Below are 60,948 nucleotides of genomic sequence, written 5' to 3'. Positions count from 1 at the left end.
TGTATTTGTTTTTGCGGTGTATCTTATTTTGAAGGCATGTTTTACCATGGCTCTAACAGCTGACCAGGGAGCGCTGTGGGCAGAGAGCCTGTTATTCATGTTGAGGCGGGATGTTACGAGAACGCTGCTGATAGAGTTGTATACGAATACAAAGTGGATTCCCGTTTTTTATTATTATACGTAGAAAATATCACACTTGGTTATGGTCGTATCATTTATTTTGACGTATTTATTCGCCACACCTTAAAAGCCGGTCCGTGGAAATATTTTCTAACACTAAACCGGTCCGCGGCTCAAAAAAGGTTGGGGACCACTGGGTTAGCGCACAAGTCTCGGCTTGCAGCAGCTGTTGCGGTGCATTGTGGGATTTGTAGTATAAGTGGTGGGAGTGCTGTTTAACGTTGGCCATTAATAATAGCTATATGAAATGATCTTGCGGGCGTATGAAATTACATCCTTGAGTTTGACACATGGGCTCTAAGAAGACAGCCAAGTGGAAGGAAGGAAGTGCATCAGTCCAGTCGGTATATATATATATATATATATATATATATATATATATATATATATATATATATATATATATATATATATATATATATATATATAGCTTCTGTGAGATTATGTCACATGACAAACAAACCATCCCATGGCTGTAAGAAAAAATGCAGAAGAGGTTACTGATATAATAAACTTGCATAGAAAGTGTCTCTCAGAGCAGCTTTCGCCATCTTAGACCCTATTATACATTTAAATTGTGATGCCAAAAGCTTTTGAATGTTCGTAATTATTTTTTGTTATGTTCACCTTTGTTGAGAAAGCTGTTAATAAAACTACTCATTAAAGCAGCTAACACATTTTTGTCCACCGTACCATGTCACATATCATCACAAGTTAGTAAAAGCTTTTTATGTTTTCCTAATAAACCAATCACTGCCAAATAATATTGTTTGAAAAAAAGATCCGATTGGTGTTTTTAGAGATTTTATTTAGAAAACACAACTATCACTGATTCTTTAGAGACACAAACAATGTGCAGTTATTTCATTATTTTCAAAATACTTTTACCAGGTAAATATTATTATTGAGCAAAGGGCAAAAAAGTAGTAAAATGTAAAATCTACATTTTATAATCAGTTTGTTATATAAAAAAATCTTTATTTTCTTTTGCCTTTTTCCTTGACAGGCTGGACATATTTTACGATGTGCTCATTCTTTGTCTGCTTGCAGTAAATTCGTAAAACGTGTGGGAGCTTGACCGACATGCATTTACAACAAGGTCAACCTGATACAAGGGATGTGAAATTAGTTGGGAAATTATAACTTTTTGGGGGACAAAATCATGATGTCCCAAAGGGACATATGAAGGTTTTTGATAGTTTTTCTGTTCATAAAATATTGGGCTAAAATATGAAAAACACAACACTGCTTTGTTGTTGTTGCTGTTGCTGTTGTTAAGGTGGCGCCACTCAAGGTCAGATGGGGCCAACAAAATGAATAAAGTTCACTTGTTAATGCGAGCATAAATGTGCACCAGAGGTTTGGTACTTTTGGAAATGTTCATCGCAAACAGATGGAAGCCAGAGGCACTCAACCTCATTGGCCAAGGTCTGAGGCGCGCTGCTGTCAGCGCTGCAGGCGCAACCGAGGCAGAAAGAGAGCGAGAGAGAAAGAAGGAGGGCGGGGGAAGGGATGAGGGAGGGAGGATGGGCTGTGGTTGCGACCAGATACATGTTGATGGTGCAGCAATCTACCGACGTTGTATCTTTAGAGAGGAGGAGAGAAAAAAAATGTACGGATTCTGACCAATAAGGGGCATATTACAGCTCTGCCTTTTGCACATGTTTTGATGTCGTCACTGGGAAACCACTATTGCACTGCCTCACATCGCGTATTACAGAAAATGGATGAGCACAAGCTGAGAATCCGGACAGATGCGGTAAGACGCAGCTTTTGATTCACAGTATCGAACTGTCCGGTGCTATGCACAGAGACGCAGTCAGGTGATGCGTGTCGTCTCCCTTCTTGAGCTCTGCATAATTTGACAGCACTGCGACGGCAGTACAAGCTAACAACACTGTACACCCTGTTCTCGACTCTATGCGGTAATAATCAAACTGCATGTAACCACTCGAAGCACGCAAAGCCCCGCGTTGTGTCCACTGCGTGTTCTGGACATGGAGGGATGTAGTGGTTGTTTGTCCTACACATAGACTACTTTTCCCGCTGTTGGCTGATGATAAGACTAATGTGTTCCCATCCTCGAAAACTGACATCATCCTCATAAGGATTCAGGCTCCAGGCAGAAGGAGCTGCAGGAGCTGCTGCAGCACTCGGGATAGCCTGCAGTGTTAGCTAGCCCAGCGATCCAATGCGGTTTGTTCAGACTTGATTCAGAGTTCATTTCATTTCAGAGGACAGGCCCTCAGCACTGCTTTATATCAGTTTGACTGAAATCTATCTATCTAGACAACTCTCAAAAATACTGCCGATCATTGTTTTATTCTTACCTAATACCAACTGGTCCACTACTAATTTGTCATTACTTACTCATTTTAGCATTAGTATTAATCTCTCTGGACCGGTAGACAAGATTTCTACCGTGATCCTACAGGGTCCCCAAGTGGCCACATACTAATATGTCTCTAAAGAACAATAGAGATGGTCTGAGGAAATTGCAGCATTTGTAGAGCTAATGAATCAGCTAGCCACCTTGCATGCAAGAGCATATGTCAGTTCCTTAACTGAGACAGGATACCAGAGGCTACTCCATTGGAATTCAATTCAGTTCAGTTCAGTTTTATGTGTACAGTGCCAAGTCACAACAGTTGCCTCATAGAGCTTTATATTGTAAGGTAAAGACCCTACAAGGAAACATGACCACCTATAACCAAGCACATGGCAACAATGGAAAAACTCCCTTTTAACAGGAAAAAAACTCAGACATTACCAGGCTTAGGGAGAGGCAGCCATTGCGACTGGCAGGACAAAAGACCATACTGGAATAATAGTAAGTAATGATTTAATACAGCGTGATGTATAAACACACAGGGTGAAAAGAGGTGAGTGAAGGAGAAACTTAATAGCCCCCAGCAGCCTGGGCCTGTTACAGTGAAACTAAGGGAGGATTCAAGGTCACCTGATCCAGCCCTAACTGTGATTGTAGGAGCCAAAGTGAATGTTTGTTTTGTTTATGTGTTATGGTGGCACAGATGTTCAGATTTTCTCTACACCTCAGGTGGTTGCTTAGGGGTGTGGTCTTATGTTATTTACCTGATACGGGCATACCCAACAGGCAGTTGGGTGAGGGTTTTTTTTGCAAACTTTTCTGTTGGCCACCATTCTTAACCACCGCCATTCTAGATCATTATTTTGAACGTTATTTCACAATTCTGATCCTAAGCGTATTTAATTGAATGAAAGTTTACCGTCATACGTTTTAAAATAAATACACAAAACGCAAATGGGACTTATCATGGCTTATTGGAGACACATCACAGTACAAAAACCTACTCAGCCAGCAGTGGCTATAGTTTTGGATTGAAGTCGCTACAGTGATCTTTATTGAAAAAGGAACGTTTAAGCCTAAAGGCTTTTACACATTGGATGCGTAAAATTTGTGTGAATGTTACATGCATTCAAAATAGTTTTCAGACTCACACTGGGCACATATTTTCATAGGACGAATTTGTTGCATTTATTTTTTTGATCAAGTTAAATTTTCTGATTTTCACAAGTGAGCAAACAGATTTGACGAATCAGACCACTGCATATGGCAAAAAGTGCTCTCATAGCTCAAAACACACACCAATCCAATGATATGGAAACAGTAAAATATTAATATTTTTCCTCAGACATACAGCTAGTTCCTGCTCTGGGTCGATTTGGTCTCTGAAATTATTTCTCTACCTCCTCAGATGTGCTCCCAACACTGGCAACAAAGAGCTCCCTCTGCCCACTGACACCCTGAAATATGTACAAATGTGGTTGTGATACAGCTTTAACTCCTGGATCAAACCATGAATTTTTCCTTGGTGCTGCATTCTCACGGGAATTTGATGAACCCAGAATCTCTATTTCTTCTTTTTCTTTAGAAATATTAGGACCTCATTACATCATCGCTCGATGTTGACTTTGTTTCTTTCACACTACATTTTTTTAAGATTGTTTCACAAAAACACACTGCGTTTGGTGTGTGTATATAGGTTACACAAGTTCATATCTGAAAAATTCTGAATTTTGTGTCAATTTTTCGCAATGCATTCAGTGCATAAAGGCCTTAACCTTAGAAGTAGAGAGGGTGTCTGTCTCCCAGATCCAAATTGGGAGTTCCACAGAAGAGTGACCTGAAAGATGGAGGCTCTGCCTCCCATTCTACTTTTAAATACCTTAGGAACCACAAGTAAGCCAGCAGTCTAGAAGAAAAAGGCTTTATTAGGGTCATATTACCATATGAGGATGGGGCCTGATTATTCAAGACCTTGTATGTGAGGAGGATTTTAAATTTGATTCTGGATTAAACAGGAAATTTAACAGGTATTTCCCAAAGTCTAAAGAGATCCCAGGGCTGGTCACAGGCCTCAGCTGTTTTGTATGGAACCAGTTTTAGGTCAGCAGTATATTTGTTTTATCACCATTGCCTGTTTCATATTCTCCTAAGACATGTATTCTCAGTTATCCAGGTCATCATAGTCTCTGGAGCTTGAAAAATGGGCGACTGCAATTCTTTCTTGTTTCTAGATGATGTTTCAATTCTCATCCGGAAGGGCTTCTTCAGTTCTCAAACAAAAAGGTGGAAAGACCCAGGTATTTCAACCCCAGTTGGCGTAGTCCCCTGGAGGTGGTTATGACCCTCTATTGTTCATGTGCATTACCACATGCACCAAGGTATGAAAGGAGGCGTGGGTCATTACAATCAGTGGTTTCAGGTGAAACCAATTTGGGACTTCACCCCATTCTGTCAAGTGACCTATTGAGTTCACCTGAACAAAGGTGTGAATGGGGGTTGAGGCACCTGGGGAGGGAGCTCAGGACAGCATTGTAAACGGGGAAAGATGGTGATGTAATCCACCTCCTCTGTTCAGTGATGGTTGTTCTTCTTTCAAACCATCTGTTTTCTCGGTCCAAAATGTGAACAGTGGCATCCTCAAAAGAGTGCCCTTTCTACTTCAGGTGCAGATGTACAGCTGAGTCTTGTCCTGTCGAGGTGGCTCTTCTATGTTGTGCCATTCGTTTGTGAAGAGGCTGTTTGGTTTCTGTAATGTAGAGGTCCATGCGCTCTTCACTGTACTGGACAGCATATACTACATTGCTTATCTTGTGTTTGGGGATTTTTTTTTCCTTGACATGGACCAGTTTTTGCCTTAGATTGTGACTAGGTTTGAAGGATACTGGGATGCCATGCTTGGAGAAAATTCTTCTGAGTTTCTCTGAGAAGCCTGCCACATAAGGGATGACAGTGTTCTGCTTGTCATTCTTACTCCCCCTAGTTTGTGTTTGACCTTCTTTCCTGTGCATCTTGGCTGATTTGATGAAAGCCCAGTTGAGATAACTGTGTTTTAAGGGCTTTCTTTACATGTGTGTGTTCCTTTTGTTTCCCATCTGCCTTAGAGGGAATGTTTTCTGCCCCATTCCAGTGGATGGTGGTAGTCAAAGAGTAAGTACTGGTCCGTGTGTGGGGACTTTAGGTAAAATTCAATGTTGAGGCTTCCATCTTCCTCAATAAGCACTGCACAGTCCAGGAATCGTAAAATATTATCTATGGTATCCTCCCCAGTAAACCTTATATGTCCATCCACTAAGTTGATGTGGGAAGTGAAGGCTTCTACCTAGCCCTTCTTGGGCTTTTATTTTCACCCAGGTGTCATCCACCTGGGTGACCAGTGGCTAGGTGCTATCCCTTTGAAAGAGCCAAGACCTTTACTTTCCATTTCCTCCATGTAAAGGTTCAGTGGGTGACACTGGCGCATCCATGCTTTTGTCTGTAGAAACCATTGTTGAAATTCGAAAATATATGTATTTGAAATATAGATAACAAATGTAAGGCAGAGGTCTAACAGTATGCAAACATGATCTGGGGCAAAGCTGGTTCTGTTTTGTAAGGAGCTGTCTTCCTGTACTTGTTTTCTGACAGTCTCCACTGCCTCAGTTGTGGGTATGCAAAAGAAAAGTGAAACCACATCAAAGGACACAATGGTTTCATCTGGATTCAGTGTAAGAGTGTGGACCTTGTTGGTAAAGTCTGTGGAGTTTTCAATGTGATGGGATGTGATGGGATGTGTTGCCTACAAGCTAAGATAATATGATGGTGAGGTGCTTGGAAATGTTCTAGGTGGCTTTATACTGCTGATTAATTTGTATTATCAATTTCATGTTTGCCTCTTTGGCCAATAACACACTGGTGGGACTTCTATTAATATGACATCTTGCAGGCAAAATAGAGGTTGTTTTAGTGGTGAATGTGAGACCAATGCTACTGTGGTCCAGTCCTTGATTGGGATACTTTAAATATAAGCTTAGATTTAACCTGCAATCCAACTGTGTTTTATGTTGATGTAGTTCTCTTTGTACTTACGAAACTCAGGTGTTTTTAATTCAGGAATAATCATTTTTCCATAGTAAATGGGCTTGAATGGTTTCTCTCTTTAGGGACAGCTTCCTCAGCCTTTGAGAACACCCTTTCACAAGGAACAGAAGAAGCTGCTGTCACCAGGAAGTAAGAAAGGGAGTAAGAAAGGCACCTCTTGAATGATATGGCACTATGATATTATATTTTAATAAACACTGAATAGGTATGTTACAATCACTGCATCTTTGGCAGGCGATGTCATCTCTGATTGCTTTTTGACACGTGAAACATCACTAGCCGCTGATCACACATTTGGAAGTATATGGCTGCATTATTTTATGTTTCAACTTAAATATGACTTAGTTCCATCATGTTTTCTTGATCATAGAGTAGTTTATTAATGACTGAATGCTCCAATGTCAAATCTAGATCCCTTTTCCTGGTGGCTGAGAGATCAGAGAGATTAATTGGCTCTAACTTAATTATTTTAGGGGCTATTGGTGCTTCAGATGTTGGTATTGGAGGTGCTCTGTTACAGGGGAAACCAGGGTATTTTATCATGGAAAAGGAATCCCTTGCACTAAAGTGGGCTTTGGTTTCCCTCCGTTATTACCTCCTGGAAAGGAAGTTCATCTAGGAAACAGACCATTGAGCATTATCACGGCTGCATAACATGAGGGACACCAACTCTAGAATAACATGGTGGGTCCTGTATGGCAGGCCCTTTTAACATAAAATCTGTTTGTCTGACTATCCATAATTACATTTAAGATATCTAAAACTGCATTTTGACTAGACAAAACTACATTTTGACTATCCAGAATGGTAATTTAGGATATCTGCAATTACATTCTGACTAGTAAGGGCAATAATTCAAGATATCTTCAATTACGTTTTGACGAGTCAAAATTCCTTTCAAGATATCTCAAATGACGTCACTGGAGTCGTCATTTGATGGGTCACACATCCGTAATTACAATTTAAGATATCTCAAACATAATTATGACTAGTCAAAATTACGTTTTTAGATATCTGAATTAAGCGATTGCGTGTAAGCCCTCTTGTCCTGTACTGAGCTGTCCAAACAATTGCCTGTGTAGAATGTCAGGTGGCTGCAATGGCGCTGGCCGTTGTCGACACAATTATAAGAAAACGGAACAATATAGAAAGAGCTCTTCAGTATGGCATATGCAGAGAACGTGAAAATCGTGTACTTAAAGAGTGCTTAAGAAATCTCCACAGAATCTCTGATTTTATGGTAGGCCGTTTCAACAAACTGCCTTATAAACATTCTGCCAAAATGCTCCATAAATCTGTGACATTTTGACTAGACAGAATACTAATTCAGTATAACAGTAATGTCCTTCTGACTAGTCAGAATGTTAATTTAAGATATCTTAAATATAAAAGCCATCTAATTCAAGATATCTGTAATTTATTTACAGGGAATTTTGACTAGTCAAAATTACAGTCATTGCCTAGTCATTGTTTGCTTTCAAGATATCTAGAATTTAATTTGCAAAACTATTTATTGCCTATCTAAAAATACATTTAAGATATCTTTAATTACTGTGTCATTTAAGATATCTTTAATTAGAATTATGACTAGTCAGAAGAGATATCTCGAATTAACTTTCTGACTAGTCATAATTCAATTGTATATGAAATAGGTGTTTCAGATAGTCAGCAATTCATTAAAGATATCTTGAATTGAAGCTTCCAATCAACTCAATGGTAAATCTGACATCATTTCGACTAGTCCGAATGTAATTACAGATATCTCAAATAGGTATTTTTTCTAGGCAAAATATAATTAGAGATATCTTAATTTACTAATACGTCTAATCATAAATCAATTTCAGATATCTGGAATGTAAGTGTGGTGAATTGGATTTTATGTTAAAACGGCCTGCCATAGATCCTGGCCATGCAGCCATTTGATTTTGACATACTGCACAGGAAGGGGAAGGACAACTGCACAGCTGACTACCTTTCCAGGACTCTCTGAAGCCTGGGTCTTCAGGGGAGGGAGGGGGAAATGTCACAGGGTAACCGGTGCCCCTAGAGGAATAAATGTGGTAATGGCCAATAACACACTGAAAGAACTTCCATTATTATGACATCTTGCCAGCAAAATAGAGGTTGTTTTAGTGGTGAATGTGAGGCCAATCCTACTGCGGTTCAGTCCTCCATTGGGTTACCTTAAATTTAGTCAGATTCCATATGATGCCGATTTTTGGTAATTTTTTCTTGGCATTGTCATTATTTCCATGATATAAAAAATAAAGATACAATGGCCCCACACATTAAAAACTGATGTGTCATTCTGTGTCAGGGCTTCGAAGCGTGTATTGAGTAATTGAGGGAGACTTTTGTGAAGCGCGTATCGAAGCTTGGGCAGGAGGGAGGGGATGCAGATGGAGACAAGAGGGTGGGGTATTGTGGAGTCAGATGCCAACTCCTAGCCAAAGCAGTTCGCTGATAGTGATGGAGGTTCATCAGCGGCCATGGTACACCAGATCCAGCTCACGCAAATCACAGAGAGGGCAGAGGGTGGGACGAGCGTCCATCACACACTGTCCCCGAGAGATATGATTACCAGCCCAAGGCCGGCTAGGGAGCCGAATTCCTGATAATGCAGATGTTGTTTTGGAACAGGCTGCTTGTTTTTCCAACAGCCTTCAGTTTCACTGGGGAACCCATTCAGTAAATCCAATAATCCAAATTCAATAGTTACCTTCCTCGCCGTGCAGGAACCGAACCTTATTTCCAGATGTAATCCTTCTCGCCTGCGAGCACATTCTCAGCTGCACTACGCTTCTGCTTTATGGCTCAGATCCAACAGATCCAATATTCAGATCCAATATTCCTTTACTTGCCCACTCACTAAAGCTTCCAGAATTTTAGCCAACACCGACAATTTGGAAATTGGCCGATAGTTCGTCAACACCACTGAATCCCCACCTTTTAATAAAGGAAAATCAAAGGCTGATTTCCACATTGAAGGAATTTGAGATTTTTTCACTGTGAGATTAAAAAGGATAGTAAGAGGCTCTGCTATAAAATCAGCTGCCAGCTTAAGAAAGAACGGCTCTAACAAATCAGGTCCACTAGACTTCCTATGATCCAAAGCTACAAGGGCCTAATGGACGTCATTAACAGTAAAAGGTGCCAGGTTAAGTTGCTCACCAGTGTAAACTGGGTGATAAGAACAGGGGGTCACAGAATTGGGTCTAACCGAGTCAAATAAGAAGCCAGAAGAAATAAAATGCTTGTTGAAACAATTCAGTATTTACATCCTGTCATAGACAGGAACAGAATCCAATCAACAGCAGACAAATCATGATGATATGCTTGCTCATTAAAATGCTTCAAGCTCCTCTTATAAATTACACGAAGTTTAACTTTGGGTATTCTGGTATCTCTAGTGACAGCAACAACACAGTGATCACTTAAGTCATTGCAAAAGACACCCAAAGATGAGAATTTATGAGGAACATTAGTCAAGATCAGGTCAATCAAGGTGGACTTCTCTGGGCTTTTAGGGTTTGGCTGTGTGGGTAAGTTGACCAACTGAGTAAGATTAAAAGAGTCACAAAAAGATTTCAAATCTTCTGATGCAGTCTTAAACCAATCCCAATTCAGGTCTCCAATTAAAACAAGTTCACCATAATTTAATCTGGATACAAGTTGCTTTAAAGATTGTAAAGTTTCCTTGGCAGCAGATGGAGGCCTATAGCATCCAACAACAGTTATACAAAGACCTTTGGCAAGTTCCACATTTACTGCCAGAAATTCCAGTTGTTTGCAGATTTTTTTCATAGTGGAGAAAATTTGATCAATGGTGTTTAGGGACTAGTTTGCCAGATCCATGTTGCTTCTTAATCTTATTCTTATTCGGACAGTGTGTAAGAGACGCTGTTACAGCAAGCAGCAAACAGGAGAGATAGGGAGGGCAGGGAGGCAGGAGAAAGATAGAATGTGACGATCCCCATCAGAGAGCAGGAGGGAAATGGCGGTGCTCGCTAGAAACTGCGGTTATAGCGATCCGTTCTGGGAGCTGAAGTAGAAAAAAAACTAACAGCTGAAATTCTCAGCACAACGAGCACAACTCACAAACCCGATAGAGAGTGGTGGAGGCATGGAAAAACACGTCAGCGACAATCCACTCAGTATCAAAGGGAATCCTTCGCAGCGACAGAACTTTATCTGAGGGTTTTTTTCTATCTTCTGTCTCCACTCCATTTTGTGGTGTGGTCAACCACAAAACCCACAAGAAGAAGAAGACAACAACACAGAACTGTAATGCAGCTAATGTGGGCAAAATGCTATTTAATAGACCGGATTGCATTTTTTTTTTTTTTAAGCCTGTCATATCTCGCAGATCTTGCAAACAGAACTGTGATCTGAATGCATTGTTATGCCAAACATATTTGCTATTTCAAAATGAGCTCTACAGGTTCTCTATAGGCTCCTCTTGTTAGTGTGTGACCCTTTATTTTATTTGAATTATTTTTAACATATATATATATATATATATATATATATATATATATATATATATATATATATATATATATATATATATATATATATATATATATATATATATGGGGTGGCTGTAGCTCAGTAGGTAGAGCAGGTCACCTACTGATCGGAAGGTCAGCGGTTTGATTCCTGGCTACTCCAGGCTACATGCCAATGTATCCTTGGGCAAGATACTTAACCCCAAGTTGCTCTCCGACCGTTCTGTCGGAGTATGAATGTGAGTGAATGTTAGGTAATTAAAAGCACTTAGCTTCATAAAAATGGAAGTGCTTGTATGAATGGGAGTGCATGGGTGAATGCAAACAGGTTGTATAAGCGCTTTGAGTGCTCTGACTGAGTAGAAAAGCGCTATATAAGAACTAGTCCATTTACCATTTACCATATATATATATATATATATATATAATGACATAATGCATACAAACGCTTATGGTGCATGGCGTTTTATTTAGGGTGAGCTTCAAAACTTCTCTTGGAAGAGTGTACATCGGTGCCTCTGTCTCCATTCCACCACACAATCTTAAATGAGGCTGACAAGCATGCATTGTTGAACATGTATCATCAGATGTTCCCTGAAAATGGTATCACTGATGGTTGACTGCTTTGCCATGACATGCAACAGGATAACATATCAGAATGTGACTTACTCTACAGATTATTATTATTATTATAACTTTTATTTAACCAGGTTTGTCCCATTGAGATCCAAGATCTCTTTTGCAAGAGAGACCTGGCCAAGAAGGACAGCACATAAAGTTTCAACACAAAATTACATAAATATACACAAAAAAAAAAAAAAATACAGATAATTGAATTTTCAAAATTAGTTAAGAGTCTGCAAGACTAATGAAACATTTACACCCATTAAAAACATTTGCACTCCATCAGCCTGGTTGTAGTGGAATTTATCATTGATTTGAATACATTCAGTGATACCAGACTTTGGAGCTTAAGCTCTGGTTGCAAACAGTTCCATGTACTTGGAGCAGAAAATCTAAAAGCTTTATTCCCCATTTCTGTTCTGACCTTGGGAACAGTAAAATGATAAAAATCCTGGGAACGGAGACTGTAGGCCCTATTATTCAGGATTAAAAGGGATGATAAATAAGGTGGAGTCATTTGAAGAACAGCCTTGTAAATCAACTCATACCAATGGCTGAGGCGGCGCACACATAAAGATGGCCAATTTACTTTACTGTATAAGACACAATGATGAGTTAAAGCTCCACAGTTTGTAATGAAACTCAGAGCACCATGATACACACTATCCAAAACGTGGAGGCATTGAGCAGAGGCATTCATGTATAACACATTACCTTAATCAATGACGGGAAAAAAAGTTGACTCCATTATTTTCTTTTTCACCCTATAAGAAAAGCAAGACTTATTTCTAAAATAAAATCCAAGTAAAAGCTTCAGTTTCTTTACAGTATACTGAATGTGCACCTTAAAAGACAACTGGTCATCAATCAAAAACCCCAAATATTTAAAAGTAGATACAAGTTCAATTTGTTGACCAGTACTGGTGACAATGACAGACTGACTTGATCTTGCTGATTTAGAATTAGTGAAGAACATAAGTTTTGTTTTATCAGCATTTAGAACAAGCTGCAGTTGGTAAAGATGTTCTTGCACTCTGTTAAATGCATTCTGCAGATGTACAAACACTTCTGCAGGTGTAGGTGCAAAGCAATATATGACTGTGTCATCAGCATAAAAATGAATGGCTGCATTTGAGATATTCATTCCAACATTATTTATATACAAGGTAAATAACAAAGGGCCTAGTACTGAACCTTGGGGCACCCCCTTGTGGACAAACTGAACCTCAGAAGAAACACCCTCTAAGTAGACAGCCTGGCTTCTGTCTTTAAGATAATTTGCAAACCATCCAACTGCATGTACAGAAAACCCTGCTGCTACAAGACGTTCAATTAAAATATCATGATCCACTGTATCAAAGACCTTAGAAAAGTCTATAAAAAGAGAAAAACAACATTGTTTATTATCTAAGGCTTCAATTATGTCATTTATAACCTTCAAGGCTGCAGTGGTAGTACTATGTTTTTTGCGAAATCCTGACTGCGAAATCGATAGGATAGAATTAGTGATGAGGTATTCTTTTACTTGTTCACTGACAAGAAATTCAAGAACCTTAGCCAGAACAGATAGTTTAGAAATAAGCCTATAATTGTTTAAAATAGTTGGATCCCCTCCTTTCGAAAGGGGGATAACAAATGCAGATTTCCAGACTTTTGGAATTACTTTGGTCAGTAAAGTAAGATTAAAAGTGTAGCACACTGGGGCTGCTACAATTTCAGATGTCAATTTTAAAAACAAGGGCTCCAAATTATCTGGTCCTGGTGATTTATTAGGATCAAGGTTTTTAAGAGTTTTAGCAACCTCTGTTGTAGAAAAAGGTGTAAAATTAAAAGTCTGAATATTACCAGTGGTTCTGTCGGCTGCTGGAGTGTCATTAAAGGCATTTTCACTAGATGTTGGTTCTTTAGAGGGGTTTTTAGAGTTGAACAAGAACCCAGAGGAAATAAAATGTTTGTTAAAACTATTTAATACATCTGTTCTGTCAGTTACTCTGTTTCCATCAACCAGCATACTGGAAGGAAGATTAACTAAGTTAGAGGTAGTCGATAAAGATTTAATTGCTTTCCAAAATTTTTTGGGACTTTTCAGACTTTCAGTAGTCATGGACAAGTAAAACTCAGCCTTTGTATTTCGGAGACGAGAGGTAAATTTATTTCTTAACTGTCTAAAATAAAGCCAGTCAGTTTCCAGGCCTGATTTACGAGCCCTGGCCCATGCAGAATTTCGCTCATGCAAAATTTCTGCTAATTCAGTTGTAAACATGGATCAATATGGCCTTTAGTTCTGAATTTGCGCAAGGGGGCATGTTTATTAATGATATGACTGAAATTATCACAAAAGTAACTCCAAGCTAATTCAACATCATCAAAAATAGCAATCCTTTCCCAATCAAAATGATAAAGGTCATGCAAGAAAGCCTGTTCAACAAACATTTTCATATTACGCTTTTCTACAAAGCGTGGCTTGCTTTTAGGCAGCCTTGTGTCTCTCACGACCACTATCACACAGTGATCACTCAAATCATTTGGAAAGACACCAGTTGCCACATATTTGGAAGGCATGTTAGTTAAAACTAAATCAATGAGTGTTCCTGTTTGGGAACATTTAGGGTTGGGTCTAGTAGGGGAATTAATTAATTGTGTGAGGTTAAGAGAATCACATTGTTCTTTCAGGTCGTCGGACATAGGCATGAGCCAATCGCAGTTTAAATCTCCCACCAAAAGTAATTCGCTGTATTTCAGCTGTGATAAGAACTTAACAAGGGAAAACAATGCGTTTTTAGGAGCAGATGGCGGTCTATAACATCCTACCAACATAATACGGTGATTCTTTGTTAATTCTATTTCAAGAGCAAGCAACTCGAACTCCTTAGATACTGACTCTTTAAGTACTAAGTTAACATTAAAATTGCTCCTGATATACATCGCAACACCGCCCCCTTTTCTTGGACAATCAGCACGATAAACATTATAGCCATTAACAGAAATATCCTTATCAAGCACAGATTTGGTGAGCCAGGTTTCAGATAAGACAATAACGTCAGCATTTGTTGAATTTATCCAGACCTTTAACAAATCCATCTTATTTAATAGACTCCTTACATTTATATGAATTAATCCAAGACCAGTTCTAGATTTAAAGTCTGCAGGGGTATAACAGTGAACCGGTGTATCAGGGCCTGGATTAGTCTCAACATTCCCTGAGAGCAAAAGCAATAGTATAACTAAATGCTTAAGCCTGATGCTACAACCTTTTACATCCAACACTTGGTTGGAAGGGTAGATGTTAGCAGTAGAGGAGGACGTAGAGTTACAAAAATGTTCACTCAGGACAAGGAGACAGCAAAACTGCAGGGACATGCTAGATTTAAACAGCCACTTAGATATGTTCAAAGGCATTGCTATCCTATGCTCATGTGAATTTGTAAAAGTAGCTCTGCAACAGTCATTGTCGGGGAAAGTCACATTTTCATAGTTAAAACTGTGGCCTACCCTGTCGAATATATTATAAGAGGAGGAGAAATGCCACACATGTGGGGCCACCACCCAGCTTTTCCAACCAAGGACATAATTCCTAATACAATGATTGACAACATTGTAAAAGAAGACGATTAAAGGCTTCACTGGAGGCTTAGGTTGGATTGATGACTGCAGAGTAGGGTGAATGGAACAGACCTCAGGCTGCAGAGCAGGACAGATGGAACAGGCCTCAGATTGCAGAGCAGGATGAATGGAGAAGGTCTCAGGCTGCAGAGCAAGGTGGATGGAGAGGGCCTCAAGCTGCAGAGCAGGGTGGATGGAGAGGGCCTCAAGCAGCAGAGCAGGATGGATGAAACAGCCCTCAGGCTGTGTCAACAGTATACGTGAAACTGCTGTATGTTGCTGGAATTTTTGGACCAATTCTCAAGCCCCACCACAGCAGCTCCAGGAAGAACTAAATCTCAGTCACACCTCACAATTCCAGGAAGCTCAGGACAGGCCACAGCTAGCAAACCAGCCACAAGCAGAAGAATCAGGCCAGAGCATACAAGGCATAGCAGCCTTCCAAAGCAGAAAAAAAAATCCCAGTTCAAATGAAATTTAAAATAAAATACAATAGAAAACACTAAAACAAACAGACACCTGACAGAGACAAAAGACATGCTGCCATCTTGATGGATCCAGAGCAGAAAGGTCAGCACATGTATATGCTAAGTTGTGTGGAAACACTAACAGTTTGAGGAACCAGTCATTGACCCTTTAGCAGAACCACGTCCAGCCATTATAAAGCAGTTCATAGTTGTCAATGTTGTGTCAAAATGCAGTACATTTAAACATCTTGTTGCACAGGTTTCTTGGCTTAACCCCCACCCAGACACATTTTTATGGCAAGCCAGTAGAAGTTTGGTTCTTGCAGGGAACAGACACCTCATTCCCAGCATCATTTCTACCTGTTGAGCGCTTTGCTGGAAGATGTGTTGCATACACATTCACTGTCTGTCTAAGCAGGACAACTGAGAAGGTGACTGTTGTACTGCGGTTGTACTGTGGTTGAGATCTAGATTTAGTATGGGGCAGTGCCCCTAGAAATGAGGGGAGTCTTCATTTAAGTCTTTAAAATATAAAACTTTGTAAATGACTTCATGCTTTTTGTCTGGAATAATTTTCAAATATTTAAAGATTTTCTGTTAATTGTTTTATTGTAAAAGTCTTATTCCAAAACATGTTGCATTAAAATTTTTAGATTTTTCTGATGAAGGTTTTGCTAATATCTCTTATGTACATCCATGTATAGCAAAATAAAAGTTTATGTGTTCTTATCACTTCTGCCTTGGTAGTCTTTAATGTCATTAATGCATGTGAACATTGTCTCCAAACATTCACTGAACATTTATGGCAGCATTCATGGGATATTGTCTGAATGTTCAATGCTAGCTGAGAAGCCACTGCACAGAAGAGGATGATGGTGTGACAGACTTTTTGTTACAGTGAATTACCACTGTAATTCACTGTAACTGAGTATGCTTTTCAATGAAAATAATGCTTGTGGTGTCACCAAAATCAAGTTATAGCCTTTGTTTATCTCCCTCAGTCCACTAAAGTTCAGGGTTCACAAATAACTCCATGACAAAGGCTCACAAAACAGAAGCTCACAGCCTTATTGGAAAAAGGGACAAAAGCTGAAAACTTCCAAAAGTATATTTCCAGCTAGATAATACTAATTTATAAATTAGAATGATTTCTTGAGAATTTAGTCTTGTTTGAATATTTCACTGTATAATAATTAATGTGTAGTCACATTGTAATGGAAAAAGGCTTAAAAGATGATAATGTAAATTTGATTATATATATATCTCAAAATAAAAATATGTTGGTTACAACTGTTGGGAGGGTTAGACCACTGGTGAGTACTGGTGACCACTGGTGAGTACTTGATTTGCATATGTATGACTCACAGAAACCTCCTTTACATATGAAAGCCTGCCGGAGCTGGGGTAACACTGACACAGAAAGTCCATGGCAGTTCCCTACAGTTTTCTGTTCTGACCAAAGCCTCCTGCTGAGAGCCCTAAATCTCAAGGCGCGCTGCAATATTACATGCCAGTAACTGTTGAAAAACCCACTTTTCATGCACTGTGTGTAAGTTGCAAGTTGAGGATTTTAGTCATTTTGAAGGTGTTTAAACGTAGTATGCAGAAGTTTTGATCTGGGTTAATAGAAAGCTCTCACTCCCATTCTGCAGTTGGGAGGGAACTTGAATCATCAATTTTTTTAACAATAACTTATACCCTTTATATAATAATTTTGCAGTACAGAGATTTAATAATTTTGTTACCCATGTAGGTATTTCTAAGTTTAGTAGATTGGGATTAACTCTTACCTTTATGATGGACTTCAATTGCTGATTTTCAAGAAATTTACTGATGCTGATTCCATATTTTGATATAAATTCTTGTAATAAAATGAAATTTCTGTCATGGATAAGATGTTGTAGATTGTTTTTTTTTTTATTTGATTTTTTTATCCCTTTTTTCATGCCATGATGGTTCAGTATTTTCTTTTTGTGATAAATATCTGAATTGTTCCCAGTGGGTGTTTAGTTTACAGACTGTCAGAGGTGTTTATGCTAATGAAAGGGAGATCAGAGATTTTCACTCTTCAACACTTGTTTGGGCTGTTTAACAAGCTTGATTTTATTCATTTTAAAACATACAGCAATCTGTTGGCTAAGGAGTAATGATAAGTTTGGTAGTTCTAAAGCACCATTGTGTTTTGGCTTTTGTAGAGTGTTTAAACTTTCTTGTGATGGGTTGTTTTTCTTTAGAAAAATGTGTGATGTTTGGCAACTCTCCCCATGAGTAATATAGGTAAAGTTTCCAAAATATGAGCTCACCCTCTGTTTTTAGAAGAGGAATGTGCTAGACATTCATAAATGTAGACCTTAAAATAATTTGCAAAGTTCTTTGCCAAAAGATTAGAAAACTTCACTCCATTTATATTCACATCCTGACCAAACAGGCTTCATCAAGGGTAGATGCTCAGCTAATATAAGAAGTAAGGGGGCGAGCAAGTACCCCTGCCTGGTGCCCCTCTGCAGACTGAAGCTTTGGGAAGTAAGCTTGTTTGTCCCAACACATGAATTTGGAGAGCTGTAAAGTGTTTTCATCCAATCGGTGAACCAAATGAACGAAATCCAAATTTGTGTAGGACTTGTAAAAGACAATTTCATTTTACCTGATCAAATAGTCATTTGATTGCATATAAAGAGAGAAACGTTGTTTCTAATTTGCTAAAGGAACAGCAGTCTATTAAATCTTTATTATCTTTCCTGATGGCACAGGCATATTTTTTCACTCATGGACTGACCACCACAGAGTCCAGACCTCAACTTCATTGAGAATTTTGGGGTTCTTTGGAGAAGGCTTTGCACAGTGGTCAGAATCTGTCATCATCACTGCAAGATCTTGGTAAAAAAAAATAATGCAACACTGGATGGAAATAAATTTTGTGACATTGCAGAAGCTTATCGAAACAATACCACAACAAATGCATGCTGTAATCAAAGCTAAAAGTGGTCAAGCGGCCAAGTACAGAGATATCCTGGAAGAAAACCTCTTCCAGAGTGCTCAGGACCTCAGACTGGGTGGAAGGTTCACCTTCCAACAAGACAATGACCCTAAGCACACAGCTAAAATAACAAAGGAGTGGCTTCAGAACAACTCTGTGACCAGTCTTGACTGGCCCAGCCAGAGCCCTGACCTAAACCCAATTGAGCATCTCTGGAGAGACCTGAAAATGGCTGTCCACCAACATTCACCAGCCAACCTGATGCAACTGGAGAGGATCTACAAGGAAGAATGGTAGAGGATCCCCAAATCCAGGTGTGGAAAACTTGTTGCATCATTCCCAAGAAGACTCATGGCTGTACTAGCTCAAAAGGGTGCTTTTACTCAATACTGACCAAAGGGTCTCATTATTTATGACCATGTGATATTTCAGTTTTTCTTTTTTAATAAATTAGCAAAAATTTCTACATTTCTGTTTTTTCTGTCAAGATGGGGTGCTGAGTGTACATTAATGAGAAATAATATGAACTTTTTTGATTTTAGCAAATGGCTGCAATGAAACAAAGAGTGAAAAATTTAAAGTGGTATACTGCCTGGCCAAAAAAAAAGTCGCCACCAAAAAACAAGGTCACACTAATATTTTGTTGGACCGCCTTTAGCTTTGATTACAGCACGCATTCGCTGTGGAATTGTTTTGATTAGCTTCTGCAATGTCACAAGATTTATTTCCATCCAGTGTTGCATTATTTTTTTTTACCAAGATCTTGCAGTGATGATGACAGATTCTGACCACTGCGCAAAGCCTTCTCCAACACATCCCAAAGATTCTTAATGGGGTTGAGGGCTGGACTCCCTGGTGGCCAATCCATGTGTAAAAATGATGTCTTATGCTCCCAGAACCACTCTTTCACAATTCTAGCCCAATGAATCCTGGCATTGTCATCTTGGAATATGCCCATGCCATTGGGGAAGAAAAAAATCCATTGATGGAATAACCTGGTCATTCAGTATATTCAGGTAGTCAACTGACCTCATTCTTTGAGCACATAATGTTGCTGAACCTAGATGTTGGTGGACAGCCATTTTCAGGCCAACTGCAGCAACCCCAGATCATAGCACTGCCCCCACAGGCTTGTACAGTAGGTGTTAGCAGGGCTTTCAAATTGTTTTGAGTAGCAGGGGGGCATGCCAAAGTAGCAGGTACCTTATGACCGAGACCGAAGCCATGACGGCAGCAAACGATATGAATAGTCACATGACAGTGACATGGCATTTGTGAACCAATCAAATGGCTCAGATTGAAAGAACCTAAATATTGCTACGTGTCCACATGGCACTGGAAATGGAGATGGCGGACGGTGCAAAAATTTTTTTTTAGGAATATATATATATATATATATATATATATATATATATATATATATCAGGGGTGGGACTTTAACGCGTTAATTTCGATTAATTAATTATGGGGAAATTAACGCGTTAAAAATTTTAACGCATTTTAATCGCACTTTGCACCGTGGAACGTTTCTCAGTGCACGAGTTCCCGGCATACAGATTATATCGACGCACAATGTCCAAATTAGGGGCCGCATCGTACGAAGGACCCGGCCCACGTCTTTCGCAGCCCACGAACACCACAAAGGCCGGAAGTGAGCGGCTAGCCTTCATATCAGCTGCCGTCACCTCTGCGTAGCTCATGTCGCCTAGCAACCGTGAGTGCGAAGCACAGCTGTGTAAAAGCAGCTGATTAAACGGAGAACGAACTTTTTCTCCTTTTTGTGGTTTAATTTTAAGTCTTTAATTCAAAATAAGCTGTTAAAACAAGCATAACACATTTCAACATCAAGGAATACAGCTGAGAGAATGATTAATTTCCAACTATAACAAGTGAGACATTAATGTTGAATAAAACTATCCAGTTATGATGCTTAACTTTAATTTCAGGAGTTTGCTTATCACAGGAGCACTGCCACCCTTCATTGGTCTGTGTAGTAGACTGGTGGGAAAATGAACAAAATTTTGAAGTTTAAGCTTATGTATATTGATTCATTCATCAACTAAACTTAAATTAATATTTATCATGTCAAATATTGAAATGCGATTAAAATGCGATTAATTTCGATTAATTAATTACAAAGCTTGTAATTAATTCGATTAATTTTTTTAATCGAGTCCCACCCCTAATATATATATACCGTATTTTCCGGACTATAGAGCGCACCATACTATAAGCCGCACCTACAAATTTTTTGGAAAAAACTGGAAACGTACATATATAAGCCGCACCGGGCTATAAGCCGCTGGTATCTCCGCCGCTCTCGGTTTTCCACAATTACTCGGCACTCAGCAGAGGGGGACAGACAACCCCAAATTTGAGTTATAACAAGTCAATTCACCATTGATTCGTTCACGCCGAGCTTACGTGCAGCGGCTCTATTTCCCTCCTGTAGTGCCAGGTCGATAGCCCTCAACTTAAAAGCGGCATCATAGGAAGTTCTTTTTGTGGTTTCCATGATGAGGGAGTTTGAAAAAAATCTCTTTTGTGCCTGCTGCTAGCACTTGTTGGCGCTTTCTTCTTTGATTTCCAACTTTGACGTCCCATGATTCATATCCTGCTAAAGAGCCCCCTGGTGGTTAAAGAAAAATCCACAGAAACGCCGCACCGGGCTATAAGCCGCATGGTTCAAAACGTGGGAAAAAAGTAGCGGCTTATAGTCCGAAAAATACGGTATATATATATATATATATATATATATAGACACACACACACACATTTGAAATTATATTGTGTATGTTGAAAAGAAACAGGAAAGAGGGAGTGAGATAGGGGAAGACACACAGCAAAGCGCCACGGGTTGGACACAAACATGTAATATTCAGATATAAATAATATTAATAAAATTAATAAATAAGTATTAACGTGTTGTTGTCCCTCAAGGACTGAGGGTACAACCCTTTAGAACACCCAAATTCCACGTTTCTGCTAAAAAACCTGCTGGACTAAATTTGTAATACTGTTTGCTTTCATCTACAACTAGTACTAGCAGGCTGAATTTGTTGCGCAAATGTAAATTCTGGTTAATATTGATTTCAAAATTCAATTTTGGGAATAACGTGTTAACAAGTAACCCATATTTCATGTATATAAAAAAATCTGACTGAAATTCTTTGTTTATTTTTCCAGGCAATGTCAACATTAAAGCAACTTGATGGAGAAAACTAGAGGAATCCCTTTAAGATGACACGCACAGACCCACCTGACATACTGGTATCAACTGTGCATCAAGACATAAAAGTGATCCCCATTTCTTCACACTATAAATCATTACAATCTTCCAAACAATGTGATAATATAAATGACAACACACTGGAGGAGAAAAGCAAAATCAATAAAAGACACTGCCGTACCTTTGACCACAAGTCACTGGAGAACCCCAAATCACACAAATACTCTATGGATTCTCCATACAAGATGGGTGATAGGCAAGCATCCAACCCAGATGTTACCTGGAGTATGTTGGGCCATCGGCAGAGATACCGCTTTTCTGCTCCAGATATTTTTAGCCACAAGTTGACTCCTCAGCCAGTGACAACAGATATGGCTAGTGAGGTAATTATCCCTGAACAAAAACGAAGGACCAGGTCAAAAAGTGCCCCTCGTGTCCAGACCACTTTCAACCCTGTATCTCTTGAAGGATCTTCATCTTCAGGGAGGAAGGGTAGAGAGTCCCAAAGGGCTTCCAGAGACACTCGCTGGAGACCAGAAGTATCACCACGTAGGGAGCCCTCCTATGCAGCAGCCAGGGCTCATATGCAAGAAGTACATCCTGTTAAGTTGCAGCCACAAATGGGTGACAGAAGTCGATATTCTCCTTACTACACTACTGATAATTTTGAGGATGAAGGTCTGGATAAACCAGCAACTAGCCCTCATGTCAGGTGTCGGGTTGATATCAAACCTGATGACGCAGTATTACATCATTCAGGACGAAAAAAGGCTACACCTCAAATGGACATACCCTGGCAGAGACGCCACAGTGCAGGGACTAGGAGCCTGACTGTGCCACGCCATTTCTCCTATTCTAGAACACCAACTCCCACTGACTCATTTGTTACTGAGAGTAGACAAACTTGTCAATATTCTCGTAGCATGCCAAATAGTTATTTACAACCTATGGAGATTCCCCTGCAGAGGATGCCTTCATCAGGTGATTTCTATGGTAGAGAACGCAGAGCTCACTCCAGTCCAAATGTGCCAACAAAGTTCTTTTATGCAGATGACCCAGGGGGATATGTTACTACTGCTCCTCCACAACCATGTTCTTACTTTCATGATGAACGTTATACACCAGGACAAGCATATACTCCAAAAGTTCAATTTGTGCAAGATCCAAGGACTCGAATAGTGCATGCTGTAGCTACAAGACCATATTATTCTGAGATGGAGCCCTATCCATACTCTGTGAAGACAGGGTATCCCAAATCCTATGCAGCAAATGAACCAGGGCCATATATCATACAGACACCTCCAACAAGAATATTTTATGGGGATGATCCCAGATCTTATCAAATTCAGACTGCTCCACCTAGGTTTTATTATTCCAGCGAGATGTATGCAGTGCCACCAGAGCACCATGTCCCAGCAAGGGCATATTATACAGAAGGCAGAAGACATGCTAGAGTAATGCATTCACAAACAGATGACTGGTATGGCTCAGATGCATCTGGTTACTCCACCAATCCTGCCTCTCATGTATCTCAAGTCACTCCAACAAGAGTCCGGCAAGAACCTGTATTAACTCCATGGTATACCAACCCATGTGTTGAACCTCAGAGTTTTGGAACAGATTCCAAATCTTACTCAAGATCTTGGGACAATATTCTCAACTCACGTGTGGAGAGAGAACAGCCTCTTCCTGTACAGCGAGGTCAGAGCTACGATGATCTTCTTGACTCCAGAAAGCCTGAGAGAACTGCTGGTGAAAAGCCAGAACCAGTGGTTGTCAATCTCTCTAGTTCACCAAGACGCTATGCAGCCTTATCAATGTCTGACAACTCACTGATTGACAAAAGCCCAACAGAGACATCAAAGAGCACTACCAGTAAACTCTGGTTTGTAACTCCTGAGATAACAATCACGGACAATGACATTCGACCAGGAAGCCTTAATAAAGCTGAAGGACGGTCTGCCAGTTGGGATATTCTTAATACCAGAAGCACAGAGACTCCAGAAATGCTTCAGCGGGACTTTGAAAGCTCAGCCAAAGAGAAGACACATGACAATGCCTCACTTCAGCAAAGTCTTGAACAACTGGATGAGCTTCTTGCTGATCTTGTGACTGACTACAAGCCACCCAGTAGAAGGCCAAGTGAAGACATTCTGGACCAATTAAAAAAGTTAATTGATGAGGAAGAAGCAGTATCTCTGTCCAGAAAGAGCTCAAAGGCAGGCACAGAGGAAGCAGCTCCACTGGACAAACAGCCCACCTCAATCCGAATAAATCCTGATGCTTTTCGAGATATGGATGGAGCAAGTGATGTAATGAAGAGTGCAGACGAGTGTTCCCCTGATCAGAGCCCAGATGAGGATGACACAATGATGTGCTCTAACAACAAATGCCGGAGGACAGAAACCTTATTCAATGCTTGTCTTTATTTTAAGTCCTGCCACAGCTGTTACACTTACTACTGCTCTCGAAATTGTCGCAGGGAGGACTGGGATATTCATAAAGAAAGCTGCCTGTATGGAAGAATTGGTAGCACTTGCCGTCACATCATCAAACACTGCCGGGAGACTGTTGAAGTCCACAAAGCCTTCTCCCGTATTGCCAAAGTTGGCTACCTTTCTCGAGGTAGAGGAGTTCTCTTCCTTGGTTTTCCTAATCCTGTATCATCTAGTAACTTCCTGCAGTATGGTCTGGATAGTTTACTTATGTCACCTACATATTTGTCCCTCCGAGAGCTTGAAAGCTTCAAGGACAACCTAGGGGAGTACTGTAAGGAACTGCAGGAAGCTGGTAAAGAATATGACCCAAACGAATGCTTCATCTTGAATGTATCCATTGCTGTAGGTGAGCAGTTACCTGAAGGGCCATCACCAAGGAACCAAGCTCCAACTGTCAGAAAATATGCAAAAGTAGCATTGGCTTCCTTTAGCCCAGAGAGAAAGGTTCACAAGCAAGAGAGTGACATGGAAACATTGATTCTTACTCCACCCCCAGGAACAGCAGATCTTGACAAAGAGGGAGAGGAAGGCCGGAAGGCCAGAGAAATCTGTTTTATCAATATACAACGTGAATTAAGGATTCGAGGGGTTTTCTTACGCCATGAATACCCACAGGTTTATCAGCAGCTCTGTGACTTTGTGGAAAGTAACAGAAGATTCACACCCACAACAATTTATCCTATTGATAAGAGGACCGGTAAACAATTTATGTGCATGATTATGGCTGCCTCAGAGCCCAGGACGTTGGATTGGATAGGCACCCCACATCTCCTTGATGACATTATTTAAGTGCACCTTCAGTTGTAAATATATATGTATAGAAATACATATATATTGTTATACATATTTATATATCAATTCAATTATAAAACATTTCTAGATAACTATTTTGTTATCAAAATGATATATATATATATATATATATTACTTGGTCAGTATTAATCTTTATCAGAATATTTCCTGGAAGGTGCAGAATGAGTACAATACATTTTTTATTTGAATTTTTTTAACATATCTTTTATCAACCAATTTTTCCATATCCTGGTCATGTACTCTTATGATACATTTCCTTTTGTTAGGGAGTACCTAAAGGAAAATTCTGGTGTTTTCATTTTTGTTCAGATTAGCAAGTACTGTATGTTCATTGCATCATAGCCTCTTAAATGAGTGTGTTTGTTTCTGTGAGTGACTACCACATGACTATTTTCATATGTCACTTAAACGGTACACTATGCCGAAAAATAATGTATTTATTATTTTCTTAGTTACATAAATACTTTCCTATGCAATGTTATTTCATGAATTAAATACTGCATTCCTACAGAAAGTAGTTTCTGTTATATTACATTATATGTTAAAAAAAAAAAGAAGAAGCTCCACCTGATCTAAAATAGTAAAACTTTTGTTGGCAGCATAAATCCTTATAATAAGACAACTGTGAAGACTGAAGAAGAGATATTTGATCTTACCTGAATCATCCATAAATAAAACTGATGTAGTTATGCTGCTTTGGTGCTACTCTAAAAATTACAATTTAAATTTAATTAGTTCTTCAAGTCTGCTCTTCAAAATCAGTTGAACAGTGCTGGACTTGAAAGTTAGATTTTGAATAAATACTGGAATTGTACCAGTTACCAGCCACACGGTATGTGTTGGCCTGTACTGTTTAGTTTTAAGCACTGTGAATAGTGAGTGTTACCAATTACAGTAAAAGTAAGCAAACAAACAAAAAACACAAAAAATGGTTTGAAACCAAAAAATCATGCAGTTTTCTCCAACAGTCAGGTGGACAAGTTGTATTTTTAGATATAGTTGTAAACAAAGCTATATGAATAAACAGCAGGAGCAGGTTCTTGTCCTTAGAACAAGGTGAGCTGGAGTAGTAGCTATATGGTACATAAATATTTAAAGGAGACATTAGCTGTGTATTTGTGCTGCACTAGTTTTATTGCATTTGTGACCTATACTCCATTTTTGTTTCAGCAAATTGGAGCCATTATATTACTCATTGGTTTCAGAAGTTTTAGAAATATTTCTTAATGAAAGCCCATTTCACATAGAAAGTGGCATGTGCTTTATTGACCACTAGTTTGAGCAAACAGCTCAGAATTTGTGTTGGCCGCAGACTGCCTGTACTTTGACATTTTTTGCAGCCACTCATGGTCTTTGTGTGTATTATGTGTCCACTCCCACTCATTCTGTTTCTATTGGTTGTACAGATTTACATAACACCAGCACGTGAGTGTTCCCCAGCTGGCATGATTTGCTCGATGCAGCAGGAACTCATTCTTGCACGGTGCATTGTCATTGTCGCCTTGTATGTGAATGGCCGTGTTGGCTAAACAACATGGCTAAACAGGGCCATGGGTAGAATATTTCTTAACTTCTAAATCTCAAATGCCTGCCAGTGCACTGATTAAAACTCGAGTTTTAAAGAATCAGTCTAATATTGCAACAATTTGAAAATGTTCAGGCAACCCCTTTTTGACCCCTGCATCTGCAGAAGACATGAATTTGTCAGCTAGTCCTCAGAAGTAAGTCCAGGTTTGAATCATTCCTCAATATTTCAATTTTTCCTTTGTGATATCAGCTTTCCTTTGAGTTTGTAATACAAAGTACAATGAAACTTGAGGAACATATATTTGAAAATAAATTTTACTTGCAGGACATGCTGTACAGATTCAGTGAAAAAGTTACTGGCCGCATGTTATTCTGTTCTAGTGCTCTGATAATAATTTTAACACAACATAAATGATAGTAACTTGCTTGATGAATGGATTTGTCGAAGTGAAAATCCTGTGACTATCCTGTGTAATAAAAAAATAAGTGAATTTTCCATTTTTGTCATTCAAGTTAAAATAACATGTCAAGGCAATGAAAAAAGAGACCTCACTAAGTCTAGAAAACCCAGTAATCTTGTATTTTTTATACTTTCAATATAAGTGTCTGAGTGTGTCTATTTATAAATCATATCTAATAAATGGAATGGGAACTGCTATCTGGCTATTCTTGTGATGATGTTCATCTGGGTCAGACTGTCAAGTTTTTGTATTTTTGTTTCAAAAGAGGGACATATTACAAATATGGGGGGTATAGAAGCCATTGTTTGGTGAACTGAACCATGAATGGATCACATGGTTATTGGACCAAAAGTAAAAAAAAAAAAAAAAAAAAAAAAGATAACTTTGAGTTCTGTACCCCCTAGTGGCTGCCACATGCAACCTTGCATTTTGCAATAACCAGAGGTGGAAAGTAATGAAGTACAAATACTTTGTTACTGTACTTAAGTAGATTTTTCAGGTATCTGTACTTTGATTGAGTATTTGTTTTTCTGATGAATTTTTACTTTTACTGCCTACATTTTTACACATATATCTGTACTTTCTACTCCTTACATTTTCAGAACGGGCTTGTTACTTTAGGTTTAACATCTGAGGGAAGATTTTATTTCCAGTCAAGTGGACAAGGGACTGTCGTACTGGTGTATCTCCAAAGCTTATCACATTAAAAGACTTGAAAGAGGTAAACCATATAATTTATGCATAATTTATTGCGCTGTGCTCAGGGGTTACAGTGGACAGACCGAGTGCAGATGTCCGCAAGTTGTCAGCATCTAGCTAGCGCTACAGAAGAGGAGCAAAAGTAAACGGTGGCAGGTAAATGCAACATTTCTAAATGCTCAACATATGTCAGTGAACACAAAGTGGCCTGAAGTTTATCACACAGTGTGTGAGTGCAGAATTTCATCACAAAGGGCTGCAGGAGTTCATAGAAATTAAAGGACAAATCTACTCAAATTCACCAAGGTAAATGTAATTATGGAAATACTAAATTTAAAAAATTCATAAAAAATAGTTTCTCAGTGCATTCTACTTCTGGCTGGACCCCTTTACAGAGTTTCATTGGAAAGTGCTGCAGGATTCCTTTCATCTTTAAAATATAATTTAAAAAAAAATTAAAGGAATAATCTCAAGTTTTCAAAGGTTAATGAAAGTATGAAAATTTCACATTAAAAAAGTGCTTCAAAGTCAGCATTGAATGTTGACATGAAATGCTCAACATGTTGTGCTTCTGGCTCACCCCTTCTACATTGTCTGCAGAGTTTCATCTCAAACTGCTGCAACATTCCCAAGAAAATAAAGGACAATTCTGTTAAAATGGCTCAAGATTAATACAATATAATGCCATCATATCAAAAATTCCTTAAAAACATCCATGACAGTTGAAATTAAATTCTGAACATATTTCTCCTATGGAAGAGACACCAAGGGAACTGCTTACCCTGCCTGGGATAGGGTTACTGGGGCCGCACCCTGGAGCCAGGCCTGGGGAGGGAGCTTGAGGGAAAGCATGTGGTGGCCAGGCACTAGCCCATGGTGCCCTGTCAGGCGCAGCCCGAAGAGAAGACATTCCTGTATGCCCACCACTTGCAAGAGGCATCGTAGGGGTCAATTGAAATGTGTGTTGGGCGGTTTCCAAGGGCAGAGGCCCTGGTGGACATATTCCTGGCTATTGAAACTGGCTATCGAGCTATTGGGACATGGAATGCCACCTCTCTGATGGGGAAGGAGTCTTAGCTAGTGCATGAAGTTGAGCGATACTGGCTAGATATGGTCTGGCTCACCTCAATGCATGGCCTGGACTCTGGAAGCAGTCTCCTGGAGAGGGGCTGGACTCTGTTCCAGTCTGGAGTTGCCCTTGGTGAGAGGCACTGAGCTGGGGTGGGTATTCTTGCAAATGCTCCGCACCTCCATTGTTGAGGCTGCTGCTCAGAGCTGTGGCTGCAAGGTGGTTGGTGCTTGTCGTGGTCATAATCCCTGAACCAGATGGTGGTCACTGGAGGTGAAGGGAGCCATCAAGCTGAAGAAGGAGTCCTATCGAGCTTTGTTGGCCTGTGGGACTCCAGAGGCAGCTGACAGGTACCTCTGGTCAAGCAGAACTTGGCTCTGGCAGTGGCCGAAGCAAAAAGTCGTGTGTGGGAGGAGTTTATTAAGGCCATGGAAAAAGATTTTTGGATAGCCTGGAAGCGATTCTGGCAAACCCTCATGGTGTTTTGTTATTGGACTTCTGTGCAAACCACAATTTGCTCAGAAAGGCAAATCAGTGCTCTATTCACATGATGACGCATTCTGTAGTGGAAGCAAAGTCTGGGACAAAGGATCCCCATCTTTAAGAAGGCAGACCGGATGCTGTGTTCCAACTATTGGGGAATCACACTCCTCAGCCTCCCCAGTAAGGTCTATGTCAGGGTGCTGGAAATGAGAGTCCGTCCATTAGTCGAACCTCAAGAGGTTATTGGAGTGTGGGTGGGAGTTCTCCCATCCAGTCTACATGTGCTTCGTGGACTTAGAGAAGGCCGTTGGGGTATCCTGACCCTTGGGGTATCCTGTGGGGGGTGCTGTGGGGGCGTATGGGGTGTCAGTCCCTGTACAACTGGAGTGGAGTGGAGTATCTTCATGTGAAAATAAAACAGTGCAAACACCAAGAAAGCATTCCAAAGTGACCTAAAACAACAATATCAACAACAAGAAAAACCGCCAACACACTATGCTGATTAACAGTTAACTGGCATTAACTGTTTGTGTGTCTATTAAACCAGTGGACTGATGAAAGGAGGTTTAAAAAAACAGCATCAGAAAAAGACATTAGTATGGATACAGCTCACCTGTTGCTAGATCAGTACAGTCTGGTTGCAGTAGCTCAGTCTGTTGATAAACAGTTTATCGACCACAATGATAAATTGGGAGCCTCCTTGGATGAACTTTTTCTGGATCGCTAAAAGGACCAAGTCCATTGTCTCAGTTCCTTGCTGTAGCTCTTTACCCTTTCCTTTTGTTTGAAATGTTCAAAATTGGCCACAACTGGTCAGTTGGTCAAATTTAGTAATAGAGTTGTGTGCCAGATTAATGGAATGACTTGTACAGCTGAAAGGGGCTTATTGATTATGTTTAAACAATCACTTTTAGATAGTGGGAATAATTTATTTAGCTGACCAGAAAATCCACAAATGCATGTATTATGAATAATGACTGATTTAAATATTTAACTATTTATTTTCATAAGAAAATGATTATTTCCTGGCTTTTTGTTTAAAGCAATGGGGGATGTCCATGGCTCCTGGTGAACCTTACCTTTGTGGATTTTGCCCACTTCATGGATGCATGAAGTGCATCAATTACAAAGTTATCCTGTAAGTTATTGTTGCTTTTCTTTGGGATGAACATTTCATAGACAATTTTTGAGGAGAAAACAACTTGAAAAAATGTTGAGAAACATTAATTTAACAGTGAAATAATCACTGCTGAACTACTTTTAATAAGTGTACACTCCTGATCAAAATCTTAAGACCAGTTAAAAAATTGCAAGAATTTGCATTTTGCACTATTGGATCTTAATTTTGTTGTATGTATAATGGCAATAAAGTTCTATTTTATTCTATTCTAAAAAGCTGATAGGATTTAATCTGTCTTACATCACAGACCAACAGTCTGCTTTCTATTTAAAAACTGACACAATCTGTCATATACACTCCTGATCGAAATCTTAGGACCAGTTAAAAAATTGAAAGAATTTGCATTTTGCAATATTGGATCTTAAGAAGGTTCTAATTAGAGCTTCACGATGCTAAAAGAAGAAATCGGCACAAGAGACAAAAACTTTTGAGCAGGGAATTTTTTGAAAACTGCATTTACACTCAAAGATGATTTTTTTCAGTTGATCAAAAGTTTAAGATCATAGCCTTTAAAAGCCAAAAGCTGTCCAGAAATTTGGATTCCATGTCATTTTCTGTCAAGACCTCCTGATGGCAAAAGCAAAAAAGCTCACTGACTTTGAACGTGGTAGGATTGTTGAGCTGTATAAGCAAGGCCTCTCACAACGTGCCATCGCTGCTGAGGTTGGACGCAGCAAGACAGTCATTTTGCATTTTTTAAATATCCTGAGGGTTATGGAACAAAAAAGTCAAGTGGTAGACCCAAAAAAATTTCACCAGCGCTGAGCCACAGGATCCAATTGGCTGTCCGTCAAGACACGGAACAATCCTCTACACAAATTAAGGCCATTACTGGTGCTGACTGCAGCCCAATAACCATCAGACAGCATCTGCGAGGGAAGGGCTTCAGAAACAAAAAATGTCTTCAAAGGCCGCGTCTTCTTCAACGCCACAAAATTGCCCATTTGGACTTTGCAAGGGTGCACCAAACATGAGACACTGAAAGGTGGAAGAAAGTGGTCTTCTCTGATGAGAAAAAATTTAACCTTGATGGTCCTGATGGCTTCCAATGTTACTGGCATGACAAGGAGATCCCACCTGAGATGTTTTCTACATGGCACAGGGGAAGGAGACTGCTTCCAGAGTCCATGATTTGGGGTGCGTTTTCCTTCAATGGAACAATGGAGCTTCGGGTTGTGCAGGGGCATTAAACAGCAGCTGGTTATGTGGAGATGTTGCAGCAGACATCCCTTATGACTGAGGGTCCTCGTCTGAGTGGTAATGACTGGTTTTTCAACAGGACAATGCTGCAGTTCACAATGCCGGCCCGACAAAAGACTTCTTCCAGGAGAATAACATCACTCTTTTGGACCATCCTGCATGTTCCCCTGATCTAAATCCGATTGAGAACATTTGAGGATGGATGGCAAGGGAAATTTACAAAAATAAACATCAGTTCCAGACAGTGGATGCCCTTCAACACTTGGAGCAATGTTCCCACTAGCCTCCTGGAAACACTGGCATCAAGCATGCCTAAATGATTGTTTGAAGTGATCAACAAGAATGGTGGAGCTACTCATTACTGAGTCCTTTTTTTGACACTTTGATTTCTGTTTTGAGGGGGTTTGTTTGTTTTTTTTAGCTATGGCCTTAAACTTTTGATCAGCTGAAAAAATCATGTTTGAGTGTAAATGCTAGTGTTGTAGTCAAGACCACCTAACCCGAGACCGAGACAAGACCAAGACCAGAGGGTATCGAGACCGAGACAAGACCAAGACTTTTAGGGTCCGAGACCAGTCGAGACCAAGACCGAGGGGGGGCGAGACCGAGACAAGACCAAGACCAGTGCCTGACACTACATGACACAATAAAATGTGAAACATGATCAAAATCACTTCTCAAATTGATCTGAAAGATCCGCATTCCCATAAAATCATCCTGATATTAAACACTCACAGCTCAAATAAATATAACCATCTTTATTTAATACTCCTGGGTGACTTCTATCATTTATCACAGAATGTAAAACAATTATTCATAGTTCATCACAATAGTCTTAACTTTTCTCTGCCTTTCATAAACTATGCATAAAGTTGTGTTGTTTTTAAACCAACAACCTTTGTAAAAATGGGTGCTTTTTCAAAACCACATAGCTAAATGTGTAAAACTGAAAAAATGGCAAACACTCATCAACAGTAAGAACTAAAGCCTTTAATCTTATACAGATTAAAGCTGCAGGATGTAACTTTTATAAAAAATCTGGTTTTTACATATTTGTTAAAACTGTCACCATGTCAGACAGTATGAGACCGATAATCTGCGAAAAAAATGGAGCTCCTCCACCTCCTCCCTGAACCGCTCCCAGTCAAAAACAACCAGTCAGAGCCAGGAGGAGGGTCTTAGCACTGTCAATCACTCCTGGTGTATGCTGCTCAATGTAGTTGTGTGCGACACTTCAAGATTTGGTATCGATCCTATGTAAAGTAAACACAGGGCCATTATCACTGATACTGATACCAATACTTTTTAATAATTATGAAGAATTTCCATGAAGTTTAATTGGTTTGAGATTTTTTTCCTTTGGATCATTAATTAGTTAAAACCCAGAATAGAATTGGGCAAAGTTTATATGTAAGTAGAAAATACTTTATCAAAATAAAAGTTATTGTTCTGAAACAATAGAACAAAACAATTTTCCCCATAAATTGATGTCTGGATTTTTTTTTCATAAATTAAGTGTACAAAATCATCACTCAAGAACAAATGCAAACTTTTTTCCAGGTAGATTTTTCAGAAAGTATAATAAAAAAATGTAATAAAAAATGTTCCTTCATTCACTAATTTTCTACAAATTTAAATTTAAATTTGATTTAAATGTTTCATAGCAAAATCCTTTTTTTTCCCAAATAAAATATGTTATGCATCACATGACAGTATAACAAAACACTGTGGGGAGGGGAGGAGCAAAGTGCTCTGTGCTGTGACAGGAGCGACACTTAGACAGTCAGCTCGCATCTTTGATGAAACCGCAGCACTGCATACAGGAGAGAAACTGAAGCCAAAGTATCGATCTCATCACACTGATATTGATCAATACCAATACAACGTTGGCATCCATATTATCGATATTAGGATCAATCTGCCCACCACTAGCTCAATGTACTAATGGCGGAGAAACAACTTACTTACTTCTCTGCTGTTACCATTGGTGGTGGCCATGGTAACTTCCGGGTTCTAGCAAGAAATATTTCTCACCCCAGCACTAATGCTAATGCTAATTAGTAAGCTAATACTAACCACTAAATGCCGCTCCCACTTGTTAATTGAGTGATGGGGCCTAAGACATAACCAGAAAGGAGTAATCAGTTTTTTTGGACGTGTAGTTACATTTCTCGAGGTGCATGTCAGGTTTGCTTCAGAGAGGATTTTCAGTTATACACAAAGGATCAATGCAGAACTCTAAATCAGGCCTTATTAGATCGATAGAATGATCATTTTTGCATATAATCCAGAAAAGTTACATTTATACATCAAGCATTTAATGTGTCCCAGAGTGCCGTTTCCTTCCACTGTGTTTGCAGAAATCACATAAAAAAATACACAACAAAAACATAATCCAGATTCCTCGGCTGCTAATAGCATTTCCTACATTTGAATATCAGCCACCATGTTGTGAGCATAAACTATCACGTTTTTAATGCAACAATAGGAAGTGACATCATCTTGCTGGGAACTGTAGTATTTTATTCTTGAAGGCCTCTCATAGCTCTACTGGTGCTGAAAACTAATGTTTGACTATGGCTTTCTGAATACAAGTAGGGCTGCAACTATCAATTATTTTAGTAAACAAGTATTTAATTGATTACTCCGTCAATTAATCAAGTAATTGGATAAGAAATAATTTTTCATTTTAACAATTCATCAGCATATTTTAACTTCCGTACTGCAGATGTTTCTCTGTGTGAAACAAACAGGGTGGATGGAGCAGCTACAAAGTTCTCTGTTCTTCATGTTGCTGATCAGGTGGTTGATAAAAACATTTTGAAGGAGCCCCTCTGTACTGAAGGGGGTGGAGGGGGCACCGAACGATTGCTAGTGCTAATGGCAGCCCCCCCTTTCCCCAGTACACTGTGGTTATAGATCTGTTCTGGTGGCTACAGCTGACGTAAAGAAAAAAATAACAGCTGACATCCTCTGCACAACACGCGCGCACATTCAAACATGCGCACTCACAGCACAGAGAAGTAGGGGCGTGAAAAAACATCTCAGCAATCCACTCGTGTTAAAGGGTCGTTTTTGTTTTTTTTGGAAATGCTCCGCTTACACGGAGACACCTGAGCTGCAGAGCTGAAACCAAACATCAAAGCAACAAATTTGTGTCGAGGATTTTTAATAATCGAATTGCGTTATTCCAAGAATCGTTGCAGCCCTAAAACTTGCATTAAATTTTTAGTTTGTGTATCAAAATACATGAAGGTTGGTATTTACCTTTCATGCTGGGATTTTTTTGTTGAATCGGAAGCCTGAAATTTTCCTTTGATCTTCATTTTCCCTCTTACTTCTCCTCATGTTCATGCCGGTTGTTATTTCGATTTATGCAGCACACGCGTGACCATAGTGAGATCAAACGTACACACTGTGAATGAAACTGTCCGTGCTCTGTGGTAGATTGCAAACTGCGGTGAAATGATACAGGCGTAAGCAGCGATAATAGCAGCGACCTAGCCGGGGCGGAGTCTGTGAGGTGCGCTCCTTTGAGAGGCAGAGGAGCGCAATCTTTGTTGGATTTGAATCAGTACGTTTTGCATCCAATAAAAGCAAAGATGTTAACAAATAAATTGGACAGTATTCTGGCAATTTAGTGATATTTCCACAGCTGTGGTCTTGACTGGTCTTGAAATAAAATCCCGAGTCCGCAAGGTCCGAGTCCATGACAAGACCAAGACCAAATGCGGTCGAGTCCATGACAAGCCCGAGACCATCAAAAAGCGGTCTCGAGACCGGTCTCGAGACCAAGACCGATCTCGAGTACTACAACACTAGTAAATGCAGTTTTCAAAAAATTCCCTGCTCAAAAGTTTTTGTCTCTTGCGCCGATTTCTTCTTTTAGCATTGTGAAGCTCTACTTAGAACCTTCTTAATCATCATACATACAACGGAATTAATTCAGGACAACCATCCAAGAGTAGGACAGAGAAGACTAACATAGGGGAGATGGGTGTATGCAGTTGCAGCCACTATACATAAGCCATTTAAATTGTAGGATTCTAGGATGACTAATTATAGACTTGTGTGTGCTTTAGCATATTTTTTTTCTTTTTCCCATTATTGCTGATTTAAACTTTGTGTCAAATCTTGATTTTAGGGTATTAATTTATTTTTATTTTTATCTGATTAGTCTGACTCAACTCTAGAATTTAGTGAAAGCTGGTACTGCTGAAATTGATTTTTTTTATATGAAAGAGCTCCAGATAAATGTCTGTGAATTATACAATACAAACACACATGCAATGAAGCTGTAACTCAGGAGGTCACCTACTACTCAGAAGGTTGGCGGTTTGATTCCGGGCCACATGGCAAAGTATCCTTGGGCAAAATACTGAACCCCAAGTTGGTCTCTGCAAGTGTTGGAGTAAAAAGGTGTGTATTTTTAATTTTTTTACTTTTTAGACAATAAAAGCACTTAGCTTAGTTACACATGGAAGTGCTTGTATAAATGGGTATGAATTTATTTATAACTAACTTCCTAAGTTAGTTATAAATAGTTTCACTTTCTAGCAGAATGATGTTATTCTTACTTAATAAATTTTAGGGTAGATTTATTAGGGCTGTAAAATAATTTCTAACAATGTTAAACAAAAGATATGTAATATTGTCATGTCCTGGGCCGGTGGCCCAGTGTTTTATGTTTTCTTGATATGGTTTCCGTTTTCTCAGGTTGTTTTGTTATCTGTTATAGCCCCTGTCTGTTGTATTCAGTTTTGCTTCCCTCTGGTCTCCTCTTAGTGTCACCTGTGTTCCCACCTGTTTCCTCTTCCCTCATCAGCCCTTCTGTGTATTTAAGTCCTGCGTTTTCTCTGCCTGTTGTCGCGTCGTTGATGTTACTGCCTCCAGTGTCCCCTCGCTGTGTGTCTCCCTGCTCCTCCCCGGTTTCTGTTTTAGCATTCTTCCCAGGTTTGTTTTTGTCTTCTGTTTATATCTTAATAAACCACTTTAAATTCACCCCCTCCTGAGTCCTGCGTTTTGGGGTCTACCCGCTCCAGTCACACAGCCTACCATGACAAATATGAAGACACTGAATAATAACTCTTTCAAATATAAACTTCTGCTGTCAAAATGGTGTCTCCTCAAATTATTGTATGTTGAATAGCTAAACTTGATCTGGCCACAGTTTCCATTAAATTTAAAAATGGACTCTACAGGCCTGTAGTTCATGATTCAACTTTTAACTATAGACAGGAGGAAAAATCAGAACTTTACTACACTGGACTACCTGTTTCCATAGTAACCAGTAACCACTCCCCTAAATTTGTGCCATGTTAAGGAAAAGTGCCTTTTTTACATGCCTTTAGTGTAGGACACCCGTCGCAGAGGTATGTGAACATTGCCAATGTGACAGGCCTGGAAACTATTATAAATGGCTTTAACACTTCCTGGTTTACCAAACAGAAGGCTGGAAGGGCTGATGTCTGAAGAATGGGACATCTTGGGGAATGGGATGGTAATTGTGCACTAGTCCAGGTTGTTATCTCAATTAAAAGAATGAAATAGTCAGCCCCACAGGGTCCTTTTTTTAATGCAGAAACCATAAGAGATCCCCGTGGGGTTCTTAACAAATTTAAGATTAGAAATCAGATAGCAACAGAGTTTGACTCACTGTTTCCCTTGTGGGTCACAAAATAAACAAATCTAGATTGGATTAATTGTATTGCTAATATTATCCCTGAACTGATCGATACAGACCAGACAGGCTTTATCAAATACAGACTTACACAGGATAATGTGAGGTGAGCACTACACCTTATCGACATTATAAATAAAAATGATATGAAATCCCTAGCAATCAGTTTCAATGCAGAAAAAGCCTTTGATTCTGTACGCTGGGAATATATATCTGGTCTTACTATGTTTTGGTTTTAGTAATACAATCATAAGTTGTCTCAAATCAATATACAATAAGCCACTGGCCCAGATCAAAATAAATGGTAGCCTTACAGACACAATCCCTCTGGAGCGAGGCTGCCGGCAGGGATGCCCACTGAGCCCTATTCTTTTTGCACTTTTTATAGAAACACTTGCTCAAAAAATTAGGGAAGACCCAGAAATCAAGGGAATCCTATTTAAGGGAAGAGAATACAAAACATGGCTATACACTGATGATATCTTGGTGACCTTATCTGACCCCGATACTAGTTTACCCAACCTCGTGTCCTACCTCCACCAATTTGGACTCCAGACCATCTCCTTTAACTACTCAGCTACTCAAATTTAAATGAAAAACAAAGACCATGAAATGTTTAGGCATTAATATTACCAAAAACATAAAACAAAATACATAAAGCAAATTATGGTACTATGACTAATAAAATTAAAAATTATCTGGACAGGTGGGCCCCTTTGACATTTGACTTATATAACTGCATATAAATTATAAAGATGATTGTTTTACCTCAATTATTATTCCTTTTTCAATCTTTATCAGTGGAAATTCCTACTAAGCAGTTTAATAAGTGGAGCCAATCCAGAACAAGAAACCGAGGGTATGCTATAAAACTTGGTCAAATACCAAGAGATAAATGAGGAATGTCACTCTCATGTTTGAAAAATTACTACAAAGCAGCACAACTGCAGTATGCTGCTTACTGGTGTGAAGGGGGGTATGATGCAAAATGGAAAGAACTAGAAGTAAATCAAGCATACATCACCCTTCAAGCTCTGCTAGGAGATAAATACCTCAAGAATACATATTCAGAAAAGTTGTGTTTTTACACCTGGTTAAGAATTCTGCAAACCCCTCACAGAGAGGAGAACATGGCTATTTAGATGGATTGAATATGATAAGGATTTTAGACTTGCACAGCTTGATTCCAGATTCAAGGAACTGACCAGAAAAGGCATTACCTCATGCTGTGTGATGTCATCTGGAACTGACCTGGAAAGCTTCCAAAAATTACAAGTCATATTATTATATTACCTTGACAAGCGTGACTTTTTCAGATACTTGCAGTTCAGGCATCACTTTAATAAAAATGTTAAAATGCTAGAAAGAAATGATCAGGATTTCGCTGATAGTTTTATTGATGCTTATAAGGTAAACCCAATAGGAATGGACTATCCAGATAACAGTGGGCACGGAAAGTATTCAGACCCCTTTAAATTTCTCACTCTTTGTTTCATTGCAGCCATTTCCTAAAATAAAAAAGTTCATTTTATTTTGCATTAATGTACACTCAGCACCCCATCTTGACAGAAAAAAAACAGAAAAGTAGAAGTTTTTACAAATTTATTAAAAAAGAAAAACTGTAATAACACATGGTCATAAGTATTATATTATTATATTATAAGTATAGTAGTGAAAAATTTAAAGGGGTCTGAATACTTTCTGTACACACTTTATAAAGGGTTGCATAGATGGCTGCATAATTGTAAAATGTAGTAAACTGCCTTCCACAAACTACTTTGTGTCTTTCTGTAAATTAAAATTAAGTGCTCTAAAAGTCGAACTCAAAAAAAACTTTCAAAATGACTAAAAGTTCATATTTACAACTTATGCGATACAAACCTCTCCATAGAATACACTTCACAGGTCACAGAATGTTCCAAATGGGCCTCAGAGATATGCACCCACTGTTCAGGCAATCATGCTGAGAACTATATGCATGCTATTTGCTCTTATATGCCTGCTCAGAGGTTCTGGCAGAGGATATGTGAAGACTTATCCACATGGTTTAATTGCAGTATCCCAGTATCACCTAAACTGTGCATTTTAGGGGACAGCAGTTTCCCGCAGGGGGCCGGTTGGTGTTTAGTGAGCCAGTAGTTAGCTGGCTCTCTGCTTCCGGGGGTAGTCTTCTGCTTCCCAGTCATATATATCATGGCCCGTAGGGTCTTGGGGGGAAAGGGAGCTCATGCCACAGTATGCGGGGCCACTTCCTTGGCTCTGCTTGCTGTGCTGCATGATGTCCCACTCCTCCTTTTTAATTACATCATGTGGTTCACAGGCCCCTTGAGTCCTTCCCTGTTTACCTCTGGATCCTGAGGGGTGTGGTTGCAGCTTCTTGCCCTCATTATTCAGTATGTTCCATTGTGTGTATATGTTTATGCATGTGTAAAGACATGTGAATATGTGTATGTGGATCTACATTTGTGTATCTATTTTTCTGTTTTCTATCCTTTTTTTAAAAAAAAATCTTTTCTTCTCTCTTTCTTTATCCCTCTTCTTCTTACCCCTTCCTTCCTGCCTGTCAGGCCTGGCATGAATAAATAAAATAAAAAATAAAAATAAAAATACAAACATTAACAAGAGTAGCCTATAGAACACTTATAGAGCTGCTCTTGTAAAAGCAAATATGTTTGGTACACTACTGTATTCAGATCATTATTCTGACTGCAAAAACTGCCAGACATGAGAGGCTTAATTAAAAAAAAGAAAGAAATATACATGAATGCAGTTTATAAGGTTCAAAACAGAGCCTGAAAGTCAGTATTTTGTGTGACCTCCCTTTTTCTTCAGTAGTCTGATCTCTTTCTGTAGCTACCTGTAACTTCTGAAGAAGTCTTTAGGTACAGTTCTCTAAGCTTCTTGTTGCATTCACTGTCAGGATGATCCCACACTGCTTCAGTAATGCTGAAGTCTGGGTTAACTGCCTTTTTTGAGTAATTCATAGATCAATTTTAAGTGGCTTAAAAAAATTCCAAAAAAGCAGGATTCATGTGTATCAATCAGTTTATCTTCAGTACACATTTCTGAGAAGGCACACCTGTCTAATGGTGGAAGGACAGTTGGGACAATACTGTCATGCTAATCAGGTTTGACACCAGACAGCAGAAGCAGGAGGAGGCAATGGGTGTTCATATTAATGCCGATGACATGTTATAAGCTACCTTTAGCTTTTAAAATAATTTTATAATTGATAAAAGTGCAGCCTGAAGCTGCATTCATGGGACTTCTAACAGGAGACTGAAAAGGGAGACAGCTTAGATTGCGCAGCGCTACTTTAAAAAAAAAAATCTATTTATTTATTTACTTATTAGATTCACAGAAATAAATTGATCAAAAGCATGTTTGGTGATTTACAGTGGAAAATGTGTGAAAGGTCATACTGACTAAAAATTTATGCATCTATTTGAGATTTTCCAAACTTGTTCCACCATTGGTTGCAGCTTTGTTTTAGACAGTTAAAATATTTCAGCATGAAATGTTAACAAAGCATTTGTGAATCACAGAAGTCAAAGTTTTTGTGAAGAAAGCGCTATCTCTTGGTGATACTATGCAATTGAGGGAAAGTTATGGTCATGCTGGGAAGTAGAGATGCCCAGAAGAAGGAGGGGGACTTAGAATAGAATAGAATAGAATAGAATGCCTTTATTGTCATTATACAGGATGTACAATGAGATTGGAGGGCCACTCCTGTTCAGTGCCATGTAACAGAAAATCAAACTCTCTAAAATAAAAATATTATAATCTAGTATAATCAATATAATCAAGAGATATACAGAAATAAACAATGTGTAAAATATACAAAAAATAGAATGTATAAAAATATATACATACATTGGTGCATCTGTACATTGTAAGAAAAGTAAATATGTGTATACATATAATAATGAAGATGATGAATATTGCACTTGGTGAATGAATATTGCACTAGTGAATGAATACTGGATATTACACAATATAGGAATGTTAGATATTGTTCAGTATGAATAATATAATATTGCACAGAGATGTGGGTGTTGCACAGTTACGGTGGGTGAGTGTGAGAGTTCAGGGTGGTGATTGCTCTGGCGAAGAAACTGTTCTTGAGTCTGTTTGTTCTGGCTTTGATGCACTTCTTCCAGCCGGCTGTCAGTGGGCTGGGAGCAGCAATTTTAAGTGGCTTCATCTATATGGATTTTGAGATAACTGGTGTCCCCAAAAATGGCTTCTCACTCCCACTTGACTGCTGCAGTACTCAATATATACAGTGATTTACAATGTTTACAACTTACTATATACAAAACTAATTACAAAACTCCTGGTTACCAATAACAGGACCAGGAATACAATTTAGCACACTCTACTCACTCAAAATCACTAGCAAAATGGCTGGCTGTTTGTATTGAGGAGAAGACAAGGAGAGGGGTGAGGTGGCTGTCAGCAGTGATGTTACATCTGGCACCAAAGCCCCAAGGCCTGTGTCGAGCAAAGGAGGCATGTCCAAATGAAGCACTTGTCGAGACCCGCATTGTTTTTCAGAATATCACATAACAAAACCCAACTGAGGCCCCGTTTTCTGAATTCACGTGACTACCTCATTATGTGATTCGAGTTGCTGAAAAAAATAGAGGAAAATAGAGGAAGTGGATCAGACTCAACTCATATCACCCTGCGTTGAGTCTGATTCACTGCTATTTCAGCATAATTAGAAGTGCCTGGATCCTCACCTGTACGCATTAGATCTTCAGTTTCAGCACACCCCTGCTTCTTAAGTCTTCTGTAAGAGTGTTTTCTAAAGCTGGGGAAGTTATACCAAAAAGAAGAAATTGCCTGAGCCCCAACACTGAAAAGTTTTTATTTGTGAATAGAAATAAATAAAGTACCCCCACCTCTACCCAAGTATTTCCTGTAACTGTTTATCCACAAACACACCACCGACTGTCTATATACAATACATTTTATTGATATACCACAACTGATCTAATGATATTTTGATATACCACGATCAGTATAAATTTATTTCATCTGGTTTTACAATACCTCAAATGGAGATTTTGACATAAAAATTGCATAATTATGCTAAAACATCCATCCATCAACATATAACAAAACAGCAGGAATGCTGTACATCAAACGTCCAGCAGATGTCAGCACTCCTAAATGAGCTGTTAAACGGGGCTTCATGGGATCGGGCTGTTGGTGAATCAGCTGGCCAGATTTACAGGGCTTCATCTTACCATCACTAGCTACCTCACCTATCACGGGGGTTATGTTCCAGAGAAAGGTGAAAATCCGTAACGTACTGGTGTTATATTTCTTTCTTTCTAAGGCTTTATAAACCCTTTCCACACTCCTATGAACCTTTCCCACCTTTTTTTAATGCCTGTCATGTCTGGCAGTTTTTGCAAATGGAATCATAATCCGAATGCATTGTTGTGCCAAACATATTTGCCTTTACAAGAAGAGCTCTATATGTTCTCTATAGGCTACTCTTGTTAAAGTTTGTCTTTTTTATTTATTCATTAATTTTGGTCATTGTTCATACAATATGACTGCCAGGTCTGACAGACAGGAAGGAAAGTGTAAGAAAAAGAGAGAAAGAAGAAAAAAGGAGAGAACAAAAGAAATAAGGGGACAGAGCTAGATACACATGACATGTATGTATATATATATATATATATATATATATATATATATATATATATATATATATATATATATATATATATATTGGAGTGTCTGTTCTACATGGCGGAGTAGAACCAAATTCGGATTATTGGACTTCTGAGAGGTAACCAGAAAACTGTAAGTCTGTCAGCAAATAGTTATGACGGCCTGAACCAAAACAATTGCAGTATTTGGAATTTGGCTCCTAGACGGCCTTGGATGCTGTCTATCTAATCGCCTCTTGGAGATGTTATGGAAACAGATGCTCTTCACCCCCGCCCCATGTTGTGACCTGTATGAACTGGTATCCTGGCAACCAAGGCTGACTGTACCATCTTATCATGAACATTATCATGAACTGCTGGTCTGGAAGCTGTGTGGCCATCACAGCATCCTGCTCGTCTCTGCTGGCAGCCCCTCCCCTACCCACCCTAGTGCTCTCCAGGCTTTAAATGTGCTGCTGCTTTGCTGAGGTGTTTTTTTGGACCCTCGTAAGGTGTTCATAATGAACACAATACGAGATGATTTTTTTTTAACCTACCTATCCCAGTGTATCTCTTTTTGTTTTCCTGCTAAAGGTAGTGCCGGCAAAATGGCTGCACGACCTCAGACACCTGTCCCCCCTGTTTGTTTCTGTTGTTTGTATTTCTGGAACACAAATTAGATTAGTTAGTTAGATAGTTAGATAGATGGATGGATGGATGGATGGATGGATGGATGGATGGATGGATAGATGGATAGATGGATAGATGGATAGATAGATAGATAGATAGATAGATAGATAGATAGATAGATAGATAGATAGATAGATAGATAGATAGATAGATAGATAGATACTTTATTCATCCCCGAAGATATAAAAACTATAAAAACCCTCATATATACATGTATACACAGAATACGCCAACGATCATTAATAGAAACTGCACAATGTGCAGTGAGCAATTTCGTGATAGGTATATGAAACCTCTTTATCGAGACAGGAATGAGTCATTATATAAAGTTATTGCAGTGGGTAGGAATGATTTCCTGTAGCGGTCCTTAGTGCAACGAAGCTGTAAAAGCCTCCTCTGTTTTCTCAGTAGATCATGCAAAGGGTGCATTGTGTTTTCCATTATTTTTATCAATTTGTGTAGCATTCTTTTCTCCACAGTCGTCTCCAAGGGCTCTAGAGCAATTCCAAGAACTGATCCAGCCTTCTTTAAGAGTTCATTTAGTCTCTTTAGGTCTCTGGCTCCACCACTTCCCCAACAGACAGCTGCAAAGAAAATTGCACTTTCAACAACAGACTTGTAGAAGATGTGCAAAATCTTGCTACACACACCAAAGGACCTAAGCTTCCTCAAGAAGTAGAGTCTACTCTGTCCCTTCCTGTATACACCTTCCATGTGACACCTCCAGTCCAGTCTGTTGTCCAAGTGAACTCCCAAGTATCTGTAACTCTCCACCACCCCCACCTCTTCTCCCAGAATGGATACAGTATTTGATGCAGTAGTCGTCTTCCTAAAGTCCACTACCATCTCCTTCATCTTACTAACATTCAGAAGGAGATGGTTGTTTCCACACCACTCTACAAAGCACTCTACCAGAATACCAGTATTCAGTCTCCTGTCCACCACTGATACACCCTACAATTGCAGAGTCATCAGAAAATTTCTGTAGATGACAAAACACTGCATTATACTGAAAATCCAAGGTAAATGGACTAGCTCTTATATAGCGCTTTTCTACTCAGTCAGAGCACTCAAAGTGCTTACACAACATGTTTACATTTACCCATGCACTCACATTCATACAAGCACTTCCATGTTTATACTAAGCTAAGTGCTTTTAATTAACTAGCATTCACACACATTCATACTCCGACAGGATGGTCGGAGAGCAACTTGGGGTTAAGTATCTTGCCCAAGGATACATTGGCATGTAGCCTGGAGTAGCCAGGAATCAAACCGCTGACCTTCCGATCAGTAGGTGACCTGCTCTACCTACTGAGCTACAGCCACCCTAAAGGTGTACAAGATGAAGAGGAAAGGTGAGAGTACAGTCCCCTGTGGTGCTCCTGTACTGCTGACCACCCAATCAGACTCACATCCCTTCAGCCGCACAAACTGCAGTCTGTTTGTCAGGTAATCCATAATCTAGGAGATCATGGAGGCATCAGCCTGCATGTTTTTGAGCTTCTGCCTCAGCAGGTAAAGCTGAATGGTGTTAAAAGCACTTGAAAAATCAAAAAACATGATCCGTACGGTGTTTCCTGGTTTATCCAAGTGGGAGTATGCTCGCTGCATTAGGTAGATGATGGCATCATCAACTCCAACCTCAGGGTGGTAGTACCTGAGTAAGTACCACACATTAGTGCACTGTATTACATTCAGCTGTGACCACAGTCGATACAAGTACCCTAGAAACCCCATGAGTGAATGTGAATGAGTCCACATGGAATTTAGGCCATGCTGATAAAAAGAATGAGCATGAAAAGAATGGGCTCTGTTAAGGGCCTGAGAAAAAAAGGCAACTGGATTTCTTAAAGTTTTTTTGGACACGTTTCATCATCCAAGAGGCTTTTGCAATTCTAAAAACAAAAGGTGGAAACTGAGGACCTATACAGACTTTTTCTTCCTCAACCTGGCCAATCAGTAGGTTCCAACTATGACCGCCAATACACACACACACACACACACACACACACACACACACTGGAGGGAGGAAAGAAACAAAGCACACACCCACATACACTCCAGTGGGAGGGGATGGATCCTGGATCATAACACAAGTCCCGTAAAATTTAATAGCACTGTATATCCCCCCAAAACCCCATCCCTATAGGGTCGGTGCCTGCTCCCAGACAACAAAAAAACAAAGCTAAAATCAGCAAAAAAAACTATTTAAGCATAAAAATGCAAAAACAATAAATGATATAGTTTTATCAACTGCACCAAAGGATAAAAACAATTAAATGTGGATTATTAAACATTAAGTCTCTCTTCCAAATCCCTGTTAGTAAATGATTTAATAATTGATCAACGTATTGATTTATTCTGCCTTACAGAAACCTGGTTACAGCAGGATGACTATGGTAGTTTAAATGAATCAACACGCCCGAGTCACAGTAACTGTCAGAATGCTCGAAGCACAGGTTGAGGAGGAGGAGTAGCCACAATCTTCAATTCCAACTTATTAATCAATCAAAGACCCAGACAGAGTTTTAATTCTTTTGAAAGCCTGACTCTTAGTCTTGTCCACCCTAAGAGGGAAAATCAAAAACCTGTTTTATTTGTTATTGTCCATTGTTCACCTGGTCCTTACTCAGAGTTTCTGTCTGATTTCTCAGACTTTTATTATCTGATTTAGTGCTCATTTCAGATAATTATATCTAATATAATTATCTGAAATAATTATAGCGGGTGATTTTAACATCCATGTAGATGCTGAAAATGACAGTCTCAACACTGCATTTAATCTATTATTAGATTCAACTGGCTCCTGTAAAGGAGCCCACCCACCACTTTACTCATACTCTGGATCTTGTCTTGACATATGGCATAGAAACTGAAGACTTAACAGTATTCCCTGAAAGCCCCCTCCTGTCTGATCATTTCTTAGTAACATTTACTTAATGGATTACACAGCAGTGGGGAATAAGTTTTATTACAGTAGACGTTTTTCTGAAAGTGCTGTAACTAAGTTTAAGGATATAATTCCTTCATTGTTATGCTCTTCAGTGCCATGTGCCAACACAATGCAGAGCAGCTTCCTAAACTCTGCTCCCAGTGAGGTAGATTACCTCGTCAATAGTTTTACATCCTCACTGCGTATAACTTTGGATACTGTGGCTCCTCTGAAAAGGAAAGCTTCAAATCAGAAGTGCCTGACTCCGTAGTATAATTCACAAACGCACAGCTTAAAGCAGATAACCCGAAAGCTGGAGAGGGAATGGTGTCTCACTAAATTAGAAGACGCTCATTTAGCCTGGAAAAAGAGTTTGTTGCTCTAAAAAAAAAGCCCTCAGTGAAGCTAGGACATCTTACTACTCATCATTAATTGAAGAAAATAAGAACAACCCCAGGTTTATTTTCAGCACTGTAGCCAGGCTGACAAAGAGTCAGAGCTCTGTAGAATCGAGTATTCCTTTCACTTTAACTAGTAATGACTTCATGGATTTCTTTACAAATAATAATTTTAGACATTAGAGAAAAAATTATTCATAACCATCTCAAAGATTTTTCTTCATGTTCGGCTGCTTTCAGCACTGCTGGTATTTGTTCAGACTCTTTCGCTCCAGTTGATCTTTCGGAGTTAACTTCAATAGTTACTTCCTCCAAACCAGCAACATGTTTATTAGATCCCATTCCTACTAGACTGTTCAAAGAAGTCTTTCCAATTATTGATGCTTCTATCTTAAAAATGATCAATCTGTCTTATTAGTTGGCTATGTACCACAGGCCTTCAAGGTGGCTGTAATTAAACCGCTACTTAAAAAGCCATCACTTCACTCGGCTGTCTTAGCCAATTATAGGCCAATCTCCAACCTTCTTTTTCTCTCAAAGATTCTTGAAAGAGTAGTTGTAAAACAGCTAACTGATCATCTGCAGAGGAACGGTTTATTTGAAGAGTTTCAGTCAGGTTTCAGAATTCATCACAGTACAGAAACAGCATTAGTGAAGGTTACAAATGATCTTCTTACAGCCTCTGACAGTGGACTCATCTCTGTTCTTGTCCTGTTGGACCTCAGTGCAGCTTTTGATACTGTTGACCATAACATTTTATTAGAGAGATTAGAGCATACTATAGGTATTAAAGGTACTGCACTGCAGTGGTTTGAATCATATTTATCTAATAGACTCCAATTTGTTCGTGTAAATGGGGAGTCTTCTTCAGACACTAAGGTTAATTATGGAGTTCCACAGGGTTCTGTGCTAGGACCAATTTTATTTACATTATACATGCTTCCCTTAGGCAGTATTATTAGAAAGCACTGCATCAATTTTCATTGTTATGCAGATGATACTCAGCTTTACCTATCAATGAAGCCAGATGATGCACATCAATTAGTTAAATTGCAGGAATGTCTTAAAGACATTAAGGCCTGGATGACCTCTAATTTCCTGCTTCTAAATTCAGATAAAACTGAAATTCTTGTTCTCGGCCCCACAAATCTTAGAAACATGGTGTCAAACTAGATACTTACTCTGGATGGCATTACCTTGGCCTCCAGTAACACTGTGAGAAATCTTGGAGTCATTTTTGACCAGGATATGTCCTTCAATGCACATATTAAACAAATATGTAGGATCGCTTTTTTGCATTTGCACAATATTTCTAAAATTAGAGACATCCTTTCTCAGAGTGATGCTGAAAAGCTAATTCATGCATTTATTACTTCTAGGGTGGACTATTGTAATTCATTATTATCAGGCTGTCCTAAAAGCTCCCTGAAAAGCCTTCAGCTGATTCAGAATGCTGCAGCTAGAGTACTGACAGGGACTAGAAAGAGAGAGCATATTTCTGCCATATTATATTCTCTTCATTGGCTCACTGTTAAATCTAGAATAGAATTTAAAATCCTTCTCCTCAACTACAGGCCCCTACAGGTTTTATCTTAAAGACCTTATAGTCCCATATCACCCAAATAGAGCACTTCACTCTCAGGCTGCTGGCTTACTTGTGGTTCCTAGGATACTTAAGAGTAGAATGGGAGGCAGAGCCTTCAGCTTTCAGGCGCCTCTTCTGTGGAACCAGCTTCCAGCTTGGATTCAGGAGACAGACACCCTCTCTATTTTAAGATTAGGCTTAAAACTTTCCTTTTTGATAAAGCTTATAGTTAGGACTGGATCAGGTGACCCTGAACCATCCCTTAGTTGGTTAGGCTATATGCCTAGGCTGCTGGGGGGTTCCCATAATGCACTGTTTCTTTTCATTCACCTTATTTACTTTGTTTATACTCCACTCTGCATTTAATCATTAATTGTTATTAATCTCTGGCTCTCTTCCACAGCATGTCTTTCTCTCCCCTCAGCCCAACCGGTCGCAGCAGATGACTGCCCCTCCCTGAGCCTGGTTCTGCTGGAGGTTTCTTCCTGTTAAAAGGGAGTTTTTCCTTCCCACTGTCGCCAAGTGCTGCTCATAGGGGGTCGTTTTGACTGTTGGGTTTTCTCTGTATTATTGTAGGATCTTTACCCACAATACAAAGCGCCTTGAGGCAACTGTTTGTTGTGATTTGGCGCTATATAAATAAAATTGAATTGAATTCAACTGAATAGATTTCACACAGTCATACTCATCCTTTACACTTCATACACTCACATACACATGCACACAACATATCACTGGCAAGTGTGTGCCTATATGTGTGTGTGTGTGTGTGTGTGTGTGGGGGGGGGGGGGGGGGGGGCATGTCTTCCTACGCTTAGTTTTAAGGGCTGAATTGTACATCAACATTGCCGCCATATTGTATGTGGCAAAAATAAACATAGAGGTGCATCACTCTGGTGCTTCGTGGCATTGTTCAAACCGTTTTAAGGTTGAAACTGGATCACACGGGCATACCTTTCACAGGTTAAAGTTAATTATTTTTTATTGTATTTGGCAATTATAACATTTTAAAAACATAATTTACACATGCTGATAATACTATGTAGTCCTTCAGTGAAACCAGCCTCCAAACAATGAAAATCTTACTTAACTACATTTCCCCTTAACTAACTACTCTGATACAGTTAAAGATCTTCAAAACCTTCAGTTTGCCCACTGTCTGCTCATGAGTCCACTTTTGCATTTGTGCTTCTTGGCCCCTTGTTTTGTATAATAATAATAATAATAATAATTATAATAAAATCTGAAAGCAGCGATAAAAGGCCCTCACCACCTGCTCCTGCCAAATGTAATCCTCGCTGGCAAAAGATGCAACTCTTGGGAATGATGGGACTTATGTTGTAATTGGTGCTGTTGAGTCATTTTGCCATATTTTATGATCAGATCCATAAAACCCGAAAGCCATCATCATGATGGACATGTGTGGCAAATTTCATGAGTTTCTGAGCTTTCCCAGGCCTTTTATAAGCAGTTCATGTTTCATGGCTAATCAGTATGCCAGAAGGGGTTGCTGTTGAATGAGAAGTCACAATTCTCACTCTGAAGCATGAGCAATGCCTGAAGTTTATACAGATCTCTGGATGCAGTGAACCTGGAATCAGCAGTACACTAGCGTATAACACATGCCATTTTGTTTTGCCAATAGGTGGTAGTAGTTATAGTGAGGCGGCCCATTCACACCTAGGTGTGAAAAAAGCCTTGCGCGTGCGTGTGAGGTGTGCGTGCGTGTGTGCGTGCGTGTTTGCGTGCGTGTTTGCGCTGACGTGTGATAATGACGTACACGTGTCCCCGATCAAAACAATCGAGCTCATTGTCTCTCCTTACATGTGTTTTTTCCCAAATGATCATCAACAGGTCAGTACTACCCCACAGCACACCCCCCATACCAACAGTTCTGCGCTTGATTTAAAGTTACAGTCTGATGTTTAAATTTGTAGCAGTAAAACCCCAAAAGTTTTTATAGGAATGAAAGGCCTATGAATTTACCGCTGTTTTATTTCCTTTCACGCCAACCATCATGAGTTATGATTGAGTAAATTAGCCACGTATTTTCAGAGCCTACACCAGCTGTAAGTGGAATCTGAAACTAAGTTAGATAAAAAAATAATGAAGTTGCACGAGGGTTGTAGGCTTCACACTTACTTAATAATGGACATAAGATGGCGGCACGCATAGTCGCAGCGGCTCAGTGCTCTCCTTTTCGGTGCTCTGTGAAATTGTGTATGTTGTTATGTGTGCTTCAACTGTGGCTCAACACATCACCATTATGTCGGGCGGACATTATAACATACAGACGGCACGAACTCCTACATATAGGAGCACAAAGTGAGCAGGCGGTTATGGCTGACTTCCTCCACTCTCACAACATCCCGGTGGACATCGCCAGACCACCTGGCTCTTTGTGGTTCATCATCCCTGTGGGGGGGGGGTCGCAGACGGAGACGGCGCAGAGAAAGGAGGCAGAAAAGAGGCGGCAGAGCTGGCGTTTTGGAGAGGCTATGTAAACGGCCTCATAGACCTCCGTTACCCAGTGTTTTCCTCGCCAATGTAAGATCACTCCCGAATAAAATGGATGAGTTGAGACTGCTGGTGGCTACAAACAGGACCATGAAGGACTGCTGCGTTTTGCTCTTCACTGAGACCTGGCTTCATTCATCCATTCCTGATGCAGCCATCGAGCTAGCCGGCAGGACAACGCACCGGCATGACAGAATGCGGACCTCCGGTAAGAGCAGAGGAGGGGGTGTGTGCTTGTATGTAAACAACAGCTGGTGTACAGACAGTATGACTGTGAACAGCCACTGCTCTCCGGACCTGGAGTACATGACTGTTAAATGCAGGCCCATCTATCTGCCCCGTGAGTTTACAGCTGTTTTGATCACTGTTGTTTATCTTCCCCCTGATGCTAATGCTAACTCGGCTGTTAGTCTCTTACATGACAGGGTTTGCAGTCAACAGAGCAGATATCCTGAGGCTGTACACATCATTGCAGGAGACTTTAACCATGTCGATTTAAAGACTGTTCTACCCAAGTTCCATCAGCATGTTAAATGCCCTACAAGAGGGAACAACACACTGGATAAAGTCTACTCTAACATCAAGCTGGGTTTCAGGGCTGTGCCACTGCCACATCTGGGCCAGTCAGACCATCTGTCCCTGCTTATGATTCCAGCATACACCCCCCTCAGCAAAACTGCTCTTTCTACATCTAAGACTGTTCAGACCTGGCCTGAAGGTGCCTCTCAACAGCTGCAGGACTGCTTTGAAACAACTGACTGGGACGTATTCAAGCACCAGGACCTGGAGCAGTATACCTCGGCTGTTCTGGACTACATCAAGTTCTGCACCGACACTGTAACTGTGGACAAGAATATCCGGGTTTTTCCAAATAGAAAGCCATGGATGAATGGAAAGGTGCAGAGCTTACTCAGAGAAAGGAACATCGCCTTCAGAGCTGGTGATGGGGCGCTTTACAGCGCTGCCAGAGCCAACCTGAAGAGGGGCATCAGGGAGGCCAAGGCTGTGTATAAGAGGAGGATTGAGGACTGTTTCCAGAGCCACGACTTCAGGCAGGTGTGGCAAGGGGTTCGGCATATTTTGAACTACAAACCCAGCCTGTTAGTTGATCAGCGTAACATCAATCTGGCAGAGGAGCTGAACAGCTTCTTTGCACGCTTTGAGGTACAGCAATCAGAGACAGCCATCCAACATCCCTCAGCAGGCAGCAGCAGCATTCTCAGGCTGCAAGAGCAAGAGGTGAGGCGTATGCTGGAAACTGTGAACCCCAGGAAAGCTGTGGGGCCCGATGGTGTCTCTGGACGGATACTGAAGGTCTGTGCGGCTCAGCTGGCTGGTATTTTTACCAGCATTTTTAACCAGTCCCTGAGCCAGCCTGCTGTCCCTTCCTGCCTGAAGTCCTCCATTATCGTCCCCATCCCCAAGAAGAACACTATCAGAGGTTTGAATGACTACAGGCCAGTAGCACTCACACCAATTGTTATGAAGTGCTTTGAAAAGCTTGTCCGGGCTCACGTCATCTCCAGTCTCTCTCCCAGACTAGACCCCCACCAGTTTGCCTACAGAGCCAACCGGTCCACAGAGGACGCCATTGCCACGGCCCTCCACTCTGCCTTCTCTCACCTGGAGCAGGGGGGGAACTACGCTCGGCTGCTCTTTGTGGACTTCAGCTCGGTGTTTAACACCATCCTTCCTGGCAGACTGGTGACTAAACTGTCAGATCTGGGGATACCACGCTCCACCTGTCTTTGGATCAAGGACTTCCTGACAGACCGTTCCGAGGGTAAGAGTAGGTCCCCACCTCTCTTCAGCCATCAGCCTCAGCACCGGCTCTCCACAGGGCTGTGTGCTGAGTCCCCTACTCTTCACCCTCTACACACATGACTGCACCTCCATACATGCCAGTAACTGCATCATTAAGTTTGCGGATGACACCACTGTGGTGGGGCTCATATCAGGCGGGGATGAGTCAGCATACCGGGACGAGGTGCAGCGGCTGTCAAGGTGGTGCAGTGAGAATAACTTGATCCTGAACACCACTAAGACAAAGGAGATGGTAGTAGACTTTAGGAGGACAACACATGTCATTCAACCTCTGTTCATCGAGGGGGATGAAGTGGAGCTGGTTTCAGATTTTAGGTTCCTGGGAGTACATCTGCAGGATGATTTGACCTGGAGTATCAATACGACCAGCATTTACAGGAAGGCCCAACAGAGACTGCATTTCCTGAGGGTTCTTAGGAGCAACCATCTGACCCAGAATCTGCTGGTGTCCTTCTACCGTTGCTGTGTAGAGAGCATCCTGACCTACTGTCTGTGCGTGTGGTTCAACAGCTGCACAGCAGCAGACAGGAAAACACTCCAGCGAATCATCAACACGGCTCAAAAGATCATAGGCTGTCCCCTGCCCTCCCTCCAGGAACTGTTCAATGCCCGCTGCCAGAGGAGGGCACAGAACATCCTCCAGGACCCCTCACACCCTGGACACTCCTTGTTTCAGCTACTGCCATCAGGCAGACGTTTCAGGACAATGAAGGCCAGAACAAACAGACTGAGGAACAGCTTTTATGCCAGGGCTATCATTGAACTGAACTCTGTGTGGTTTGGACAGTGATGTGGGGTGGTAGTGCTGACTGTGTGCGTGCGTTGGTGTGTGTATTGGGGCTAGATTCGTCTGTTAATTTACTATTGTGCACTGTATTTTAGTAATCATTTTTATCACTCATATTTTTATTATTTTATTATTTATTGTCTGAGGCACCTAGAAAGGAATGCATTTTAAATTTCGTTGTGCAACTTCTGTGTACAATGACAATAAAGATTCTGATTCTGATGATTCATACCTGATAGGGCAATACCAGGCTCATGTAGTTGAAGAAACAATTTTAAAACATTTATTTAACAAGATACAGTCACACGTATTTTGTTGTAGTCAAACAGGGCTTGTGCACTTAGTTTGTAACCACAAGTTTATTCTGTAGTGAAGATCATGAATTTTTTTTACATGTGTAACAGTTTTAATGATCAGATACACATGAACAGATGTGATTAATGTGACAAGAAAAAGCTGAAAAGAGTCGTTAGTTTGCACATTTTGTAGGTGGGAAAAAAAAAAGCACAGAAAAGTCCTTTTTTTCTTTTTTGGAACACAAAACTATAACTTTTAACCCGTACACAAAAACGGTGTATCACTCCTGCTTTATGAATGTTTATTCCATCACATAACACAAAAAAACTACAGTCTAGATCTGTAATACTGACATAACTATATATGTATGGCCCCCCTGATCTATCCCTAACTTTATGTCTTCCAAATCCAAATTGGTGAGTGGGACGTTTGAAGGCTCTCCGTACTGCTCTAAGCCTACACATCCAAGGATAAGTAAGGCATCAATCTGAGGGACATAATGCTCTATAGGGTTTGATTATTCAACACCTTGTATATGTGATGAACGATTTTTTTTTAATTTCTAACCCTAGGATTTAGCAGGGTACTAATAAAGAGAAGTCGGTATGGAAACATATGATCTCAGTGGCGCTTTTATTTCACCCTATGTGTCAGAAACTGTTATATTATCATTTTATTAGTGATTTTGTTTCTCCCAAGGAATCAAACACACATACCATAGACTATGCATGAATTTACAGCCAGTTTAGACGCTAGTAACACAATGCCTGTTTTTACCATGACACCCTTCCCCCCTTTCACAGGAGGTCTTTAAAAGCCGTGGTCGATTGTTGTGGGGTCATATATTTTCACAACACAGACTCTGGAACGAGAATATGGCGTCTTACAACTCTTCGGATCAGACAACCCTCGACGAACAAAGTACAAACAGTACAGTCAGTGAAAACTCTGAAGTCTCTGAATACTGCGTCCCTACATCTGAAAAATGGTTTGATGGTGACGAGGCGTCGGTCTGGAGTACCTCGCCTCCGCAACCCTGGACTATCGAACCCAGCGAGGATGATGAGGAAGATTTGTGGCATTTTAATCCTTCACCACGCATCGATGCAACAGAGTGGGCCTGGCCTCCTTTCAGTGGACCACAGAAAACATCTGACCCTCAGTCACTTAAGTCTGAAGATGACCTGTCAGACAATCCTAACCAGCCACACAGCGAGGCAAAGAAATCAGAGGGCACCATCGGGTCCACGGGTAATGAGAAAACACATGTCCCCGATCCGCTTAAGGATTCGTCATGTGATCTGCCATGGTGGAGCGGCCCACAGACAGCAATATGCCCATGTTCGTGGTGCGACCCAAAACTTCCACACACGTTGCAGTCGTATCCACACCAACAAGAACAAGGGATGGGATTTCGCTGTAGCTGCAATGTTAGACATCCCACGTAACCGTATCCGGGGTGAGGAGAAAGCCTCTGATCCTGAGCCACTCTGGATTCAGGATGAGGACATAGCCTATGTACCTGAATGGTGGACCCCCTCAAACACCGCCTCAGTTTGAGACAGGCTGTAACATTACAGTAACAAACATTTTACGAGAAAAATTGATTGTATGATACGCTTATGTGTATAAATCATTTGATGTCTTATGTAGTTTTTTTGTGTTATGTGATGGAATAAACGTTCATAAAGCAGGAGTGATACACCGTTTTTGTGTACGGGTTAAAAGTTATAGTTTTGTGTTCCAAAAAAAAGGACTTTTCTGTGCTTTTTTTTTTTCCCCACCTACAAAATGTGCAAACTAATGACTCTTTTCAGCTTTTTCTTGTCACATTAATCACATCTGTTCATGTGTATCTGATCATTAAAACTGTTACACATGTAAAAAAAATTCATGATCTTCACTACAGAATAAACTTGTGGTTACAAACTAAGTGCACAAGCCCTGTTTGACTACAACAAAATACGTGTGACTGTATCTTGTTAAATAAATGTTTTAAAATTGTTTCTTCAACTACATGAGCCTGGTATTGCCCTATCAGGTATGAAGTAAGTGTGAAGCCTACAACCCTCGTGCAACTTCATTATTTTTTTATCTAACTTAGTTTCAGATTCCACTTACAGCTGGTGTAGGCTCTGAAAATACGTGGCTAATTTACTCAATCATAACTCATGATGGTTGGCGTGAAAGGAAATAAAACAGCGGTAAATTCATAGGCCTTTCATTCCTATAAAAACTTTTGGGGTTTTACTGCTACAAATTTAAACATCAGACTGTAACTTTAAATCAAGCGCAGAACTGTTGGTATGGGGGGTGTGCTGTGGGGTAGTACTGACCTGTTGGTGGAGAAGTGGTGATGATAGTCTGGTGGGGGGTGTGATAGGGGGATGTTACAATAGTGTGGGGCTTCTGTCGGTGTTGGTATGGTTTGTGGCTTTCTGAGTTATCTCCTTCTCCAATCTGTGGGAATTTTGCATTGCTTAGAGTCCATTTTGCTTAATCTGTGAGCTTTATTGGGACAAATCTTGTAAAGTGTGTATAAAGGAACCTGAACCAATAATGCTTTCAGAGCTCTGAATGTTTTTGATTTTTGGATACATGAACATCACAACCTTGTGTGATGGTATTACCTTCACATCATAGTTTTAAGTAATATAATTCAGTACAAATGATTTTACTCATAAAACAGAAGCCTGGTAGCTAATCCTAACTGATATTCACCCATTTCATAGTAGATGTGCGGGTGCAGCACTGTTTGAGTAAACTTTGAACTTTCTTTCAAGTGTGCTGTTAGAATATAGCTGATGCTTTTCTCTCTCTTATACAGCTGCTTTAAACTGAAAACACAATAGGAGTGATATACAACCTGTGGAGATAAACAAAACTACTTTGTGTTCGTTCACTAGTCCCGCGTGTCCGCCATGGATTTGTGAAATGACTGGTATGATATATGAACATATAAAGTCTTTATGGCTCAACCTGCAGATGAATAGGTGGGTAATTATCTTTAAGATAGGGCAGCACGGTGGCGCAGTGGTTAGCACTGCTGCCTCACAGTTAGAATACCATCTGGAAGGCCTGGGTTCAATTCCACCTTGGCCCAGGCCTCTCCCTCTCTCTGTGTGGAGTTTGCATGTTCTCCCCGTGCTTGCGTGGGTTTCCTCCGGGTACTCCGGTTTCCTCCCACATTCCAAAGACATGCACTTACTGGGGTTAGTTTAATTGGCTAATCTAAATTCCCCATAGGTGTAAATGAGAGCATGAAAATGTGTGTGGGAAAGGTCGTCTGTCTCTCTGTGTTGTCCCTGCAACAGGCTGGCGACCTGTTCAGGGTGTACCCTGCCTCTCGCCCTATGACAGCCCCCCCCGCGACCCTTAACAGGATGTGCGGAAGCGAATGGATGGATGGATATTGTTGATAACAGATGTGCTGAAGTACAAAGATGCTTTAAAACATTTAAGATTTATGAGAAGAGTTGCGTGGACTTTTCTTTTTTTTTTTTCCCCCTTTTAACCTCAATAACCCATCTGTAACACGTGCTTTTAAAAACAAAAATATATAAATACATTATGTTTTTGGTCTTTGTAGCATGGATCATAACTATACGACCCATCGAGTGTCTGATCAATACTTAGACAGGAGACAGTGTGCAGATTTGTGTATAAAAACGCTGCTGTCTCACCAGTACTGCACTACAAACTTTTATTTTAAAAAACATCTTGTTGCAGACTTTGCGCATCAACAAACAGTGACATGATACAATGAAAAATTACTTAAGTCCACTATAGTGATATCAAACTAAGGTGCTTTTTAGCAAGGAAAGGATCCCTTGAGGTTAAAAATCTCTTATTTTTTCATGGATGATCAGACTAAGATAATGCGTAGCAGAATATAATCATGTAAAACAGAAATACAAACGTCACATAGTTACATGTTCATAGACATAAAATAATTTAAAATTTTATAACATAAATTAAGTATATAAGTATATATAATCAAGTACAAACGATGGAATCAGTCAAAAAAAGTATGCAGTTTCGATTTAAATGCACACAATGAAGTTAAATCCACAGATGATACTTCTGGTTTATCACATGGTCAACAGATGATTGTTTGACACCAATAACACTGTTCCCCATTTCAAAAAGCGCCCGTTCAATATCTTTGACCTCTCTTAACTCGTGAAGATAAGAAGAAGAAGAAGAAGAAGAAGAAGAAGAAGAAGAAACAGCCTTTATTGTCCCACAGAGGGGAAATTTGGGTGTAACAGCAGCCGCAGTTATTATAAATATAAATAAAGATATAATAATTTACACTATTAAGAAAAGAATATATATAAAATCAACAAACAAGATTAACCTTAATACTACTAATAATAACACTATATACAATGTACATGATGTGCCTGTGTGTTGAACCTTAACAGGCCGGACTATTTACAGTATATTATATATTATCCTACATTGTGCAGGCTATTGTGGTTTTTGTTGGGAGCAGTGATGGTTATAAAGTCTTACAGCTGCTGGGAGGAAGGATCTGCGGTAACGCTCCTTTGTGCATTTAGGATGCAGCAGTCTGTCACTGAAGGAGCTCTCCAGCTCAGCAACAGTTTCATGCATGGGATGGGAGACTTTGTCCATCAGTGATGTTATTTTGGTCAGAGTCCTTCTGTCTCCCACCACCTGCACTGAGTCGAGAGGACATCCTAGGACAGAGCTCGCTTTCCTGATGAGCTTGTCTATCCTCTTCCTCTCAGCTGTAGACAAGCTGCTGCTCCAACATACTGCTGCATAAAAGATGGCTGATGCCACCACAGAGTCATAGAAGGTCTTCAGGAGTGTCCCCTGCACTCCAACAGACCTCAGCCTTCTCAGCAGGTAGAGTCTGCTCTGACCCTTCCTGTAGAGCGCATCAGTGTTATGAGTCCAGCCCAGTTTATTGTTTAGGTGAACACCCAGGTACTTATAAGAGTCCACTATCTCAATGTCCACTCCCTGGATGTTCACCGGTGTCCGTGTGGTGGGTCTGCGCCTGCGGAAATCCACCACCAGCTCCTTGGTTTTAGCGGCGTTGATCAGGAGGTGGTTCCGCTGGCACCAGTCCACAAAGTCCTGAGTCCACTGTCTGTACTCTGAGTCATCCTCACCTGTGATGAGGCCAACTATGGCAGAGTCGTCAGAGAACTTCTGCAGATGGCAGCGTGGGGAGTTGATGGAGAAGTCTGCAGTGTAGAGGGTGAAGAGGAACGGTGCCAGCACAGTTCCCTGTGGGGCCCCCGTACTGCAGACCAGCCTGTCAGAGACACAGCCCTGTGTCCTCACGTACTGTGGGCGGTCAGTGAGGTAGTCCAGTATCCACTCGGAGATGTGGTGGTCCACTCCTGACAGTTCCAGCTTGTCTCTCAGAAGTCCTGGCTGGATGGTGTTAAAAGCACTGGAGAAATCAAAGAACATGATCCTCACAGTGCTTCCAGGCTTCTCCAGGTGGGTCAGAGCTCGGTGCAGGAGGTAGATGATGGCGTCATCCACCCCGATGCCAGGCCGGTAGGCGAACTGCAGCGGGTCCAACGAAGACGACACCATGAGGCGTAGATGGTTGAGGACCAGCCTCTCGAGGGTCTTCATTAGATGCGATGTCAGGGCTACCGGCCTGTAGCTGCTAAGATCCTTTGGATGTTTGGTCTTTGGTACCGGTACCACACAGGAGGTCTTCCACAGTTGTGGTACTTTCCCCAGCTTCAAGCTCAGGTTGAACATGTATCCCATGATGCCACACAGCTGATCTGCGCAGCACCTCAGGAGCCTGGAGCTGATGCCGTCTGGACCAGCAGCCTTTCGCACCTTGATCTTACGTAGCTCCTTCCTCACATGATGAGTTGAGAGGGACAAGATGGAGGTGGGGGATGGGGGTTGTGAGATGGAGTCCTCAGAAGTGAAGGGGGTGGGTGATGGCTGAGAGCTGAGAGGTGTGAGGTCCCAAGAAGAAGAAAGATAAGCCTCCGTAGCACCCATAAGTCTGTGTGTGTCCGGAGTGAACCCTTCCAAACGGAGAATTTGCAATAATATAGGGATAAAATGTCCATTCCAAAACCTTTTTGATAGGTGATCATAATACTTGAAAAAGTAGTGTCTCTCTAAACCACAGGTGTGTGCTCTTTGTGAGGGGTGTGAGGCTTCACATCGTGCGCAAATCTGTCTTTTGTGTTTTTGAATAATCATGTTTAGAACGGTCTTGACGGTGAATTTCACAAAGTCTAGCACGACTGCGTGCATCTGAGACGTCTCCACAGGGAAGTTACGCACCCCCACCAGATCGCAGACATGTGACATGGTGAAATCCTCACACTGCAAATGCCGCAGAGACGAGCTTTTATAACCAATTCCTGAACTCCTGCCCTTGTCCTACTGGTCACATGTAGGTACTGCGGCACAGGCATGTTCTGAACCACTCACGGTGAGCGTGGTCATTAGCGGGTACACCCCTCTCAGTCATGGTGTTCCATTACTAGTTAGCCTCCATACCTGACAACGTGCGTAATTCGCATCTCAAATTAACCATATCGATGCGAGAACCACAAAACATAACTGACAACATTGTAACTAAGCATATAAACACCGAAATGAGAACTCCCATGATCCTTT

The 60,948-nt window shown here is 40.3% G+C and overlaps 1 protein-coding gene across 1 annotated transcript; it reads left to right on the top strand.

Moving 5' to 3' along the window:
• The first annotated feature begins 1,754 nt into the window (after positions 1-1,754).
• On the top strand, positions 1,755-27,451 carry ajm1 (apical junction component 1 homolog). Its single transcript, XM_030723889.1, has 2 exons — positions 1,755-1,939; positions 21,952-27,451. The coding sequence occupies exon 2, from the start codon at positions 22,006-22,008 to the stop codon at positions 25,279-25,281; it is 3,276 nt and encodes a 1,091-aa protein (XP_030579749.1). The 5' UTR covers positions 1,755-1,939; positions 21,952-22,005; the 3' UTR covers positions 25,282-27,451.
• Positions 27,452-60,948: the final 33,497 nt, after the last annotated feature.

The sequence above is a fragment of the Archocentrus centrarchus genome, unplaced genomic scaffold (genome assembly GCF_007364275.1).
Source record: "Archocentrus centrarchus isolate MPI-CPG fArcCen1 unplaced genomic scaffold, fArcCen1 scaffold_30_ctg1, whole genome shotgun sequence".
Classification (NCBI taxonomy): domain Eukaryota; kingdom Metazoa; phylum Chordata; class Actinopteri; order Cichliformes; family Cichlidae; genus Archocentrus; species Archocentrus centrarchus.
The sequence above is the reverse complement of the archived record's forward strand: the minus strand, read 5'-3'. Positions and strand labels throughout refer to the sequence as shown.

What these genes read in the sequence shown, in the direction of transcription:
- ajm1 (XM_030723889.1), top strand. Translation starts at nt 22,006, where the DNA reads ATGACACGCACAGACCCACCTGACATACTGGTATCAACTGTGCATCAA.